At 39.7% G+C, this 59034-nt stretch overlaps 11 protein-coding genes, 1 long non-coding RNA gene and 1 other non-coding gene across 16 annotated transcripts; 8 read left to right on the top strand and 5 right to left on the bottom strand.

The window, feature by feature from the left end:
* Nucleotides 1-6666: 6666 nt before the first annotated feature.
* Nucleotides 6667-7571, bottom strand: LOC108603759 (FAD synthase). Its single transcript, XM_017992841.2, has one exon. The coding sequence runs from the start codon at nucleotides 7517-7519 to the stop codon at nucleotides 6755-6757; it is 765 nt and encodes a 254-aa protein (XP_017848330.2). The 5' UTR covers nucleotides 7520-7571; the 3' UTR covers nucleotides 6667-6754.
* Nucleotides 7572-7858: 287 nt separating this feature from the next.
* LOC108608326 (vitelline membrane protein Vm34Ca) lies at nucleotides 7859-8176 on the top strand. The gene has a single exon (XM_017999667.2). It carries the CDS (start codon nucleotides 7865-7867, stop codon nucleotides 8174-8176), a length of 312 nt encoding a protein of 103 aa, XP_017855156.1. The 5' UTR covers nucleotides 7859-7864.
* A 1958-nt stretch (nucleotides 8177-10134) lies between these two features.
* Nucleotides 10135-17510, bottom strand: LOC108597034. Its single transcript, XM_017983331.2, has 7 exons — nucleotides 17380-17510; nucleotides 16639-17132; nucleotides 13105-13236; nucleotides 12603-13000; nucleotides 12419-12491; nucleotides 11081-12358; nucleotides 10135-10536 (listed from the first exon to the last, which is right to left on the bottom strand). Exons 2-7 carry the CDS (start codon nucleotides 17116-17118, stop codon nucleotides 10414-10416), a joined length of 2484 nt encoding a protein of 827 aa, XP_017838820.2. The 5' UTR covers nucleotides 17119-17132; nucleotides 17380-17510; the 3' UTR covers nucleotides 10135-10413.
* Nucleotides 17511-17631: 121 nt separating this feature from the next.
* On the top strand, nucleotides 17632-18462 carry LOC108603604 (membrane-associated progesterone receptor component 1). 2 transcript variants are annotated; one of them, XM_017992554.2, is made up of 2 exons: nucleotides 17632-17719; nucleotides 17783-18462. In XM_017992554.2, exon 2 carries the CDS (start codon nucleotides 17792-17794, stop codon nucleotides 18404-18406), a length of 615 nt encoding a protein of 204 aa, XP_017848043.1. In that variant the 5' UTR covers nucleotides 17632-17719; nucleotides 17783-17791; the 3' UTR covers nucleotides 18407-18462. The 2 variants fall into 2 exon arrangements, with proteins under 2 accessions (XP_017848043.1, XP_033150735.1); XM_033294844.1 differs by lacking the exon at nucleotides 17632-17719 and having other exon boundaries at nucleotides 17794-17882; nucleotides 17941-18462.
* Nucleotides 18463-18775: 313 nt separating this feature from the next.
* On the top strand, nucleotides 18776-19594 carry LOC108594374. The gene is made up of 3 exons (XR_001914990.2): nucleotides 18776-19313; nucleotides 19376-19444; nucleotides 19503-19594. It is a non-coding gene; the product is annotated as an uncharacterized LOC108594374 (long non-coding RNA).
* LOC108594373 (NTF2-related export protein) lies at nucleotides 19467-20171 on the bottom strand. The gene is made up of 2 exons (XM_017979535.2): nucleotides 20013-20171; nucleotides 19467-19956 (listed from the first exon to the last, which is right to left on the bottom strand). Exons 1-2 carry the CDS (start codon nucleotides 20019-20021, stop codon nucleotides 19561-19563), a joined length of 405 nt encoding a protein of 134 aa, XP_017835024.1. The 5' UTR covers nucleotides 20022-20171; the 3' UTR covers nucleotides 19467-19560.
* Nucleotides 20172-20261: 90 nt separating this feature from the next.
* Nucleotides 20262-21085, top strand: LOC108594372 (60S ribosomal protein L24). The gene is made up of 3 exons (XM_017979534.2): nucleotides 20262-20290; nucleotides 20440-20515; nucleotides 20572-21085. Exons 1-3 carry the CDS (start codon nucleotides 20286-20288, stop codon nucleotides 20956-20958), a joined length of 468 nt encoding a protein of 155 aa, XP_017835023.2. The 5' UTR covers nucleotides 20262-20285; the 3' UTR covers nucleotides 20959-21085.
* A 225-nt stretch (nucleotides 21086-21310) lies between these two features.
* Nucleotides 21311-28360, bottom strand: LOC108608402. The gene is made up of 6 exons (XM_033294847.1): nucleotides 28351-28360; nucleotides 27302-27725; nucleotides 26521-27250; nucleotides 24416-26449; nucleotides 22430-23799; nucleotides 21311-22372 (listed from the first exon to the last, which is right to left on the bottom strand). Exons 1-6 carry the CDS (start codon nucleotides 28358-28360, stop codon nucleotides 21409-21411), a joined length of 5532 nt encoding a protein of 1843 aa, XP_033150738.1. The 3' UTR covers nucleotides 21311-21408.
* A 38-nt stretch (nucleotides 28361-28398) lies between these two features.
* LOC108596414 (ran GTPase-activating protein) lies at nucleotides 28399-30656 on the top strand. The gene is made up of 5 exons (XM_017982132.2): nucleotides 28399-28624; nucleotides 28687-29368; nucleotides 29428-29944; nucleotides 30004-30177; nucleotides 30235-30656. The coding sequence occupies exons 1-5, from the start codon at nucleotides 28519-28521 to the stop codon at nucleotides 30562-30564; spliced, it is 1809 nt and encodes a 602-aa protein (XP_017837621.1). The 5' UTR covers nucleotides 28399-28518; the 3' UTR covers nucleotides 30565-30656.
* A 1279-nt stretch (nucleotides 30657-31935) lies between these two features.
* LOC108608374 (DNA topoisomerase 2) lies at nucleotides 31936-37909 on the bottom strand. Its single transcript, XM_017999720.2, has 4 exons — nucleotides 37647-37909; nucleotides 36231-36830; nucleotides 32740-36165; nucleotides 31936-32602 (listed from the first exon to the last, which is right to left on the bottom strand). Exons 2-4 carry the CDS (start codon nucleotides 36786-36788, stop codon nucleotides 32279-32281), a joined length of 4308 nt encoding a protein of 1435 aa, XP_017855209.1. The 5' UTR covers nucleotides 36789-36830; nucleotides 37647-37909; the 3' UTR covers nucleotides 31936-32278.
* Nucleotides 37910-39424: 1515 nt separating this feature from the next.
* Nucleotides 39425-42226, top strand: LOC108599645 (alpha-tocopherol transfer protein-like). 3 transcript variants are annotated; one of them, XM_017986631.2, is made up of 6 exons: nucleotides 39425-39559; nucleotides 41008-41164; nucleotides 41222-41316; nucleotides 41382-41726; nucleotides 41791-41969; nucleotides 42033-42226. In XM_017986631.2, the coding sequence occupies exons 2-6, from the start codon at nucleotides 41029-41031 to the stop codon at nucleotides 42148-42150; spliced, it is 873 nt and encodes a 290-aa protein (XP_017842120.2). In that variant the 5' UTR covers nucleotides 39425-39559; nucleotides 41008-41028; the 3' UTR covers nucleotides 42151-42226. The 3 variants fall into 3 exon arrangements, with proteins under 3 accessions (XP_017842120.2, XP_017842129.2, XP_017842113.2); XM_017986640.2 differs by lacking the exon at nucleotides 39425-39559 and adding an exon at nucleotides 39735-39857; XM_017986624.2 differs by lacking the exon at nucleotides 39425-39559 and adding an exon at nucleotides 40307-40499.
* Nucleotides 42227-47189: 4963 nt separating this feature from the next.
* Nucleotides 47190-47261, top strand: Trnaq-cug. Its single transcript has one exon. It is a non-coding gene; the product is annotated as a tRNA-Gln (tRNA).
* A 3012-nt stretch (nucleotides 47262-50273) lies between these two features.
* LOC108599458 (transcription factor MafB) lies at nucleotides 50274-52497 on the top strand. Its single transcript, XM_017986297.2, has one exon. The coding sequence runs from the start codon at nucleotides 50408-50410 to the stop codon at nucleotides 51914-51916; it is 1509 nt and encodes a 502-aa protein (XP_017841786.1). The 5' UTR covers nucleotides 50274-50407; the 3' UTR covers nucleotides 51917-52497.
* Nucleotides 52498-59034: the final 6537 nt, after the last annotated feature.

Consider the following 59034-nt stretch of genomic DNA (forward strand, 5'->3'; position numbering starts at 1 on the left):
TACTAAGGCCAGATGTTCGTGCAGCTGCGTCTCTGACTCCTGTGGGAAGAGTTGTTTGCTCTCCGTGGCTCGATTTACTCGCAATGCGCGCGCAAGACGTCCTTAAAGAGCGCCGGGAGAGCTGACAGTTGTTGGAGTTGCTGCCTTGTTTACAACAACACGACGAGCAACTTAAACTCTCTCTCTTAAAAAAAAGAAGCAAGAAACTGGAGAAAAAAAAACTAAACAGTTGTTTTTGCCGCTGCTACTGCTGCTGCTGCTGCTGTTGCACTTAACTTGAACTTTTTAAAAGTTGGCAAGGCGTCTTTTGCCTTTTTTTTCAACTGATTTCAAGGAATTTACTTGTCGTTGGCTCAGCTCCAGAGCTTTGAAATGCAGGCGTTGGCCATTCCCGCACATATGGCCGCAGCCTTGCCTCAGCGTATGCGTGTGTTGTGTGTGTGTGGTGTGGTGTGTGTGTGATTGTGTGTGTGTGTTAGTGTGTGTGTGTGTGTGTGAGTGTGCGTGTGTGGGCTGTGGCTCACCCACACGCATTGGCCTTTGGCACTAGCTTTGGCATTGACCAAACATATTAAAGCGCTAAGTTATTGCTGTACTTTAGCATTTCTATTTGCTGTAATGGCTTAAGGGCCCAAGCACAGTGCGCTACATTGTTTTAGTCTTAGACTTAGTGACTTGCGACTGGGCCTTCGCCAGTCCATCAATCAATTCAATTGCCAAATTGACATTCAGTTAATTGAACTAATAAATGCCAACAAGTTCATAAAATAACAGTTTTATTGCACTAATGCACTAATTAATGAATTAATACAATCGAGACAGCACTAGCAGCTAAATTATTAAAATCAAACTGAGATCGATAGAATTGTAGTTTCATTTATCGACAAATCATATCAAAAGCTTGGCAGAGAAGTCTGAAATCATTTCCAATTTTAATGATTGAAACTCTGTATGCTAGTTTTTGTCCAGGTCCATTCACTTCCATGAATGTATTTATTAATTTACAAACTATCTGGATGCATTTGCCTAATTTGCAGTTTTGCTCGGCACTGCTTATGATAAATGATAGGTAGTCGTCCAGGTTGCTCGTTTGGAAAGTAAATTCAATGCTATAATCTGTTTTGCATAGCAGCTCAACACCTCAAACTCTGCGAGCGACCTTCTAAGCAAAACGCTGTCGCTGCTTTTCCTGCACTCCACTAATATATTCGTGGCTGTGCTGTATATTCAACAAAATTATCATCTAGCTTGTGCTCCGTACGTGCCGCCCACTAAGCTACAGCTAGAGCTATAGCTACTGCGCTGTGTCCTTGTGCCTTTGCCTTTGGCTTCGTGGCTCGTCTGCCACGGGCCAACAAGCTGCTTATCTCATAGCAAACACTGGTTGCTTGCAACAAATACGAGCTATGCTATATAAGTATAGAAAAGAAATGAATTTCACACTGCAAGCACAAAGGGAAGCGTTGCCAACGCAAGAATTGGAGCAAGAAATTGTAAGTGAAAAGTCGAAATGTATTTTTCTAAGTATTGCAAAGTAAAAAAAAAAATACTTTAAGATTCTCGACTAGTTTGTGACTTGCCAACAGCTTGCCTTATATATCACTATATATTTAGCTTTGTTGCCAAAAATGCCTCAACAAGTTTTCAATTGTGCCCACACACTCAAGCTCACGCATACTGTGACACAATGCCAATGGCAATGGCAAATCTATGCCAATATACATAAAGCAACTCCCCGCCAAGTGGGAATTCCACAAAGCAACAAAAAGTGTGTAAAAAATGGCTTTAAATGCCAGTTTTATGTGCATTACTGGCCAAGAGCGGGTGTAATTTACGATTTCCAAGCAAGGTTCACGTTTTTTTACGACTGCAAATGTTCACCTTATAGAAACACACACACACACACCTACACAGTTTTTCAAAATGGCCGTTAGTCAAGAAAATGGCCATAGATATAAAAAGTTAAGCAGTTAAAAAAATGATTATATATAAAAATATTTACACAGCTAACTTGAACTCTTTTAATAATTGATAAAAAGAAAGTTTCTATTCTATTAAGTCGATAAATTGAAGTTGAAAGCTTAGCAAAGATGCGTGAGGACACGAACCAAAAACTAACTTAAATATCTAACATGCACGCTAAATTTTTAAACACGCTACACTTTTAACTATGTAAAACAAAACTTTTTTCTAAATGTTGTAATTTTATATAATTTAAGTGGACGGCTGTCGCTAAAATTTCTTTTTATAGGATTTCATTACAGCTTGTAGTCTCATTTAGCACTAAACTTAACATCTTAAATTCTGGCTGCTGCTTAATTTACGCTGCTTCATAATATAATTGCAAATTTTATGAACGAAGCCTGCCTATAGCCTCACACAACTAATAGACACACCTGCACATGAGGCACACACTCACAGAATATATGTTTGTGTGTGTAATCGCTGCTTCTTAGCTTGACTTAGGCAGCAAAGCAGCACGAAAAGTCTGAGGCAGCAAAAAGCGAAAGTAATGGGCAGGCAAAAGTTTTACCTCTCGGTTTTTTCTCTTTTTTGTTTTTTTTGCCTAACTCACTATACAGCAACTCGAGTTGCTGCATTTTCAAGGACTGTGTAGCGTTTTCTTATATTTTATTGTTGTTGTTGTGATTGTTTATACGTTAAAAATTAAACGTCCACCAAAATTGTGTGGTTGCGGTTTTGTGTACATTATTTTACACGCTACTTGAACACGCAGGCAAACGAAAATTCCAGACCAAACTGAGGCGTTTAATTTAATTAAAAATCATTGTTAAGCTGCTTACGCTCAGGTCAGGTACTACCCAAGAAAGTATTGAAGAAATTTAGTAAAACTGTCCAAATATTATAGCCAAGAATGTAATTGAAAATGCTCTAAATATATTTTTCTTATCAGACGCTTGCGCTTATCACGCTTGGCAAGTATATAATATACTAGTATATATTACAAAATTAAGCCTTTTTACAGTTCTGAAATGATACGCAAATTTATTAAAGTCATGCATTTGCGTCTAGCTTGCAGTTAAGCAAAAGCATTTTTATCACAGCCAATTTGTGGCAGTTTGCCATTAAAGCACTCTACGCATAAGTTGGCTGATAAGAGATACATTTTTTTTTTTTGTACGTACTTTTTCTGTTTCGTAGCTACACTGACAACAATAAAAGGCAGTACAACAACTATTTACACTTGACGCGCACGACAGGAAACATTTTGTTAGGACGACACTGGGCAACAATTACACGTTCTCATATATATATGTATGTATGTTAGTAATGTATTTATTTATTTAATTAACTAATTTCAAGTTGAGCATTAAGCAGTTAAGGCTTAAGCACGCGCGATTGTTGCACACAGTAAGCTCTTTAATGATTATATATGTATGCATATTTTGGTTTGAATGCTTTTTGCATAAGCTGTAGATTATCTGCTTTTATATTCATAATTTAAAATTTGTTTTGTTTGAAATATTATTAGTTGGTTTGGAGTTTGGTGATGCGACGCGTCAAGGTGTGTTAACGAAATGAGGAAAGATTGTCTACTGAATTTGCAAAACTTGGCCCGAACTGAAACGAACCAAAAACTGAGCAAAGGCCAACACGCGCGAACAAAACAGAGCTTTGCCTGCCTGCTGGACAACGGTGCGTATGTGTAATGTGTGTTGCGTGTGTCAGTATCGCCCAGTGTTGTAAAATGCGAGCATAAATTGCCAATGCTTGCACACAACAGGCAAATGGCAACGGAGCTCACAACAGCTGAGCGGACCACAGCTGCTCAAAGAGCGAGAGTGAAACGTGTATGAGCGCGGGAGAGCGAGCTGAGCAGCCAAAGAGAGAGAGAGAGAGAGAGAGAGAGAGAGAGAGAGCACGCGCACACTTGCGTGCAAGTTAAAGTGAAAGTATTTCTGTTGATTAACGACCCCAACCACCCTCACAAGCAAGCCGACACATTAGAAAGGTCGCCAATTTCACTGATAATACGTTTTATTCAAGCTGGCAATGCTGCCATCAAACTTTGACGTGCGTGCAAGAGAGAAAGGAAGAGTGCTGTAAAATTCACTACTTATGTATGTTGGCCCCTTGAATTTGAATTGTCAGGCGGAAGTTAATTTTGGCAAGTGGCATTTCCTTCAGCAAGCAGAAGGATTGTTACACAAATCTCCAATAAAATGCAATTTGAAAGGAAAGCATGCTTATTTTCTAAGTTCAAAGTAAAGGAAACATAAGCATTTTCAGACTGAGGGTATAACGTTAAAGGCAACACAAACTTATGTATATTTAGATATTTTATCATTTATTGGTTTTAGATTAAAATTAAATAGTTTAAAATTTCAATTTATTTGTTTCACATATCGATATCACAGATCAAATATTTAAATTTTATTTCTATCTAGTAATTTGAATGGGCTTAAAAATTACTTTATTATACACTTTTACATTATATAAAGGTTAGGTTAGGTTTAAGAATTTGGTTCATTCCGATAAATTGTTAAGAAAAGCGTGCCATTGGTGCCCTACCAAGTGCAGAGCAGGACAAATGTTCTAAACTTACCTCTTCTTCCACACAATTATAACTTTTACAAAAGTCAGTTTATGTCTTCTGGAGATAGCATATTAGCTGTTTGACAAATAATTGTAAGCCATAGATAGGATATGTATACCGACCCTCAAAAGTATATGCATGCAAACTACATATAATATTCTTTATGATATCTCAGAAACTATATAATCAAACATGAAAGTCGCAAATAATGATAACAACACCAACTTTATACCGGAGGCGCTCAAGCGACAACTCATCATTAGTCGCTCATTCATTCAGTTATTCTTGAGGTCTATAAAGCTTATTGAAAACCTAAACAAAAATAGAAACGAAAGATACATACAACTACAGGTTTATTTGTTTATACTCATAGATTACAACTCTCAATAAAATAATATGAAAACTAGTAAATAAAAGCTTATCAAAATTCAAAACGACACTTTAAACGTGACTGGGTCTGCCATGTTAGAGGTAATGCACAGCATGTTATCTGAGTGGTTCCGCTTTAGAATCAAAATCGTTGGTGTCACAGCTAAATTTACATGCCGAATTCGAAACTTAGCTTTAGAAAATCTAATGCGCAGCATAAAGCTATATAACCAAATAGCAATGCAACATCTGTCAACAGTCAACAGGTCAACATGTGCAACAAACAAACTTTCTTCTTTAGCTTTAGCTTCTGCTATTTGTTGGCTTTAACCTGTGCCCTGCCGGCACATGTGCCAAGGTACAAGCAACTGGGGTGCGTGAATTGAATGAAAACATTTCAGAAACTTCCCTATAATAAATACTCTCTTTCAGCTACAAGTTACCGAAGCTCACCAACTCAACGGACTACGACAACAGCCTTATTTCGACCACCGATCGCTTGGGAGTACCGCAGCCAAAGACACAATTGACCACTCCTCTGCCACAGTTTGAGTATGCGCTCCTGGGTCAAGATCCAAAAGATCAACGCTGGTATCGTGTGAGTCTAACACCGACAGCAGGCAAGTCAGGCTTCCGCGCACAGATTGCCACCAGGCAGTCGCCACCCTACGATAACCAGCTGGCCCATAAGCACGACAAAACCATTGCAGAGCTGCTTAAATTCCTAGACAGCTCTGAGGAACAAAATTTACTCAAAGTCTATCGTGAGCTTCTGGCTAGTGAGCAGTACAATGCACAGAATTTGAAATTAAAGCGTAATGCCCAGAACGAAATCGAAGTGATTACCGATTGGGATGGCAATGATTCGAAAACTGATGGAAATCATTCATTGCTGTTGATAGATGAAAGCTCCACGCCAACTCCAACTGCCAATCAAAGTAATTCCGATAACAAGATGGTTAAAAACTTTGTGTATTTTATAAAAGGTTTAAAATAAGCAAACTAATGCAGGTCTCTCAAAATCAATTCTTAAATTCTATTTAAGAAAAAGTGAATGAAAAATTAAGTGCAACATATAACATTTATTATATTATTTATAAATATATTATTAATTGATAAAGTCCTAAAGTGACCCACGAGTCTCCTAAAAATATGCTGTTTCAACATTAGTTGGAAAATTCAACACAATTAATTTGCAAAACAGTCTAAACATATGTGTAGATAAGTGTGCAATAATTATTATTAAAATAGCAATAACAAATTACTTACAATCCAAATATCGATGATGTCATATGATTTGTGTGTACTTGCGATGAATCTTTATCATTAAGATGATAATCAGATATGTAGATTAGCAAATTGTAAGACCCAATATCTGGAAGATTATTATATACATGAGCTTGACAACGTCCAACTTAAGCTGCATGATTATTGTAATTTATTTTATACAGTTTACAAAGGTCAATATTTAAATAATGGCAATTCTAAATTAATATTAATTTCGTGTAATTCTCAAAATAAAATTTGTATATTACTAAATTTGAACCTTAAAGAATTTTATCTAGCCTTGCAACATATTTTAAATTGTTTTAATTTTAAATAACATATTTTTGATAAGAGTTAAATATCCAATGATGATATGAATAAATATGTATGTATCTACATGTAATAAAAAAAAAACTTATATACCTATATAACATTAATACTTAACACTTAAGGCATAAGTTGCAAAACATTTGCAGGCTCAGCATATAAATAAAAGCCAAAAACTAACTCATTGTAATTCTCTGGATTTAAGCTATTTAAATTTTAAACTAGACATCTGACTTAAACCTTGCGAATTAGACAACCATCCTCACGATTGGCACGTTCCAACTTATTGTCCTGTAGTTCATAAGCTGGCAGATACTTAAGTTTGCTGTCCAACTCATCAAAGACTAAAAGACTGGGATTCGGCCGGGTGCTGCTGCGACAGCCCAGCGACGTGTAACCTTCATCGTAGAGACAACAATAGTGTAGCTTTTGACTTCGCAAATAGCTCCAAATATCTTGATAGTTCCAGTCCAGCAAAGGAAAGATTCGCATCAGCCTAGGCCAACCATTATCGCAGGGTGTCATAGCTGAGAGTTGGGCGCAACCAGGATCCGTGCGTCGACAGCCCAGGAACACAGCTCGCACCTCTGGTCGCTCTATGAGGGCCTGCTCAATGGCCAGCTTAAGAGCACCATCGTAGCGCTTTAGATCTAGCTTATAATGCTGTGTGCAAAAGTCAATAAACTGCTCGACCTCAGCAAACGGATCATGGGACTTTACGCACATGGCACGCAGTGGAGTCGACCAGCTTTTCTGCCTGGCGATCACATCCAAGAGCACAGTGCAGTCCTTGCCGCCGTTGAAGCAAAGCATTAGCTCCTCGGGCTGATACAGTTTGAAGGCCCGTTCTGTAATCTCATTGGCGAGTCTTAGCTTTTGGGTTATTGGCGGCACAGCCAAGTGGTTCTGATGCTCAGATTTCTGCAAATGGCAGCTGTACATTTTTTTTGACACTTGTGGCCATGTTTTGGGCAGAAGAAGTTGGAGCAATGATTTCATTAGTGAATTTTCAAAATGTTTTTTAAATTTTAAGTATATTGTATAAACAGCTAGCTTGGTTGTGGCTTCAATATGAAAAATTAACTTAACTCATCGACTCAATAAAAAATACGCAACGGAAATAAATGCAAAAAAATAAAATTTTTACTTCGTAAGCAGTTAATTGTTTGGCAACAATGCAACAACGAAAGTGCTGAGGCGCTGGCAAATTTCTACTTGTAACTTGGTCAATGCTAGGCGTTGCAATTTTTCTGAGCATATCGAGCAACTATATAAAGTCTATGGGTAAATACAGTCAATAGTGCAGTTCGCTTCAAGTCTCAACTCCAAACACAACCAACCAACATGAAATTCATCGTGCTCTTTGCATGCCTGTTGGCCACAACTCTCGCTGCTGAGGATACCATGTTGAGCTCTTCATACGGTGCTAGCGCTGGCTATGGTCAACCTGCTGCTGCCCCCGCTGCTCCAGCTTATAGTGCACCAGCTCCAGTTTCCATTCCGGCCCCACCCTGCCCGAAGAACTATCTGTTCAGCTGCCAGCCCAACTTGCAGCCAGTTCCATGCAGCGCTCCAGCCCCCAGCTATGGCTCCGCCGGCGCATACTCCCAATACGCACCAGTGTACGCTCCGCTCCAACGTCCACTCCGCTGGTAAACAACACCTTGAGAATACAAACCGAATAAAATATAAAATAATGGCATAACATAATATATCAAATTTCTTTGGGGAAATGGGCTCGGCGCCGTCAAAAGAAATCTATACACCCATCATTGCTTAATATACACACTTGTTCTCTTGAAAATCCTGGATGATGTGTTAAATTTATGATACTTAGTTCAGAAAGTGTAAGAACGATTTGAATATAATGCATTCAACACATAGTGTAGTTTAAAGCTCCATAACATAATTGAAAAAAAAGAAACTACTACATATATATGCAAATGCAATCAAGGCACTTTCCAAGGCAGTGGAAACATGCTCAGATTGTTATGATCCCCACAGGCGGCAAATCTCCAACGCAGATTGATTCATACCACCCAATCAGCCTGCTAACAACTTTCTCCAAAGTTTTTGAGCGCATCCTGCTTAATCGACTGATGGAACTTCCACAGGTATCAGACCACATACCACTACACCAATTTGGGTTCAAGAAGTTTCACGGTTGCCCTGAGCAAGTCCATCGTCTGATTAGCCACGCCACCCACGGTTTCGAACACAAGCTGAACACTGTTGGCGTTTTCCTTGATGTCAACAAGCTTTTGACAAGGTGTGACACGAGGGTCTGTTATATAAAATGAAGAATCTGCTCCCTGTAACAAGCTGCAGATGAGAACTAAAGCTCTGCTCATTAAAGCAATATTAACGCCGACTTGGACCTACGTCATCTAAGTTTGGGGTACAGCCTCCAAGCACCAGCTTAATAGACTGCGTGTAGTACAGTCACGTGCTGCTCGGCGTGCGTCAGGCCTTGCTTGGTACGTAACAAACCAGGAAATTGAAAGCGACTTTCGATTTATACTGATCGGAGATCAAATCAACATACACAGCAGCCGATATGCGGACAAACTCATGGCCCATCCCAACTCGTTGGCTAGCAATCTGGTCAACCCGCTACCAATAAAAAGATTAAAAAGAATTCACCCAACAGATCTACCTGACAGAACAATAACATAAATAACTCCCAATAATCCCATTGATTACTAGTGTTCCTATGCCCAAAACGGCATACATATCTTCCTCACATACTGAATGGAGAGATATATTCCAAAGTATGAATTTCCGGCCGCAATAAATAATTTAAACTTTAATTAAAAAAAAAAAAAACAATCAAAAGAATATAACATTTTAAATTATGTCAATTTTAATTCATTAAATAACTCATCTTGAAAAACTTTTACTCTCTTTATCATCAATTGTTATCTAACATATTACAAAGATTGAGCCAATTAAATATACATACATATACAAAAACGATTAGGACACACAAAGTTAAGACACAAACATTATTTTAATAATAATTGTTCTATCTACCCTTTATGTCACTCCAGAAATATTAACATCAAATATTTATACTTGCAATACCCTCTATGTATTCTGATCAAGACAAAAAAATATTAAAGAATGCGAGCCCAACATATATCTTAGATACTACTGAAAATAATATAAATAATATTCTTATTCTTAAGAATAAGCAAATAATATTCTTATTCTTAAGAATAAGCATATTATTTATATTATTATTTTCAGTAGTATCTATGATATATATTGTCTAAATTGAAGAACCATCAGAAAGCTTATAATTATATATATATATATATATCCGAAGGCCGTGGCACTCAGTATTATTCATTATATTCTTGTTATTTTAGTTTTTAAGCCTAAATATTAATACTAAGTAAATAAATATTGTAAAAATGTAATTTTATTGTGACTGTAACATTTATGAATGAATTTTATGAAGTTTTATGAATATTTCTCACAGTCAAAATTGAAATATGTAGTTGACTTATTGCAAAAACCCAAACGAAACGCTCTAATTATTATTATGTATTTCATTTAAATTGGATTCATTTATTTCCAAATTCATGTTTTATGAATTCAATAATCCTCATTATAATATTAAATTTCATGCTTAGTAATAACATTTCATTGTATAAAACATTAACAAAATTTGTTGCCGCATAAGACAGCTGAAGCACTTGGTATTAGCTTATAATAATCAAGTATATTTAATGGCTAGGCTTACAAAAAAAAAATCAAAAATGTTATGTGGACTGTATTAATATGGAGTATGTGAGAAATTTAAATTCCTGACAAAAATATGAAAATAAAATAACTTAACGCAACCTATCTTTTCACTAAATGAAAAAATGATTGTTAGCTATCACTTGCTAATCATCAGCTTCGATGTCATCAAAGAAACGAGCAGCCTGCAGCTGCTTGCGTATGGCACCCACTTGGGTTAGTATTTTGGGAGAGGACGAAGAGACGGTAAACTTTTGCACAGCGGGCACCTGAAAATGTAAAAGGAATAATTTTATTTTTTTATCAATTTGTAAGCAATATATGAAAGTGCATACAGGAATTACATAGTAAGTTTAGTTTAGTACAAGCAAGTAAAATTTCAAAGTTTTCTTTACACAATAAATAGTACAGACATTCTTAAATTAAATTTTTTTGCAAACCGACTTAATATTATTATCGTTAGATATGATATGCAAGTACAAGTACAAGTATAAAAGATTTAAATATGTTAATAATTTAATTTGAGCTATGCTTAGCTTGTAATCATAACGATTTTTGATGATGGAATAAATTCGTTTGTAATTTGAAATATACTAGGTTTTCAAATCAATCTATATTCAATCCAAAATCAACTTTAAGCTAGCATTCTACGATTTTGATTGAGAGATTTCAAACTAAAATCTTTATTGCTAATTGCATCCATATACAAATACATAGTTGTTGCCGCTTGATTTTTACTTGCAAAAAATGATATAGTGTAATTATTTTCAAATTTGTTCGTAGTATTCATAAAAAAAGAAACCCCGAACCTACCTCCCAACGTTTTTTGAGATTATCTATATGCTTCTTGCCTTCAGAAGGCGTTGGTGTCGTATCCTTACGCGTCATTTTGGGCATTTCACGTAGCAGTGGCATTGACAGATTCTGAGTGGCAGCTTCATGTAGCACCACATCACGTCTGCCCAATGTTTGCGGCGTTGTTTGCGTTCCCCGATGTCGCGATTCGCTTTTGCTGCGCTGTAGCTGCAGCTGCTGTAGTTGCTGCTGGTGCTGCTTGACAGCTAGATCACCATAATTCTCAAGATAACGGGAGAGACGTTTATCCGTTTGGCGACGCACACGCTCCATGGACTGCTCATCAGCGCTGTCTATCTCAAAGCTATTGTTGCCGCTGCCAGAGACGGTGGGCAGTGGTTCCTCCATGGGCAGTGGCTTGACCGGCGTTGGCTTATAGTCGTCCGCATTAAACACTGAGTTAGGTCCAATGTTAAAGGCGTACGGCGGAGAGGCACCGGAGGTATTATTTTCGGGTGCTGGGGAATCAGCCGTATAGTTTAACTCGAGTACGCGAAAAGCATCGTCTGTCTGCGACTGCGACTTCTGCTGCTGCTGCTGATCTTCTATATCGTTGACATGCGTGCGCTCGGTGTCCTTGCCACAGGCTATTTCTTCCAAGCAAAAAGAGCACAAATTACGTCGACAGCTCATGCAGACATTACGCTCACGTTGGCAAGCTCGACAGACGTCACTCTTGGTCAAGCATTGAGTACATAAAGCATAGAGACGTTCGCATTTGACGCAAACCAATGCATAGCTGCTTTGGCAAGTATCAGACTCTTCTGTCTGATGTGGCTGGTGCTGATTCTGCGGCTCAGGCGTGTCTGTCTCTTCGGTGCTGGGCAATTGGCGCTGATGCTTCATCTTGAGCGCCAACTTGCGCTGGCAACGAAGACAACAGCTTTCGTAGCTCTTGAGCGGATCATTGCAGAACGGACATATTTTCTCACATAGATGGAAGCACTCGCGTTCTATTTTGGCCATTTGCGGCAGCTCAAATTCCAAATCCACAGCAGGCGGAAGTGGTTGACCGCGTCTGTATTCATGATGCGCCGAATTGCTGAAGTACTTATAGACTTTGTTGTTGTTGCTAAGCATGTTGTGGCTATCAGGGACATCTTTGTTGTTGTTGATAAGCTTGCTGTGATCCACTTTAGTTTGCTTGCTTCTTGCTGCAGCCGCCTGTGCATCTTGTTCCAGCTTCATCAGCAATTGTTCACGCATTATTCGATTTTGTTCAGCATCGATGCGCGCCTAAAAATATTTTCGCAACAATTTAATAATATTAATAACATATAAAAGGCTTTAATGAACCTTTTCTGCGCGCTGTCGCTGCTTTTCCAATTGTTCTTCTAGCTGCATAGTTTTAAGCTGCGCCTCCAAACGTCTGCAAGCATTAACATTTATATTAGCCAAATTTGCGATAAAGTTGCATTCAGAATTTCTATTTTGATCTGTGTATTTTGACACGCTAATAACACTCACTACAGACACTCACCTAGTTAGCGCCTCTTCCTGCCTCAGCTCCTTTTCGCGCAGCGCTTCTATGGAGCGTCGCTTCTCTTCAATTTGCTGCATCAAGTCGCGTTGGTAGTCTTTCTTCCTTGCCGTTTCTAACTCGGCGCTGCGCATATTGCGCTGATTAATTCCATCGCCGATCACAATATTGGACAGCTCCACATGACCCAGATCCTGCAGCATTTGTTGACGCGTGCTGCTTGCTTTTATTTTAGGCGCCACATAGTTGGGATTGCTATTTACAATTAACTCTAGGTCAGTCTTATCTGTGCGGCTATTCGAGGTGCTCGTGCTGCTGTGACTCGAACGCGCTGTTTGTGTCTCCTCCGGCGCCAGCTTCACCTGACGCCGCTGCTTTGTCGCCGGTGGATGCAGCATCTATAAATTATTCATTTACTATAATGCAGAACTGAAACTCATAAATTTCACACTTGCTTGGGCGTAACAAGAGTTCGCGCGTCGGTTTTATTAGGCGCACTTACCTGGTGCTTGAGAAAGTTCTGCTGATTCTCGCGCTGTCGCTCACGCAAATAATTCTGTCGTTTCTGATTTTCATTGTTAAAGCCGGGAAAATACGAATAAAATGTGTCCGTAACCCATTGCTCCATATCATCCTGTTTGAGTGAGCGAAAGAGCAATGCGAAAGTAACAGAGCAAGAGCATTAGTAAGGCTACAGTAAAGTAGTTAATATTTATTATACGTTAACTTTGGCGACACTAACCACCAGCAAGAAGCTTGTATACATATTTATATGGTGGGCCAGCAAATTATTGCCTTAACTCAGTTTTTCCTTATATTTGTTTTTGGGTCACTCGTGCTCAAAGCTGTTGGCAGGAGCTGCTTCAGCGCGGGCTCCACATTGCCTACTGCCAAGAGACTTTTGCACATAATTTTGATGCCGGGCGCAAATCGCGTGCGGCGTTGGCATCAATACGTATATAGAAAATGGCTGAAGTATTGTATAACCCAAGCAGCTTGACAGGTGAGATATCCTGTAAGGTTAACCTTAGAAGAATCGACTACGAGTGCTCTTATGCCTTTCTTTGAGATTCTTATTATGTAGGGTATGCCTCCATATAAAAGCGCATTATGTACATCGTGACGACTGCGTCATAGACGTCTTTTACCTTTGCTGCTTATTTATCAACAAGGCTCAGCTGTTGGGAGCCCTCAGACTAATAAAAGCATAAGGCACTTCAATTTATTAGCTGCATGCATTTCGTTTGGCTAATTAAACCTCATTTTAACGTATTTATCACTTAACTGTCCTCAAGTCGTATACTCCTTGGTTTAATTAAAGACAATTTGCTGTTGAGAGCAATTAGCAATGCAAGTGGAACTTATAACCGTTCAACATTCTGTAAATAATTCGCATTTATTTGCACCTTGTTGATTGAGGTCAAGGAAATTTACGTGTGAACGTAACAGAAACTAATTGGGTAAAACAAAATATTAAGGCTTATCGTTGAGCCGAGGAAGTTGCGTAGCTTTACTACTAGGTTAGGTTCATTAGCATAGAGCCACACAGGAAACTAATCTTCTAAATATTCCTATTTTTAATAACAAATTATATGTTCCATCTTGAGTTTAAGTATGTTATTCCCTTTCCGATCAAAATAAATCAAAAGTTAAGCAAACACATTTTTTTAATTGGGACTTTCAAACTTAAATTAATTTAATCAAGCTAAATTTCTTTGTAATACTTTTTATAGATTTCAGCGCATTTATGTAAAGACAACAATTGTCTGAAGCCTTACTACTACTACGGCCATTCATTAGCGTTTTATTGCGTGCCCTGTGCAAATTAGGTTAACTAAGTGGGTAACTGCGTTGGTGTGCGCCAAAAGTGCGAAAGCTAATGAAAATGCGTGTAAATGCACAGCGGATGGAAATGGGTTTAATGGACTGGAGGGCATCAGGTCATAACGGGTTACTAATGCTTATGCCAACGATCGTAAGTTCAAGGCCATTAATGGAATTTAAACTGTGTGTTCATCCCCCAACAGCTGTAGAAAGCTTTTAGCGCCACGCTTTTCAAATTATTTGTAGCGCTTCATTAGCTAACGACATCAAATCGGAACAGAGCCTAATATGTACAATAAAATGCCGTAAAGCAGCTCTTTTGTTGGTAAAATTAATTAGAGCTTTACTGCACGTGACCTTGTTTGGGTCGGGCTCTCCTTGGTCTTTGATTACATAAGTGGTGTGCGCTGAGCCGACGATGAGCCTGACCAGCACATCAGTCAACCGAACCACATGGTTAAAGCCACATTGTCATTAGCTATTAAGAAAGCCAACTACGGAAATGGCTAGTCCCCAAGCAACTGACACGCCCAGCCGAGCTCGGTAATGAACAAGAAAGTCCACAAGCTCAAAAGGTCAGTAATCGAAATTATGGTGCAATGCACTTGGTCAACTGAAAATTGCATGACGAATGCACGTTGTAAATACAATGAAAATTATTTTTAATGCTTAAACTGTGATGTGAGGTTGATAGAATAATAAAAACACCTTTTTTTTAAGGATCTATGATATTAAGATAAATATACCCACTTCATATTAATAATCAATTTGTTTTAAGATTTCCTACTAAATTAACAAAAAGGCATAGATATACTAACTAAACCAATAAAACAAATAACAAAATTAAAACCAAAGTGAAAAACCTTTTTTAAACCTACTTAGGGAATAATAAAATTAATATAAAAATGCAAGCTATCGAAATTGTTATGGCCGAATTGCTTATTGCTTCACAAAATACTTCTTAATATTAATACGCGCTAGGGTTCAAGTAATTTTCAAATAATGGTGAACAAAGCTGTAAGTTAAGGGACTCTTTCTTTTTTTATATATATGTAAGAGTGAAACATACGAAACAGAGAACAAACAACAATAGAAAACAAGGGTCAAAAGTTTTAAGCCACTTGAGTAGTGTTCGTAATTAGAATCAAACTTTATGTAACTAGATTTTGACATCTCAACTATAGTTGAGCTTAAAACTCAGTTTAGTATTTAATAATATCGTGAACTACAACTACAATTACAAAGTCGCAATAATTTCGCTTTGCATGTGTTTACTTTTGCATTTTCCACCGGCATTTTGCATATTTTACGAGCATGGCAACTAAAAATTAAATCACTTCACGTCATCTAGTTTAATTGTAACTCTCATTTATTTTAATAAACGCTATTTTTGTTATTGTGAAGTTTTGTAAGGCGTCATTTGTTAAATTTTTGTTTAGATTGCTATTAATTATGCTGACAAACGTAGAAGCCACGCCCGCTCACCTATATATTGTTCTGTTGGTATTACAAATTTTCAAGTTCAGGCCAACAATAAAAAAGCACACAGAGAGAACACAAACGCAACAATCAGGCTTCAAATTACAACTGACGCCAGCGCCAATGGGTAACATTAAGCGAATGGCCGGTAATGGTAAGCCAGAATGCTAACTGGAGCACGAAAAGCAACCACAGCAACAAAAAGTGCAAAACAACAATAGCGACAAAAGCAACAAAAAGGGCATAAAACATTCATCTGGCCAAATGAATGAGGCCGACTGGTTGAAAACTTTAAAAACTGCAGTAAAGAGTTGTTTAATAATTAAAAGTAAACAGACCAATACCAACAATTGAAATGTGTCTAGTGGATGGAGGTTCCCCTTTAAGTGCAGTACACACGAGTAGTAATTATCAATAACATGGAATATTAAAGCTTTAGCGAGACAATTAAAAAGCAAAAGCTTGATCGGAGTAATAAATATGAATTTGTTAATTAGATAATAACCACTCACACTCACCAAGGGTAAAATTGCAACGCAGCAACTGAAAACTCTATGAAGTGCTATTGACAACTAACGTTCAAATTCTATTTTTTTGATAGTTTAACCCAGCAAAAATTGTTGGAGCAAACTCAATGAGCCGTAAAGAAATTTATGGAAAAATCTTAAGCGCCAATTGAAGCATGACAATCTAACTGGCAAAATATGTGGGCGTGTTTAGCTAAAACTCTTACCGCATTGTTGCCTCCACGTCTACGACCGCTTCCCCGGCCTTGTCCTCGGTCAATTGGCAAACGATTCTCACTTTGCGGACGTTCGTGCTCCAAATGGCGATACGACGCATTTGGCGATTTGTACTGTCGCGCGCTGCCGACCAACAATTCACGTTGATTCACAAATTCCTTAGCCGATTTAGGCAATGCCGGCTGTTCCTGTTCCTGCTTGTGCCCGCTTAGATCTACTTGTAGTTCATAGTTTTGATTGGGCTCGGCGGTTGCTAACGTTGAGTATGTTACATTGGTGGGTTCGTTGCACTCGCCACTGGTGTTGGCCATGCGCTGACATTGTCCGGCCACAAAGCCATCCGTTTGCATTAACAAGGCTGCCGGGCAGTCATTGTTATTGCAATTCTGGCCACTTCTAGCGGAGCCTAGTCGTTGACGATCCAGTTCAAGTTGCTTGCGCTCCAATGATAAAAATTCCTGTAAATCCATAATTCGTACATTCACTGAAAGTAAAATAAACCAATTTAATTCAACATAATCAAACTTAATATGCCAAAAATAAAATTCAAAATTATTTTTTCATTATTTATTTGCATTATGAAATAATAAAATTCGAAATTCACTGAGACTTTGTTTATATTGCAAATTGCATAGCCAGCACTAACACAACTGTTGCTAGCTAACAATGTCAACACTGAGTGCAGCGTTGGAATTGGCAAATTTAAGAATGTATATTCACCCGACACTTACAATTACGGAATTAATTCCAGCAATTTAAATATATTTCCTATTTGAACAACTCCTACTCCGAATAATCATCATTTAATGTAATATGTAGCTTCGAATTTACTAAATATTCTGCGCGCGTCGTTGTTGTTGCTGCGTTTTATTCACCCGACAAATTTCGATAGGCTACAAAGATGCGATAACACACATGACTATGTATCGACTAGCCGCCGCTTTTACGATTACTACTTCTAGTTTCAGTCAACACTAAATTATTTAAATCTTAAATTAAAGTAGCCAACGAAATAAAAGTATAAGTATATCAAAATTTCACAAAGTCGATTGCCGTGCTACTGTATCTCAGGTCTGTGTAATAAAAAATATTTAATATTTTTAGAAAATCTATTTGCGTACACACATTTTTTAGAAATTTAAAATGTCCAAATGTCGTCAAAACAAAGTGGACGAGGAAAAGTTACCGTGGTATTATAATTTATACAGCACTCTTAAGAATACACCCATCAATTGTACGTTGCTTATTGTTTCGGCCTTTGTATTTTATAAAGTTGTAAAAATAACTCATAGACGTCGTAATAAGAACCTTGCTCAGAATCCACAGTCAAACGGGAAATTAAATATAAATGCTAAACTGCCAGCACTTAAGTGCGACATGAACGTTAAAGAGCTGCGCGAGTATGACGGAGTTCGACCAGATGGACGCATATTGGTGGCAGTCAACTTTAATATATATGATGTATCTTGTGCCAAACACTTTTATGGCAAGGATGGAACATATCCTCACTATGCTGGTTGCGACATTTCTCGTAATTTAATAAACTTTTCCGCTGAAAAAAACGAGCGCGAGGACTTCGATGACTTGAGTGATCTTACGACAAAACAAAAGAGCACATTATTGGAGTGGGATCATCAGTATAGTGATAGATATCCACTTGTGGGTCGCTTATTGCCAGAACAGGAGCCTAGCATTGACTTTGATATTGAAAAAAGTGAAAGTGAAGATATTGCGGCACTTGAGGAGCAATTCATGTAATTGCTGTAAAATATGAAAATTAATTGTTTATGATAAAGCCACATGGAATAAGACAACTTGGTTTTTTATTAAAAAAGTTGAATAAATAATATATATATATATATAATATATATATGTATGGAAATATATAACGGGAGGCGAACAGAGAATCACCGTGTGCAAGCGAGAGTGCGTTTGCTTGAAGTGTATTTCGCAATCAAGCTCTTCCTTGGTGTATTTGCTACTGACATTAGGCAAGGACTCTACTTCCCAAAACCGACGAACAATTTAATCAAAGGCTGTGATCAGGATTGAAGGCGATGCTGAGTCAGCGTGTAACCAATAATAACACACTCAGGCTTGCGAAAGTGCTCCTAACTTCACTATCCAGCCGAGTTGAGTCTTTTGAAGGATGGGCAAACCAGGCGCCATCTTTATTTGCCCAACGCATAACAATTCGAAGAATAGACCTGCACCAATAAGTAGGTTTATTTGTTGCGGTTTATTAAATTCAGGATCAGCTAAGCGAAGATTCGAGAGTATATATATATATATACTGGGCAGCGAGGTCTCAAAGGCACTTTGACCAAGATATAACCCAAAGCGAACATCCGCCCTCCCACACTTTAGCAAGGACAACGCAAGGATGCTGATGGGAGTCTTACGGGGCACTGCTATCGCATGACACAACGCATTGGTGATCCCCAACAACTTCTGTCGAAGCTGTGGGAGCATTGATGAAGAAGACAATATCCAATATCTCCTTTGCGAGTGCTCAGCCTTTCACAGAGGGCATCACCGATTTCTCGGAAAATAGGAGGGCTGAGTAGCCTTGAAGAGGCAAGTTTGAAAAACCTGGTTTGTAGAGTCCGCCGGATGGTTCCACGGGCGCACTGACCCACAGGAAACAACCACGGGACCCATAAACGTAACATAGACAACCTATCCTCAATATATCCCATCAACTACCGTCCCCATTTAATCCTACAGCTACCCAGGCTGTTCAACCTAAAACTGGTCGGTTTTTTTTAATAAGGATTGCTGGAAGCCCAATCATACGTATGTATTAGCATCCACGTGCATTTCTCTAAATAGGTGTATATTTAAGTCTTTACAGAAATATTTGTCATGTCAAGCCATTAATTTTTGGCACGCAAGGAATAAATAAATATAAATCACATGGGCTCCTGTAGGCGATAACAATCCGAGGCTATCTTCCACTTCTCATTCTCGGCTGTAATAACGAAATTTTGTTGAAAATTCCGTACTGGTTGGTCAGAGAATTTAACAGTGCCTCCAGCCATAATGAGATATGTTGTCTGCGTGCCTACAGCGCCGTCTAAAATAGGCTGTGCATCCAATGAAGTCAACTGATGCTGCGATTGCGGTAACTCAAGGATGAATCGTTCTATAACTTCGCGTCCTTTTGAACCATTTCCATTCCAGCTAAGTGTAGCGCTGTCTATGTATAAGCGACCCAATTGATGACGACGATTGTCTAGGGAGGCGTAGTACAGGCGCGTAAAGTCCTCAGCCGTGCGGCAAGCGGATTCTACCGTACTCTTCAGCTCCTTCAATTGCGTTTGTTAAATTTAATAATTTCTAATTTTTAGAAAATAAATCTTACGGAGTTCATCAGAGTTGTACCAAATCGTCCAGCACTACGACAACAAACACCTTTTATTGTAGAGTTTCTCTCAGCACAACATGCGCAATCGCACAAAATAATAATAATAAAGCTTCGTTTTAGTTAAAATTGACAGTCAGCGTTTTACAGCACTATTTTACAGGGCTACAGCAATGTTTGTACAGCACACCCTGTACAACAGCTGTTTGAATTTGACAGCGGCTGCCAAACAACGCGTCCACTTCCGTTTCTTTTTCACTTTTGACCAGCAAGATGAAGTACGTAAAAATATTTAATTTAATAATTTTGTTGACATCAAAGCGAAAATGTTGAAGCTAACTGTGCTTATTTGTTATTGACATTGTCAATTAAGGTTTTGCAATGTTATTTTCTGTGTTTTAACTCAATCAATACGCTTTCGTTGCAGAATCGGTTTGTGTGCATTCAGCGGGTACAAAATCTACCCCGGCCATGGCAAGACCATGGTCAAAGTTGATGGCAAGGTAATGTAAACAAATTTATAATTTTGAACATATTGATTGATTGAATGCGTTTGCAGTCCTTCACCTTCCTGGACAAGAAGTGCGAGCGCTCCTTCCTGATGAAGCGCAATCCACGCAAGGTTACTTGGACCGTGCTGTACCGTCGCAAGCACCGCAAGGGTATTGAGGAGGAGGCCTCCAAGAAGCGCACTCGCCGCACACAAAAGTTCCAGCGCGCCATTGTCGGTGCTTCGCTGGCCGAGATCATGGCTAAGCGCAACATGAAGCCCGAAGTGCGTAAGGCACAGCGCGACCAGGCCATTAAGGTGGCTAAGGAAACAAAGCGCGCCGCCAAGGCTGCCAAGAAGGCAGCTGCACCAGCGCCCGCCAAGAAATCTGCACCCAAGCAGAAGGCCAGCAAGGTCACGCAAAAGTCTGCTCCTCGCGTCGGTGGCAAGCGGTAAACAACAACAACAAAGTGACTGTGCTACAGTTTTTTAAAAGAAAACGATTTAAGGAAATTATAGTGGAAAACCAACAATTAAAATCCATAGCTGCGAATGAAAATTCGTGGTGAAAAAAAAAACAAAACTTGTGTTTTTAACCAAAAATTAGTGTGAAAAAAATTGTGAAAAACAAACTCCACATCAACTAACCAATAGCAAAGAGTTTGAAAATTAATATTATAATCTTGTCAAAGAGCAAAAGTATGAATTTGTGTTTTACGCTCCAAAGAAGAAGCTTTTGCTTAACTTCCTCTTGCAATTATTTTTGCTCTGGCAATGAAAAAATCAATTAATTTTAATTCTTTTTGGTTTATTCTGCCTGCATTAATGAAGTCGAAGAAATTTGGAATCTCTTACTTCGGCATATCTGAATATGTTTCGAGCGTGTTTGCTTAGTTTAAACTAAAATTAGATAAACTCTGAATTGTATTTCTTCAGACCTACAAATCCAGTCAGGCTTCCAATGGCGTCACTATGCACCTTCACATACGTATAAGCCGGGTCATATAGCTCCGTAACCTGTTGCTCCTTTAGCTCATACTCGAAGGAGGTCTCCACATGCAGCGTAGGCGGCTCTAGCTCCATCAAATGTATGCAACCCAAATCATAAAGCAACTCGAGCAAAAACATAACATCCACTGGCGTCAAATGAGGAAAGCGCAAGCATAAGCTGTGCACAGTACACCCATTGTGAGAAATGCACTCGCTGAGCAGAGTTCCCATCCAGCGATCCAGCACACGGCGATTTAGCGAGGCATTTACACGTATCCAAGGCTGTGGACGCATTACGATTACATCGCGTGTATCCTCTGATGTGGAGCTATTAGCTTCTGTCTTATTCTCTTTGGCAGTCTTACAACGCTTAGAGCGTCGCGTGTTGCGGGTGAGCAGCTCATCGCTTTCGGTATCCTCGCTGCTATTTATTTCCACTGCCAGTTTGGCCTGTTTGCTAGTACTGGGCTGCTCGGGCACCTCTTTCAACTCTGCCAGCTTACGCTTCTGTCCCGCTACAGCTTGCGGTGTGGCCGGAGCGACAGCCACCTGGGTCTGCACGCGCTCCCTCTCCAAACGCTTGATGTGAAATGTGTGCACGACCCAGTTGCGCATGTGCGTCTTGTGCACATACATTTGATTAGCCACGCCTACACGCTTGATGAGATCATGTTCAGCCAGCTCATGTAGTGCCAGCAGCAGAAATTTGCCCAGGGGAAAACTACGTCGCAGTTCTGTGCCCGGTACCCCCAATGGTCGCTGCTCTATGTGTTCCAAAATCTCACGCATATGTCGTATGGCATTCTGGTCATAACTTTTGTCTTCCAATGTGAGCAGCAGCGTCTCGAAGGTGTTGTCCGTATAGCGCCAATACGTGGCTCTACATAGTGGAGAACATAGAATTAAACGGTTTAAGCACTTAAAATATTCCACTTACTTGGCCACCTTATCAAGCACAGTTCTGCGAGTCTCTTCCTGTTGCTTCACACGCTCTTGTTGTTGCTCTGCCTGCTCCAGTTGTATAGTGGGCAGATGCACAACAAACACATCTTGGACGCGGGCACGCTCCTCTTTATTCAACGCTGGCTCATACTCCTGTGTGCGTTCCGTCTCCTGTTTGCCCGCCTCATAGTCCAGGAGATCACTGCACAACGTGCGCCAATTGGTTAACTTATAGAGCGTGCGTTCGGCCAGTACTTTGCCTACATCCTTGCACTCCTGCGCTTGCTGCTGCTGGCGCCAATAGGCTTCCAGCTGCTGCACCAGAGTCATCAGGTTACCCGTTGAAACGGTCACTGTAGTGCTAGCCGCTGTAGAGCTGCCCAGCTGCAGGTCTAACGGCACAATGGCAAAGGCATCCGCTGCCAGCTGCTTGAAGACAGCGCGATGCTCATAGACGATGCGTTCCACAGCATTGAGGTAATTGCCGCTGCGCATGATGCAGCAAAAGGGACACTCGCCCTGCTCCAAGCGTGCGCTGCTTATGTTCACAGACTGTCCAAGCGAGTCCACGGCACAGAAGAAGTGCATAGCGCGCAGCGGTAGCTTGGAGAGCTGGTTATAGGGACTGCTCTGAATGCGATAGCTTATATTGGCGGGATGGAAGCGCACCCGAGCTGTCTGTCGACTGCTGCACTCGGTCTCCAAGCGCTTGGCGTACTCCGTCTGCGGTGCGTTGTCAAATATGCTGCTATAATGATCCAATATGCGATCTGTGGCCGTGCCCCGTTGATGCGACATGCTGCTGGTGTCCACGGTGAGTATATTGGCTGGAAGCTGCAGCACCAGCTTGAGCCGTCGGTTGGCCAGCCATTCGCCCAGCAACAGGAACTGCGCAAAATTAGGCGAACTCAGCTGCAGTTGCTCCTTGAGCAAGTGTTGCTCACACACATAGTATGCATCATAGATCACATGGTTGAGACGCTGATACACCAATCGATACTTGTACTTGGAGCTAAGCAGGTGCGCCGGACCCGACATCTGGCGAGTAATGGTCTGTATATTGCGACGCTTGACTGCCACCAGCAAGGAGTCCGTGCGCGCCTTGGTGAATGCCGCATTGAGCACGTCCTCTGAGAAGTGCTTGTATATCTCAAAGGCTTGCAGATTGAAGAGCGTCTTGTCCTTGGCGCAGCAGAGAATGCTGTGCAACACGCCTATAGCTACGGTTACTTGTAGCTCTGTTTCAGTTGTGGGATCTGCATAGAAGAGCTGCTCGACTTCGGCATTTAATGGTATGCACTCCCTGAAGCGGCGTTGGTAATCTTCCAGATTATCGGGCAGAAGAAACTGACGACGTACCATGTTCTTTAAATAAATATTTAAATATATGAGAAAACTAAAAAAAGGACTAAGCACCAGTAGAGATTGACTTTGCACAAAAGAGTTTAAACGAGCTTAAGAAAATTTTCTCAGATATAAAACGACGTAAATTCAGTAGTGAATGCATCGATTTATTCTTAAATTTAAGGATTTTTGAATGCAATCATTTTTTTCAAACAGAGATTGAATTACACTCAGAATGCATTCCTAACGAATTACTTTGATGGTGAGTTAATTGCTTCCATTGAATTTGAATTTTTATTTTGAAAACATTCTTTGAATTCTAATTCAAATTGATGGAGTTTTGGACTTTTATTCAAGTTTACTCAATTTAATCGAGTTCTATTTTTTGACGTGCTTCACATTCAAAAGCACTAATCGAATCTAAGCAAATGGGAAAGTTGTTTTTAGTACCTGAAGGACCTGTGGGAACACTCAAAATAGCAGAGGAGGCTCGTTGTGTTACAAATGAATAAGTTGTTTGGCGATTTCAATTTCAGTCATATAATGACAAACTAGACCAAATTAAACTTCCTTTAAATTATAAATCTTAGCTAGTCTCTTTAAACTTATTCATGACTAGTGATTCATTAAAACTTACCACAGCGTTAACCAAGCGATGCAGCTTGTTGAGAATCAGCACGAAATGAATGAGCAGCGCATCGTTGAACTCAGTGCGTGTGGGATACTCCCGCTTGAGATCCGCCAGAAAATGTTCGTTGTAGAGGGAAGTAAACTCGGCGTGCGTTTGCATAATGTAGACCCAATTGGGCACATCGGGCAGATCGCGCTTCATGCGTATAAGGAACTGCATGCGACGCACACAAGCCTGCGTGGTCTTGTTGCAAATGCCCAAATACTGACGGATGACATCACGGCAAATGGTGCCCACATGGAAGAGCGCGACAGCTAACAAAGGCGCATCAATAAACAAATAGACGGCGCGGCCGAGCTTGAGCAGCTTGTCCTCTGCGTTGGACCAGGTGACCCGCAAAGTGCGCATGTTACGCAGAGCATCGCGATCAATGTCATCGCGCGGACCCGCCTTGCGTTTTCGTGCCTCATCTGTCGACTTGGCATTGCGTGATTTCTTTGATTGCGTCTTGGGCATAAGCTTTAGGCGCATGAGACTAATGCGCTTGCGTGCGGGCAATGGTCCAGCGCTGGTAGCTCGAGAGCTGCTAGCCTTGCCAGGGCTAAGCTCCTTGCTGCTCCTCTTGACCCAAGACCAATGACGGAGCTGATGCGCAAAGAGCCCAGAGTCTAGACCGCCAGCGCCTAACCGATCGCCTGGCACGCTGCCCACATCCAGCTGTGGCGCCTGCTCAAACTCAACGCTGCTGACAAAGCTCAAGGGCTGATGACGCTTGGGCTCACGCTTCTGCTTGTGCTTGCGAAAGCCCAACTTCGTATAGACGCACACATGCTGCAGCTTGGCCCAGTACTCGGCTAGATCCGAGCGTTGCGTAAACTCAAACTTCAACTGCTCGTATTTGCATTCGCTGCTAATACGATTGTAGTTGTGTCCCGCGCTCGTAGTAGTCTCCAGCAACGTGCTGCGTGCATTCAGATAAACCCAACAATGCAGCGTGTCGCGTCCCACCTGCTGCGTGCTCACTTGTAGCAGTCCCATATGATTGAGGAGCCTGAGTGTGCTGGCCAGCAGCTGGTACAGTCGCAGTCTTGGTATAAGAGTCCGCTGGCTTAGCTGGCGCAGCAAGTAATGCTGACGTACTGGATGCTGCAGCAGTGGACGTAGCTGCTCGCTGACCTCACGATCCAAACGAAAAATACGCATGACAAGCGACAGCGGCAAGCGATCTACGGCATCCATAAAAAATAGCCAGCCAGCAGGCTTTTGTTCATAGCTAGGTAAGGGCGGTATAAATGTGCGCCAGTTTATTTCCTGCGTGTAGGGTGAGACGTGCGGCTGCTCTGTTTGCCACTCCTCTAGATATTCACGCACTGGCAACGCAGGCTCCGTGCGCTGCCAATGCTGCAATAGTTCCGTAGTAAGATTTAGAGGCTGCTGCTGCGCTGGCTGCTCACGCACCAAATAGTGAAGAAATTCGTGCATAGTACGTGCGAGCAGCAACTTGGGCACCGAACTCTGGCGAACTGCTGCCGACGCCGACGCTGGTTGTTGCAATTTGCGCTGTGTTTGTGCTTTGCTTGGCTGATTCTCGGAGCGGCTCAAGCGTTCATCATTCGTCAGCCGAAAGTTGTGCTTAAACCGCAGCAACTCTCTTTGCAGATGCTCATGTTGCATGTGAATCTTTGGATGCGTTACCAGGCGATACAAGCGCAGGCGTTGCTCATGTTGCAACGTCAACTCATACACATTCAACAGCTCCGCTTGTTGCATGCGAAACAGCAAGCGGAGCAGCGATTTGCGGCATATCATTTCCTTGCAGCCGGCATTACGCTCCGATTCTGTTATGAACTTGATTAATTCGTGTGTTTGCAATATGCACTTTTTGTCAATTTGCTGCACGATCAACTGTTTGCGTTGCAATTGACGCTTAGACTCAGAACCGCCGCCACGTTTGACCAACATATCTTCGAATAACTGACGCAGATTGGCGCTTATCTCTGGCAAATCGCTGAATACTATGTCCACATTGTCAGAAATATGCTGCAAGCAAGCAAAGTCAATTAGTCCACCGACAGAAGTTTTGATTACAAATATATATAATGAATACGCACCGGTTCCTCTTTGCATTGTATCTGCTGGGCCGTCTGCTCAAGCTGCTCCTGCTCCAGTTGCAAAGCTGCTGCTGCCTGTGTTCCAGCCACATAGCGCACTATGCGTGTCTTGCCCTTTGACTCAAAATAGTCCTTAATGCGTTGCTCATTTTGCAAGTACTTAATAACAGCGCGTGCTATCTGCATGTTAATGCCCACATATTGGGCCATCTCGATGGTGCTCAGACCACGTGCTCCAAAGTGCAGGATGGCGCGCAGGCATTCGTGCTCTAGGGGCATATCCACATAGGCATGCTGTCGGCTAAGAAAATCCACCGACTGCTTTTCCTCCTTCGCCTCAGCGCACTGCGTTAGATTGAGTTCCTCGAACTTAAGCTGAGGATTGCGCAGCTGTAGCACGGTCACCTTGCGTGGTTTTCCTGTCTCCTTACTGGATGGCTTTAGAACCTGTGTAGTCTCATAAAACCGTCGAAAATGATGAGCAGTCATTAGCTTTTTTAGCTGAGCATTGGTTAAGTCGTCCAAATGCTCAACTATTTCAGTGACGGCAATTTGCCCGTTGGGACGCTGCTTAAGTTGTACATATAGCTTTTCCAGCAGGCGCTGCATATGACTCTTGTAAATGCTATAAAATCTGGGCAGCATTATCAGTATGGAGTTAATAGTGCGTCCATTATGTCGTTCCGGATAACTTTGCACCGCCAGTAGCTGCATTTGCAAGAACTTTGATCTGTGTACAGTAATAATAGAATTAACGCTTCTTAAACTCTTGTACACTTACTTCAAATGAAAGATAAAGCTGCTGTCTTTGAAATACTGCGTCAGTGACCAAGGTCCAGCTGTAGTCTCGCCATTGTAACGAGCTCGTCCAACGCATTCCCAGAATACATACTGTGGTGGCGTGAGATCCGTGGGTGGCAATCCATTAATAGGCTTAAGCGCCATAAAACGCTCCTCCTGACTGGCCACCACTACCAATTTTTGATCCCAAACTTCGGTAGCTTTCACTGCTGTTAAATCTTGCAATTGCTGCAATTTGACCGCTTTCCGTGTTTTGTATTCCGCACAGTTGCCCATTATATGGCCGTCCTGTACAGGTGCATAGGGTAAGCGCACAATTGGACACTCCTTGGGCACGACTGGCAGACCCACTTCCGAGTCCAGATCGTAGCTGCGCTGATAAAGGGGCAGCATTGGACGCGCAGCTGATAGAACTTGTACATTTCTCCGTCTAGCTTCATATCAGTGTGCAAACTGTTGTCATAACTTCATCTGATCAAAACGGTTTGTTCTTTTGCATCTTTGTACACTTATGCGAGTATCCCAAAGCTCCCTTATTTATATTAGAACCGTCTTAGTTACAACGCTAAAAAAATCAGAATTCACTCCTACAGAGGAGCGAGCGCTATCATCCCTAGGATGTCATTCATCGAATTGCGCTTATCCAAGAGCCCAGAGCTATTTGCATGCATATTAATTATTTTTATTTAATCTCATTTTCACATATAACAACGCTTCCAATTTCATTAATTTGAATTATGATGTGCTATAATATAGATGCATATGTATAATGATAGAACGATATATTCTCATCTGTGAGTTGTGAATTTTAAACTGTAGCATCTGATCGGTAATTTTTTTCTTAGTTCTTTATTTAGTTTTACTTACAGTTTTACTGGCTAAAAATTATGTTCCGAAATAATATAATGTTGTCATTTAACCCCTGCATTTGGTGACGTTAGTTTATATATTGTAAACTAGAGTTTTGCAACTCAACTCGCAGCACACTGTCATTCCTCATAAAAATTCCAGCTGCATTCGGTAACACACTATCAGCCATTATGAGTAAACGAAGCATCTGCTGTAATTAAATGCCGCCACTGAAAATTGAGCGCCCTTTTTTGCAAGGTTACAGCAATTTGTGAAAAGTACAGTGCTATCTGTTTTGAATCATTGAATTGAGTTAAAAGTTAATTGACATCAATACAATTTGCTACGATGGCAATGGCGAATTTTAGTTTTGTCAGCATGGCAGCACAAGCACCTAAAGAATCTGGAATTAGCTTTCAAAACAAAGCCGCCACTTGGGACAATGCAGAACAAGGTAAGGAAATAAAAGAATATTCGGAAGCGAGCAGTGTAAGCATAAGTAAATTTGATTTGCAGCCAAGGATGTGGTGGATGCGCTCAATCGCGAGTCCACTGTGCACTATCTGAATCTAGACGGCAACACGTTGGGTGTGGATGCGGCAAAGGCTATAGGCGAGGCACTTAAGCGGCATCCAGAATTTCGCAAGGCATTGTGGAAAAATCTCTTTACGCGCCGTCTAAAGTCTGAAATACCGTTGGCACTAAAGCATCTTGGCGCGGGCTTAATTGCAGCCAAAGCCAAACTGACGGTGCTGGATTTGAGTGATAATGCGCTGGGTCCCAATGGCATGACCGGATTAGAAGATTTCCTGCGCTCTCCTGTTTGCTATTCGCTACAGGAGCTTTATCTTAACAACTGCGGCCTGGGTCCTGAGGGTGGCTGCATGCTGTCCAAGGCCATGCTGGATCTGCATGCCAATGCCAAAGCCGCGGGCACACCACTGCAACTGCGTATTTTTGTTGCCGGACGTAATCGCCTAGAGAATGTAGGTGCCACGGCTATATCAAAAATATTCAAGACACTGCAAACGCTGGAGGAAATTTGCATGCCACAGAACTCAATATATCACAAAGGTGTTGCGGCACTGGCCGAGGGCCTCAAACTTAACCCGCATCTGCGTGTGCTAAACCTAAATGACAACACACTCACCTGCAAGGGTGCTAGCGAGATTGCCGCAGTCTTTGAGCATACGCCACAGTTAGTATACATAATGCTTTAAGTTATACACTTTTCTTAATATTTTATTTAATTTGCAGTTTGCGTGAGATTAACTTTGGGGATTGCATCATCAAGACAGACGGCGCATATCTGTTTGCTGAGGCCTTGGAGCAGCATCACAAACAGCTTGAAGTTCTCGACTTGGGCTTTAATGAAATAAACCATGATGGTGGGCTTATGTTGGTAACGGCCGTAGTAAACAAACCCAATCTACGGCTGCTTAACTTGGATGGCAACTGCTTTGGTCAGAAAGGCTGTGAGCTGATCATTGCCGAAATGGAAAAGACTGCAAATCCAGCTGCGCTGCAACCCTTTGAAGAGGATGATTCGGAGGATGAGGCTGAGAAGGCCAGCGACGATGAAGAAAACAGCGAAGAGGACGATGCTGAAACTGTAGAATATGGAGAAGATGACTATGAGCAGGATGGCGGTGATTCAAAAGACTATGATCCGAACGATACTACAGAGGAGGTTGACGAAGAGGACGACGAATACGCTGATGAAAATGCTGCAGAGGACACTGCTTATGTTACCACGCGTGCTTTCAATACCATGGTGCGTGCGCAGATTATATCATATTTTGTTTTTTAAAAATTAATTGTTAATTGTCATAGAACATAAACGAGACCACAAGTGCCAAATCTGACGACACCATTGCCAATGCTCAAAATGACAACTTGAACATATCGGCTGAAGATTTTGTCTTAGGTAAAGAACCCTGTACCCTGCAACAATTTGGTACGCTTAATGGCGACAACAAGCTGCATAAACTAATGAGTGTCATTGATGTAAGTTGCACATTCGAATTTCTTTAAAATCCTAATAATTTATGCATACTTTTATAGCAATTTGATAACGACAATCACTTGCTGTTGCTTGTTTTCACCACATTGAAGTGCGCTCATCATTCCAAGTCATCCAAGGCTGCTTTGGACCTGGCTGTCTCCTTGTACAAAACCACATTTGAATATGCAATTAAAACCAAACAGGAGCAACGTGTGCTTGACTATGTGCTCAAACAACTTTGTATTTTACGCAGTGAAGAGCCTTTCAAATCGCCATATGATATGACAAATTGTCGCTACGCGCTGCGTGAGGTAATATCCCTCTCTGATTTTGCCAATGATAATATAAAGAATACATTGAAAGTATGTCTTGATCAACTTGATGCTTAGCGTGACTTTGACAAGTTTTCGGGATGGCTATAATAATAGTGGGGCAACCAAGATTACTCCGTAAAATTAAATAAACAAGAAGAGAATAACAACAATATATGTACGTCTATTACTTCACTTCAGCAGGACATTTATTTATGTTACACATAATAATAAATAAAATATATGTATACATGTATCGTCTAGAGCAAAGGTGGGGGCAAAATGATTTACAAAAAAAAAATTGAGAGCACTCGGATGAAATTAATATTTCAGATTTCCTTATTTTTAGTTTGTGACTAGCATTGATTAATCGAAATATATATGAACATGAATGAGCACAGTTGGGCAGCCTTTATCACCATATAACTTCAGTTCAAATATTTTACCACTAGATATTTAATCCAGCTTTATAAGAACAGTGAGTCATGTGGCCAATGAGGATATTACGACGCCTTTAACCAGGCAAGAGATCCGCTCTCGTTAAAAGTTCCAAGAGGCAAACTGGCATATAATAATATCGGATAACTAGAAAACTGAATACAACATACACTGGTTGGTAGATTTAATTTGACGAAAATTTTTGGAGCGATCCTTTGATTATTTTTTTTTCTACAAGTAAAATATCCAAATTATTTATGGTAATTAGCTCTATCTGTAAGCTTTCAATAGTATATTCATAAAGTCAGATATGTATGATACTAAGAAAATTCATAATGTAGATTAGTACGGTGGCACAAGAATTTTGACCAATTTCAAAATTGTACAACTGTAAAAATATTCCACTTTGTAGAAATTACTATTTACGTTGAATAAATTAAAACATCTTGTCAAAATACTCGTCCCATTATACTAATCTACATTATAAATTTTCTTGGGATTAGTATCATACATCAGCTTGCAGATAGAGCTAATTTCCATAAAAAATTTGGAAATTTTATTTTTGCAATAAAAATATGGTGTAGTGTTCTTTTGGTGTGTATCAATATTTAAAATCCTCAAATATTCATAGTATTCCCAACTCCCTTAATCGTTTTGCAAATACTTCATAAATTTGTTGTGTATATGTTTGCGTCAGGGTGAAGGAAACATAGGTATATTTTACTACAGCAAGATATGTAGCTGACTCAAATGGATCATATAACATAACAATTCCGGTTATAAAATTAAATTCCAATATTTACAATTTGAAAACTTTGATTTGAATTAAAAAACATTTATTTACAAATGAAGTATTTTTTTTTCTTTTTTACCAATTACTAATTATAAATAGTATATATCAGCTTTGTCTATCTGGCTTTGCAACTAAACGCAATGCCAAATAAGTAAAAAACTGTTATACTATAAATTTGTATTACTGTAGGTGGACAAATCGCTTAGTGAGATTTGAAGTTATACAATCTGAGCATAAAATAAACGTGATTATGTTAAAACTATAAAAATTAAAATAGCTAAGCTTTTGCAGTGCTTAAATTACTACCTGACATTGGTTATTACAAATAGTACATATACTCATATGGTAGTAAATTTAGTGTTTTGCATATGTAGATGAGCCTAAGTCTATGCCATTTTGCGTTGGTATAATGAAAATACTAATTACTTATTCCAATAAAGTATATAAGGTTGAATACACTTTGTTTTCGTTCCATATTTCAATAATATCGAACTCCGGAATATATGATTGAATACGGAGCGCATAATGCCGCTATCAATAAATTCGTGGACTAAAACTAGCTTATTCCATATAGTCGGAATCATCTTCATTATCCACAAACTCAACTTCAGCGTCACTATCGCTTTCGATGGCTCGACGCTTCTTTGGCGCCGCCTTCTTTTTGGCGCCACCACTGCTGTCCTCATCGCGCTGACGTTTCACTGGTGGACGTTTAACGGGCGATTCATCCTTTTCATCAAAAGTTTTGTCGGCATCATTTGCATCCTCATTTTCGGACTCTAGCAAAGAATAATCAATCTTTTTGCTGGCTGCACGACGACCAGGACGCTCAACAGTACGTTGCACGTCCATTTCAAAGCTTTCATCTTCATCCACACTCTTATCCTGCAATGAAAATTAAATGTTTTTTAAATATATTATTATGCAGAGTAAAATTATTGGAAATTTCGGTTTTAGAGAGTAGAAAATTTATAAGCACTCTTCATGTGGAGTAAGCCATCAAAAGTTACAATTCTACCTACCTTGGCTTTAAAGTTTAACTTGGACTGCTTTAGACCATCATCTTTTTCCTTCTTTACTCGCGGCTTCTTCTCAACTGTTGCTTTGGGCTCTTTCTTAACAACGGGCGATTTTTTAGATTTTGGCGAAGTCTTCTCGGCGCCACCTGCGACAAGCGCATCGAAATCATCAACTTCTTCTGCGACAGATTCCTTCTTCTCGATCTTAACCATCCTATCCAGGTTTCTGGTCCTTGCAACGTTGGCAGCATTGAACCTCTTAATGAGATCTTCAGTGACCTTGAACTTGACATGCTCGCCATCGGGATCTGGGAATATGTCTCCATTGCCTGCCCCCATACTCATCTTGGCCTTTCGGCCTTTGGATGCGGCTGCCTTTTGACCCTTAACAGCTTTGGATTGCTTCAAATTGATGCCTTGCTCCTCTAGGCGCTCCTTCTCCTCCACCTCATTGAGTTTCTCTTCAAGATTATCAAGATCATCCATCCAAAGATGTTGTGGAGTCTTCTTCTTAAGATTATCCAATTCAGTTAACTTGGCATCGCGTTGCTTTAGCAGCTCATTCTTTCGCTCCTCTGTCAACATCCACATAGACATGCCCAACAGATAATCAAACTTCTTGACTTCCGTTAGCTTTTTGAAGGCCTTCTCAGGGTCCACTTCCTTCTTTACCTTCTTGCTGCCGCTACCGGCCGAACTCTGTTCCTCTTCCTCCTCCTCATCATCGTCATCATCATCTCTCTGCGCATCTTCAATCTTAATGCGACGCTGCCATTCTTTTACTGGATCAGGACGATAACCACGCTTGATAAGCTCATCTATCATATTCTTGCGCTGCTTATTCTCAATAACCAACGTCTTTTCACACTTTTCCAAAATAAAACGCGCTTGATCGCTTAGCCTATCCGCCTGTGCTGTAAGCTGACCCACCAGATAATCCTTGCGGCGACAATAGAAGTCCAATCGCAGTTTGTAAAACTCTTTTAGTATATCACCAGGCGAGGGATACCGACGTAAACAGGAATTTTCATCAAATGCGTGCATTTGGTTGATTTGGAACGATGAGGATAACTTGAACTCACGATAGAAACCACCATCTTCACAACGTAGACGGTCAAATTCACCAGGAGCCAATGTAACGACAAAACGTACTGTGGTATCAGTGTGATACTCACGATACTCGGATATAACAGCTTTAATTTTGTCAGTGCCATTGGACAAGGGTTCCAGCACATTTTCTTTATAGTTCTGCGTCCAAACGCCCACAGGCAATTCGGTAATTTCTAAAACGTTATTGGGTAATATTTGTAGATTGCCCGAATGAGCATAACGTCCATCTGACACATATTCCATGGTGCCTTGAAAGTTCTTATACCAAGGATGCAGCTCTTGCGGCTCTTCGCCATTGATCATGCGACGTAAGTTGACAATAAGATCACGAGGGTTATAATTGGTGATTTTTGTGGACCAGCCAGTACCGATACCTTCGGCGCCGTTCACTAGTACCATGGGTATTATGGGTATATACCAAGTGGGTTCAATGCGCTGGCCATCATCTACTTGATACGACAGCAATGGATCATCCAATGGATGATAAATAAGACGCGTCAATGGTGACATCATAGTGAATATATAACGAGCGCTAGCGCTATCCTTGCCACCTGTTAGACGTGTACCGAACTGACCACGGGGCTCTAGTAAATTAATATTGTTCGAGCCCACAAAGTTCTGTGCCAAATTGACAATAGTCATCTGCAATGACACCTCGCCGTGATGATAGGCAGACTGCTCTGCCACAGAGCCAGAGAGTTGTGCCACTTTAACCTCACGTTTGTCGTTACGCTTGAAGCAAGTAAACATAACCTTGCGCTGTCCAGGCTTAAGGCCATCCACCATACTGGGTATGGAACGTTCGTTGTCTGCATTCGAGAACAGCACCAGCTCTAGATTTATAAAATCTGAGTACGACACCGACTTGGTGCCTTTGGTGTAGAGATAACGCTCCGGCAAGCCCAGTTGTTTGCGTCGCTTTACCTCGTCCATGTGATTGGTCAGCCAGGTTTTTCTAGATTCCACATGTTTCTTGGCGAAAGCCATAACAATGTTATCATCATCGACCTGGCCATCATATTTGAAAAGTATACGATGACGATCCATGTCCTGGAAGTACTCCTTAGCCTCTTTTGAGGTTGAAGTACCCAAACCCTTATAGTATTTGATATTGTATGTATGATGATTGGCCGTATCCATCTTCCATTCTTCAAACTCGGGCAGCGAATAGAACGAAATCTCTTCGCCCTTTTTAGTGGCCTTTACAATAGGTGTTATAAACTCCTCCAGGAAGGGCAGACGCAATAATTCTGGCCAATTGGTGTGTATAAAGTTGATTAGCAAACCCTTAATATGCGAGCCGTCCTGATCCTGATCTGTCATAATCATGACCTTGCCATAGCGCAGCGTTTTCAAATCATCCTCAGTAAGATATTTTTTCTTGTATTGCAAGCCAATAATCTTGCAAAGATTGTTAATTTCAGCATTCTCAGTCAACTGCTTAAAAGTAGCCTCTCGCACATTGAGTAGTTTACCGCGCAGCGGAAATACACCGTAATAATTACGACCTATAACACCCAAGCCAGAGACAGCCAAAGACTTGGCTGAGTCTCCCTCAGTGAGTATAAGTGTGCATTTTATCGAGTTCTTAGTGCCTGCCTCGTTGGCATCCTCCAGCTTGGGTATGCCCTTAACTTTATGCGATTTCTTTCCACCTGTTTTGGCAATATCATTCTGCGCCTTGAACTTGGCCCAGGACAGCACAGACTCTACAATGCCCGACTTGGAAACGTTTGTTATAAACTTTTCTGACATAACGCATTTTGAGCCAAAGCCTTTTGCTTGAAGCGTCATGTTCTCTTTGGTCTGTGAGTCAAAGGTGGGATTCTCAATCAAACAATTGACAAACACCCATATATGATTGCGCACTTGGAATGGCTTGATATTAATTCCGTTTTTGTTCTTCTTTTTGAGTACCTCTATGAGCTGTTTGATTATATTGTCCACCACATGGTCGACATGACGCCCACCCTTAGTGGTAGCTATGGAATTGACAAATGAAACCTGTTGAAAGCCGCGATCCGAAGGACAACAGGCCACCTCCCAGCGTTCGCCACAAGCCTCGTAGGTTACCTTAATAGGCTGGCCGGCATCATCATCGGTATTTTTGACAAACAAATCAATGTAGTCTCTGAAGTTCTTCACCGCTAGCTTGGTGCCGTTTAAGAAGACAGAAACGCCCTTTGTGCTAGCAGCCACATCATAGGCGCGACGTGACATTAATGCCACAATATCCTCATCTAGCCTGTCCATCTTAAACTTCTCCAAATCCGGACTAAATGTTATCCTGGTAAAGTCAGTGCCGCTAAAATCCTTTATCTGCAAATTCATATATCGTAATTGAAGCGCAATATTTAAGCCAAATTAAAAAAAAAAAAACTTACTGATGGCTCAGAAGCTTTGCCCATATTGTTCCCCCAGGTCTGCTTAAAGCTCTTCTTATACTGCTTGGTTGCCGTCTCCACTGTAAAGCTGTTTGAGAAAATATTGCACAGCTTTGCGCCATAGCCATTGCGGCCGCCTGTTACCTTTTTCTCATCATCATTGTAGTTGGACGAGGTCAACAAATGACCAAAGATCATCGTCGGCACATACATTTTTTGCTCTTTGTGCATGGTCACAGGTATACCCTGCCCATTGTTCCACACAGAGATAATATTCTTCTCTGGATCTATATCAACTTTAATGGTATTCATATGTCGATCGCGCTGCTTGTTATCAGCTGCATTGACTAATATCTCATCGAAAATCTTGTACAGACCAGGCACAAAGGAAATTTCTCGCTGTTTCATGCGATTGATTTCCGGATCATGTACCCACATCAGCTCCTTGGTGAACTCAACAGAACCTATGTACGAATCAGGACGCAAAAGAATATGCTCTAGTTGCGATTTTTTCTGGTACATCTTTTCGATGGACATCGCGTTCTTGCCGTTCTCCATGTTGAGTTTGTTTATGTAGCTGCTACTCCTGCGTTGCAAATACTGAAAGTAAAACAGAAAATTACTAATAGTTTTAGGTTTTCTTTGATTTGTATTCGATTTCTAATATTAATCATTCAATAATAAATCCTGACATTTTTTTTTATAAATATTTGTTTATAAAGAAAACATAACTGTACCTCAAAGTGGGCTGCATTTATTTGGGAATAACCAAACCTACTCGGAGTTTTGAAAAATGCTTTTTATGTGAGCAGCGTATTAGCCTTGCACGCATTCAAAAATGAAAAGAGCGCGCATTACGCGCGAGTTTGTATACCTTGCCTTGTCTTAAATAGCCCAACGAAGGCGGCAAACAAAATCTAAAGCAACAATAGTCACTCAGTCGAACATTTATACACATTTCACGTTGTAATTATGTAATTTACATTGATCAATATTTCATTTACTTATTTTATGGATACTTCATGTACTTCTATCTAATTTTGTGCGTATGTTTTTTTTTTTGCAGGCTATTTTTATGTGTTTGTGTATCTATGTGAAGCGGCTTTGCCGGCATGCTGCTTAGTTTTGCATGCATCGGTTGGCTTGAAATTAACAATTTGTCTATCTTTTTAAGATTGCAAACTATCAAAGCACATAAATATGATTGATACTTGATTTGCATAGACTTTTTTTTGTATCTTTTGCACACAGCTATACGCATAAAATTATATCTACATCTCAGCGCCATTTTTAATTTGCAAGTGAGACGACGCCGCTGGCAAACTACTTTGCCATAGTTACATTTTTCAACATTAATATTGAGTTTTCACATGCTTTGAAATTTAATAATTAGGTGTTTGAACAATGTCAGCTTACCTTTTTACTTTGTTGCAAAATATTAATGGTTCTTAAACAAAACAGACGCCGCCACCGCACTTTGTTTTATGTTGGGGTGATGTGCGTTAGTCGCTTTAGGTATCGCCTTTTGCTTTTGAAAATTAATGTACAGTACAGCTTAATAATACAAAACACATACCACACAAGCACAACAACACAAAAGACAGCACCAACCCGCGTCTGTCTTTTATTAACTATTTTAGTTAAATGACAACACTACAACAAAGTTTAATTTTCCGTGCTGTACTAGAGCAACAACACTTTCGATAATACCGATATATTCATATTTGCGAATTGTTTTTTTTTAACAATCGATTGTATTTTGTTGGCGATTCATGAAATAAAATCTATATACAGAATTATCGAGTTAATAACAGCAAGAAAACAACATCGGAGGTTTGGCAACCTCTCGAAAAATCTCAATTAAACAAAATCACAATTTAACAATCATAAGCAATAAATTTGTTAAATTTGTATTTTTCATTTAATATTTCTAGAGTATGTAGTTCAATTGTTTTTAAACATCGACGTTGAAATCGTCGATGATTTTGCAGCTCTACTGAGAACCAGTGTAAAAACAATTAGGCGCGCACACTTAATCAGTGCTGGGAGAAATTCATGGGTTAAAATAGCTAAAAAAAAAACGCAACAAATGTGTGTAGCTTCTGCAAAGATACTCCTATTTTATATATATAAACATACCTTAAATGATAAACCCTTCGGAGGAAGCAATTGGCACATATCATCTAAAAAAAAAGTGTGTGAGCAGTGCGAAATATTTCGAGCGAAAGAATTAACAAACGTATTCGATATATCGAGACAGCATGAGTTACAATAGTCGTTGCTTTAGCGCGAAATTTAAAGTGTTTACTGCAGCAAAACTTTGAAACTATTAGTCATATGACACTACTCATTATGACATGATTGTAAAAATCTATTTGCTTTTGCAAATTACATGCTTAGTTAAAATAAATTAAACAAAAATGTTTGCTGTGAAAGGCCATGCTTGCGAAACAAGTTATCTTCCGACCCGGCCCCATGACCTTGACCAACGAGTAATGTATGTACATAGATACATACATATGTAAGTGTGTAGAATTGGAGACACTGTGGCTGCAACAAAACTAGTTTCATATGTAAACAAAGAAAATTCTGGATGTGAGAACAAACAGTTAATGCACAGCATACTATGTCGAATAAATTAGGATAGGTTAGTTCCTGAGTATAGTTAAAAAGCAAGAAGCTCAGCAGCAGCAATTCATAAAGTTATGTAATTAAAGCTCAATGAACTTGCGAGTAAAACGCATACTTTCATGTACATACATACATACATACATATATATATGTACATATGCATGGATGTGGCTGTAATGCAAAAACAAACTCTGTCAAAGTAAAATGATCATTATCAAGATGTGGCCTCTATTATCAAGCCTTCCGCTAGATCTTCACTCTCCCAATTATAAAAAATACTCTACATTCGGGCTTGTGTATTTTGTACATATATTAACAAAAGCATATCATTACAAATATAACAACCACAGGATTCGACAGTTTTAGTCAAAAATTTTATATGAAAAGTGTATGCGAACTTCGTATATACTTATATACAAAAATATGTACTAGTTGTTGTAGAACTTGCTGCTCTTAATTTATCTCGTTGAATACGGGTTTCTGTGAGTGTTATTCTGAGTATGGTTTTGACTGTGGGCATATAATGCTTTGTTCTAAACGTTTTTTGAGTCAGTCTTAATGCAAACTTCTGTCGTCTAAGCCGCAGTTAAAATTGTCTGAGCTCGTATATCATTGTTTTGTTTTTATTTTCTAAGCTGTTATATCTTTTAGGCGACAGTGCGTGATAAGCTTCAATATAGATTAAAAACAGTGTTCAGGTACAATTCTTTGTTTTCTGAAAAAAGAAAAAGTGTTAATGTGCTTAAAATTAAATGATAACACGAGTACTTCAGGGGAAAAAGATATTTAATTCAATAATAATTTCATTTGCATGGACAACTGGTTCTTAGCAAATTTAAAAAAAATGTTAAAAAACATATTTTATGTTGATAAAGATACAAGAGTAATTAATTTACGGAATGTTGCCAAGAGTCATGCTTGTATTAAGGAACAGTCCATGCGAAATTGACCAAAGTGCATTAAAATATAACAGTTCATTAACATTTGAACTTCTCGGTAATTAACGCTAGTTTCGTAAAATTAAAAAAAAATTCACGCCTTTTACTTTCACAGCTTAGTCAAATAGTATTAAAATTGGATATGCAATTAACAGTGCTTACAATCTATAGATTTTGAATTTTGCACTCCGGAATAGACGTGGCAAAGTTCAAAAAATGATTTAAGAACCAAAAACAAAAAAAAAAAATACACTGAAATATCTGAAGCTGCATGTGTAAACAGTAAGGCATGTAAATTCTATTAAATGCACCCAAAGTGCATTTTTTTGACTTGACTCATCATGTCAAAGTCTGTTCATTGTATTTAGTGTCAAATTCTAAAGACAAGCATTTAATAATATGTGAATAGACGATGTACGTGCCAGAATCCGATCAGTGCAAACAGCTAGTCCAGCGTAACAGATTAGAGTTGAGTCGTACTATAACCTTATCAGCTTGTTGAGCAGTTCAGTTGGGGTTCAGGGCATGATTTCGTATATATGTACAATATACAATCAAATACGCGGTGCTATCGCAATTGCCTCTGCTTATAGGCGAGTTGTATGGGATTTAAAACATTTGGCCTGATTTCGATGACAGTCTCAAAGCAAAAGCCAAACAAACAACTTCTGGTGCAAAGAACAAACCAAATACAACTATGGTAAAACATTTGCAAAGCAACATTGTTTATCTAAACCTACAAAATATTAATAGCATTAACAAATGTTTGTAGAGTGTTGTGCGTGCGCGTCAATGTCAAGTGGAACCCACGACAAATATTGTTTACTATTGAGACTCGTGAGGTTAACATTCGCGCTTTACAACTTGTTGTGTTTATTGCCAGTGACCCAATGGAATTGTGAAAATAACGCATCACAGCAAGTTGCAATTGTCAACAAAATTGCTTAGATTAGGTTAACACTTATAAATAATACAACATTCGGTAGGCTATCTATAGAGAGCTTTAATTATGTGTCGGCATTAGTTGAACTTTGATTGACAACCAGATTTATGGTTTACAAATGCTTTAAAGGTATTTAGGTATATGGTTTGACCGACTATGATTCACTGTTCTATTATTTTCTACAATCAACCACAAATCCTTCAAAATTATATATACATCGAAATATATACAATTGTTTTGATTATTCTACTTCAATGTTTTGAAGGCCTCCCTTGAAGTAAGCAGCATGCCTACCATAGAGCACAAATTGAATATTTCGGAGGAAGAAATTCCCGCGAAGATAAGAGTGATAGCCGAAAGCCAAGGGGAGTGTCCAAAGAGCAAACATGAAATTATTGCGCAATTTCGTAACTATATTTCGGGTAGGTATATGAAATCTTAAGTGATTTTCTAACTATTTCCAATTATTTCTTTTGTAGAGCAAAATGAATGCCAGCCACATCGCAATGATGACAAATATCTGCAAAAGTTTCTGCGTGCGCGCTACTGGAAAGTCGAAAATAGTTATCATTTGGTAAGTGCATATAAAATGTAAGTTTATATTTAGATTACTTACTGAACTGTTCATTTTCAATGCAGCTTTGTAATTACTATAAATTTCGTGAGCAGAATAAGCACTACTATGAGAAAGTGCGTCCCATTGATCTCAGGCATGTAGGTGATGAGAACATATTGACTGTAACTCCGTACAGAGATCAACATGGTCATCGTATAATTATCTATCGCTTTGGCATCTGGCGTCCTAGTCAAGTTACAGTTGATGACATATTTAAGGCAACTATTATACTTCAAGAGCTTGGCTCATTGGAACCCATCTCACAGATTGTGGGCGGTGTTGCCATTTTTGACATGAAAAGTCTGGCCTTGGATCACATCCTACATTTGAGCCCTGGAGTAGCACAGAAAATGATTGCACTGCTAGTGGTAGGTATATCATGGAACTGACCTATTGAAACAAATCTATTTATGCTATAATTCGCCATTTTAGACTACCATGCCCATACGTACTGCTGCCTTGCATATTGTCAATCAGAATTGGCTATTTAATGCGGCCTTTAAGTTCTTTAAGCCATTTTTAAATGCGGCCATGCGCGAAAAACTATTTATACATGGCAGTGATATGAACTCCCTGCACAAGCACATTAACCGGGAGAACCTACCTAAGAGGTAAAGTTAAATATACTGAAATTTTTGTATGCACATTATCGATTTATCGGTTTTTGCCTTTAGATATGGTGGCATGCAAGATGATTATTCTTATACGCTGTGGCTAGATATGCTTGATACGCAAGCCTCCAATAGTGAAGTTCATAAGGATATGGAGCAACTGGGCTTTATTTTTGACTAAGATACTCGCAAAACTTGAAACTATTTTATTTTGGTCGTCACTCTATTGTGAATATATGGGTTATACATGCTTTAAATTTTTATACTTTATATATATACAGCTGATATGCACAAAGAGTTTGATTTTATTTACATCAGTCATACACGCAATTCCCAATTTGAGGTTAGGACATGCCCATTTTGAGGTTAGGCTCGAAATAAAATTTTATGCGCCGCACATTTGTTGGCCACACAAGCATCAAACTTAATGTCAAAATTGACAACTGCCTTGAGGCAATAATAATACACAACAACAACAAAATGGACCCCACACAGCAGCGAATCCAATGAGGAAACGAGCCCATATGGAAATTAGTTTCGGCCAGTCTAGGACATTTTTCCACATGTTCATTTTATGCGTTTTATATGTAAAATTACTAAAGGTGCTAGAGCGAGATGGCAGCTGACTGTGATTTGCCGTTATGGTAATTGAGTGTTGGACAACGCATTAAATGCAGTCCAGTCCAGTCCCAACACCCCATCAACCATCTAGCGAAGAGCATAAATATTTTTGCACTCGCCCTCTGACCGTTAGAAATATGTTTGATATTTTTTATTGAATTCATTCCACAATGGGACAGGAAGCAGCGAACAAACAAACAGTAAAAAAGTTCACCCACCCCTCCGCCTCCGCCTGGTCAACGATAGTGAAATTGATTTTGGTGCCAAGGGGTCTCCATTCGGTCACGCAAAAGGCCCCAGCACATAATCTGTATCAGTTGTATAAAAGGCAGCGTCATTTGTGCGATTAAAGCGACAAGATTAAAAAATTTATTGCGCAAATATTTATGGGGGACGGAAAATAGTAAAGAACAGAAGACAAGACAGAAACGGCTGCTGGCATATACAAAATATATGTTGCCTACATCTGGACACTGTCCCGTTATTAGTTCAGTTACAGTAACACGTGTGCTCCGTTCTTTGCCGCCCCTCATTCCCCCATTCCTTCGAGCTTGGCCTTGTGTGAAGGAAATAATATATGACACGCAAACTGAATTTATTTGAGTTTCATTGATATTGGCAGGGCGTGTATGTTTTCTAAATAACTTAAATAACTTAAGTTTTTAAAAAACATAAGCTTTGTACTTACGTGATATTATTGGAATATTTTAAAAATATTTACGTTCGCATGGAATAGGTTATTAAATTTATGTCATCAATGAATGAATTTATCAGCTATTCATCTCCATTTTGTTGAGGTCAAATCGGATTTTTAATATATACCTCAGTATAAACAAATTTACTTAAAGAAGCTTAGTTTCTTGTAAAATGAAACTAACATACGAAATTCTCAGAATAAACTTTAACTGCTTCGGGTATATACATCGCAAGATAAAGTAGGTTCTGAAATAATCTTTAATATCTTGTGGGTCACACAATCAGACGGCCAGCCACAGTCTGAGTATGAGCTACTTCCACTTCCAAACTACTATTCTTAAAGCATTAACGCTGCTTTCGCACTCTGAAATTAACCATATTATACAAGTGCCGCATTTGTGGGCGTTGCCCAGATGTCAACTGTCAGTCAACTCTGACATTTGACATAACGTACCTGACCTTTTTACAAGCACACTTTCACACAGCGAGAAATACTGGCACTCAGGCAGATAGACCGAAGGGTGACATTTGAGCGCAACCCTAAACTGTAAGCGTGCCAGCATTGTAATTGTTTCCTAATGAGCTCTATAACCACTCAGCATCTACTCTAGGCTCACCCTCTCACTTTCACTCACACACAATCGGGCGATTGTCGCTCAACATTCATCAGCCAATGTCGCTGGTTATCAATGAGAGCAGTTTATCATTCATTCATTGGCAGCGAAAGCAACAAAATAAATTATGGCCACCGATTTGTAAACAACACAAAAGTAAACTTTACGGGAGAGAGGTCACCCTTGGAACTAACCATAAATAAAGTGCTGGCAAACATAATTGAAATATTTGCTGTCAATGTGTTGACTTCCGTTCGCATCTTCTGGCCGGAGGCGAAGGTGTAAACTGTATAAATGGCGGCTCGTTATGGCCCTGCTTACCACAAACACCGACCAGACGCAGCTTGGGTGACCACCACGCTTGATATATGGCTACAAAATTTATTTTACTTGCTCTCCTTGGACAGCGCAAATTGTGCGTGCCGGAGAAGTCATAATGGTTTAACTCGAGATTAAGCTATAAGCATTGCTTGATGGTGGGTATTCGATATGGTGTGCGATAATTTTATGAAGATGACGACAAGCTGATCTCTTAAATACTTAAACATTTTGTCTTTTGACGAAATACATAAGATGTAAATTAGTTATTGTAAAAACCTTAATCGTTAGCATTGTTAAATTTTAGCTAGGATTTATTTACTTATGATTCATATCTCTCTTCTTATTCAAACTTTGAGAACTACACTAAATTCTAGTTCTAAATTCTGAACTCTAGTTCAGATAATCATTATTATATTATAAATAGTAATTTATAAATACATTTTAGCATACAAATTGGTTTCATTGGGAAATATTGAGATGTTGAGGTGTTTTCTTTATTTATCTAAATTTCGTATACTTATATACAAGATTATTCAATAGTTATAATGGAAAGAGTACAGAAGATGTTTTTTCCAAACACTTTCAGCATCAGAAAAATGAATTGCCTAACAATATATTGATTGAAGGCAAAAGTGTTTTCTTGACAAATCAAAATTCTCTATATGCATATTTTAAATTTCATGGCTATAGATTAATTAAGTGAAGAAAACACCACAGGTAAACATTAATATATAGAAACTTGAAAAACTCTTTAAAATACTCAAATTGTCTACCTACCACACAAAACGCCTTCCCTACCTCCTCTCACTTAGGCTTACGCCTCAATAAACCCGCCCGTGGAGTGCAAAATTTCATTGCCTAGCAGACAGGCGTCGTTCTGGCTGCACTCGTTGCGAGTTTGGAGTGGGGAAATCATAGTACAATGTAAATTTGGAGAGCATGTCAACGCTGCCATCGATTTTCTGTTGATTTACGAGAAATTATTTGTGATAAAACACGATATACTTCATGCTTAAAGTGCACTCCAGGAGACGAAGCCTGAAGAGTCGAAGGATAAACTGAGAATGCTGGTTGACTGGCGCAATCAATCGCATCAGACTAAAGTTTGTGGCGACATATGACATGCAGTGCGCTTTTAATGCTGCTTAATCCGGCGTAATAAACATGGTTGTACGCAAATTTCGCGCGTAATATGCGGGAAATGATTGTGTTATGCGACTGTGAATCAATTGAAATGCAATTGAATAGAATCGCTGGCAAATATTTGACAGGATTTAGAATGGGGCAATCATATAGAGAGAGCTTGTCTGTCGTTCTGTTGCATAAAGTATCACAAAATCCACAACAAGTCAACAAACAAATAAAACTTGAGCCGCATGCTTAGTTGTAAATGAGAAAAGAATCCACAGCGTACTTTGGGGATACTTATAAGGGCTTAGTGTAAATACAGTACAGCATCCCTTTAAAGCCGCAGACTCGAAAATAACAGTAGCACGTGCTATTCCAGAATATAAAATATATAGTTAATTCTTTAATTATCAAATTATAATATTTTTAAGAAACAAAAACAAAAAAATTATTTTTAAAAGCATAAAAATTAAAAATTCGTTTTACTCTTGTTTTCCAATTTTAATTTAACATATCTTTTTTATACACTTTGACATTTTTGTAAAAAATGGAAAAAGGGTATTATGAAGTGATTTTAATCCTAAAATTATATCGAACAGCTGCATATCTTTTTCCTTCAACAATTTGCATCATTTATGCCGAGCTAAATTGGATGAGTTTCTTTTAGTATTACTGCAGAACCAAATTTGGTATGTAGGTCCTCCCCCCTCCCCCGCAAATCGAAAAAAAAACATAACACCTAAATAATTCTTTTAAAATCTAAAAAAAATCACAAAATTACCTAGTTATGTTTTCGAGCTACATGGTGAAAGCAAAGTATATATCCGACTAGATACGACTGTTTGAGCGTCAAGAACGAGACTATAAGAACTAGAGCTAACAAATTTAAACCAGAACCCCAAAACGCGTTGCAAGATTGGGGAAAACCCAAAAACCCAATCAGGCCTGGTATTTGTTTAAATATAATAGTTAAAAAGATAAATAGATCTTTTAGTAATACAATCAGAGGCCTCTGTGTTGCTAACAGAGTAAAGTTTGTTGTAATCAGCACAGAGTACTCGAAAGGGTCTATGCAGTAAATAATTAGTTGTACAAACGTTAAGTGATACAACAAAAATCGAGTATACCTAGCAGGAACTGTGAAATTAAGTTGACTCAACAAGTATGAGGAGTCAATTTCCCTTTTAACTAATTTAAACATAAACACGACGCCTAACATAATACGGCGGTTAGCTAATGATAGGAGATTAATTAAAAGTAGACGATTAGTATAAGATGGCAAATCAACTCCTAGAACCCAGTTAAAGCCTCGCAAAGCAAATAATAAAAATTTTTTTTTGACAGATTCAATACTATTCTGGTGTTTTGGATATATCTTTTGATAAAGCCGAGAACTTGAATTGCCTTATTGACAGTTAGGGAAACATGCTTGTCAAACATTAGCTTACTATCAAAGAGACTACCTAAGTCATTTACTTCTGCTAATCTATTGAGAGGTAACTGATCAATGTGGTAGTTGACTATGTGAGGCGAGTGTCTATGGAAGGACATTATTATACATTTATTTACACCAATTGACAAAGCGGTCAAGATCTGTCTGCAAGAAACTACTACCTGACATAGGCATAGTTTCCCATAATCAGAATACATTAGAACGTTTGAATTCACAATGACCGAGGGCAGATCATTGATAAATAGATTAAAAAGCAACGGTCCAATGGGACTACCCTGAGGAACTCTAGAACACTGGCTTGGAAACCGCTGACTTGAAAACTACCTTTCAAATCAAATAAAATTATTCATTGAAGATACTGCATTATTACTCGGAGTTAGCTATTGTGGTTCTATGGTGTAATGGTTAGCACTTTGGACTCTGAATCCAGCGATCCGAGTTCAAGTCTCGGTAGAACCTAAAAGTGGTAGAATTAGTTTTTTTTTATTTAATTTAAATTGTTGTAAAATCATTAAACACAGTAGTCTTATAGATTGATATCGCCTAAGAGTTGAGCACCATTTTATTTAATCTGGTACAAAAAGCTATTGCATACTTTGAAGGGAAAATAAACCATAAAAAATTCAACGCTTAAATTTACATACACTTTTTATTTAAGCCCGCACCTCCACCCTAAACCACCAACTGAGTAAAGGCCAAACACCAACACGTGTTCTTCCATTTGCCCCAGCACCTGCCCGCCTGGAACTCTTACCCACTGCTCGTTATTAAAATATTTTAATTGGCCACTCGCAAATATTTGCACACCTTTAACCCTTTTTAATATGCCTAAGTGCAGCAGTTATCTCTGGAATTGCGACTATGTTGACTTTCAGCCGCAGTCGAAGTTAAATCTCAGCTCGAAATGAAAACAAAAAAGATTACAACAACAAAAAAAAGCAAGAAAAAACCAAATGGAGCATGCACAGGAGAATAATTCGATTGTGTTCAATTTAATTTTGACAAGCTTCAGTGGCACAGCAAACCAATCCAAGCCGAAGACCGAAGACTTTTGCCTCCCCTCGAAGGGTTGGAGTTATTTGGGTGAGGCGGCAGTTGATTTGATTTTGTTTTATGTTTCCTGCAGGCAGGACTCTCCCCTGACTGGTGACACAACTGCCAGCTTACTAGTTGGACCACGGGGAGGTTATAAGCATGTCTCAGAGTAAGAGTTGGTCTGAAATGCAGAGATTTTGTGGTCAGTTTTTTGTGGCTTAGCTAAGATGAGTACAAATAGATAGTTTGTAAGCCTAAAGATTGGCAAACCACTTGGGCATAGATTTACAGCAATTGATAAACTTTACCAAATGCTTTTCTTTCAGGCAAAATAATTTAGACATATTTGTTATAGGTATATAAAGCCGGAAGTCATAAACTTTTTACTTATATCCATATACATATGAACATACATATTTAAATATGAAGACGAGTAGGTTTCTGCTTATATTGATATTATTGTTTAAATGTTGGAAAAGCGGCATTAGCTATAATCTGCATTAAGAATCATATTGGATGTATCGATTTTCAATTGTTAGCCCACATTTTGTGACTCCCATTGGATTACACCCTGGGCCGGAATAAAAAACTTGTTGCACACAAGTTGCGGCAATAAACCACAGCGTCCAGATCACATACATATCTCACAACAATATTACATAACCGAATCGCAAAATCTGTTTGGTTTCGGCAGCCAAAACATTTGCACAAGACTCACACACACAAGAAAAGCAAAAAAAACAGCAACAAATTAAAATAAAACAAGAATACATTCAACGCCCATGTCCAATGTCCAAAAACGGACTCAACGTATACCGAGGGTACAAGGGTACGAAAGAATTTTTGCTGAGCCAGCAACATGCACCTGTGCATTGCAAAATCCTTTACACAAGCCAAACCAAAGCAAACACCGTCACACACACACACACACACACACACACATACATACATGCATGTCTGTGTATGCTTGGATGTATAAGCAAAACAAATCGAGCGACTTATCAGCACTAAAGCATCTCTCCTATTGACTTATGCAGTGGAAACTGGAACAATGGATGCTCCAACAGAATATCGAGCGTGAGCTGCGCTTCCAATGCGAGCGCCAACCAAACTTTGGCTAGCAAATGGAAAGCTTATATCAAAATAGACAGCTTCAGTAGCGTGGGGGGCTATGTAGGAATTTTCTGTGGTAGTTTCTCATAAATATTCACACACACACACTTACACATACATATGTACATGCTAGCTGTATGCCAGGGCCAGCAGCAAGTGGGCGGAGCCGTGACAACATAAGGTGTGCTTGTCTGTGTGAATTGCCGACAATTCAAGTGTATGTGTGCCATTTGTTTTTTATGCACTCCATGGCAATTCAAAAACGCCTACTTTAAGAATAGCAACAACAACAACCACAACCACCACCGAAAGCAGCAAGCAAGCAAACATACATAAATGAGAGAGAACGCGCGAGAGAGTGACAGGGAGAGTAGAGCTTTCAGTGTTTGCTCTTATGCTCCTGCACAGTGTGTTGAAAAACAAATAGGATGCGTAACGCCCACACATACGCGAGTATAACATAAGCTCCTGTTTAATATCTTATGAGCTCAGGGCCGAAAGCTTACAGATCTGCTAACTTGCTTTGGTTTGGTTTTTTTTAATTTTTCTCGCGTCTATGAAACAGATCTTGCCAGCGACACATACATATGTTTGCAATAATTTTGGTCAGGAAATACAAACATTAATAACTAAGAAATGTGGTGTTTTTTAATTTTCAACCGACAATTACAAGTTGCCTTTGAAACTTTCAACTTGAAGCCCAATTCTATGGGTGTTACGCATCTTGTTGTTTCTATAGTCTCTTATAAAATATTTGCTAGTAATGGCAGCGCAAAAATTTTCAAATACAAAAATGTCGACAGACTCGATTGCGTGAATGTTCATCGCTTTGCAGTCCACTGTGCAATGAGCACCATTCTCATTTGTTTGCCGAAACGAAGAGCGCCAACTGAGAGCGCTAAAAGGGTGTTCAAATGCCCATGGCGGGTGCTGTGCTCTTAGCAGCAATATGTGCGCTTGTTGTTGCTGCTCTCGTCTTGTTGTTGGCCAAGAGCCGAGAGCCGAGAGCCGAGAGCTTTCCAATGCCAGCAGGAGACTCAACAGCGAATAGCGTGCAAGCTTGCTTTTGTGTTGGGAGCTGTTGTCAACGTTGGTCTCATAAATATACATACGTGTTTGTATGTGTGTGTGATGATGCGCGCGTTTCGGCCATTCTGCAGTCAGGGCCACCCTTCAGGCATCCACTTGGCTAAACTCAGACTCAGTCGTTACCGTTAACTCTTTGAAAGTGGACGCAACGAGCGGCAATAACGACGCGAACGCGCCAAAGAAAAATTGAATTTAAAAAAAATTATTAAAAAAATAGCCAGCTAATAAGTTAAATCACAATTTTATAATAAATAGAGTAAAGTGCAGTGTCCAAGTGAAAGTGCGCGTAAACGCAAACAAGAAAGCCAATCCAATCCCCTCCTGCGCTGTAACGTTAAAAACAGAGTTGCATGTGAAACGGCGCTCCAATGAAAATGGAAGATCCCACCATCGCCGACACATATGTGCAAGAGTTTAATTTGGATCATCTGGGTGTAGGCGTTGCCGGCAATTCTGTAACAGCTCTGACGCCCGTAGTAGCTGTGGGTCATGTGAAGCGCGAAGATCACAGTCCGCCGCAGCCAGTCAAATGGACAACAGTGCATGGCGCCGATCCGCCAGCAGATGATGAATCTGAGCCCATGCCCCAACCGCTGCCCATATCCGTAGTCGATGGCCCTGGCCCTGGCCCTGGCGGTGATGTCTCCCAGCTGGCATCCGTATCGCACATTAAGCTGCGTTCCTTTTCGGGCCACCAATGGCACATGGACGAGCGCCGCTTGCAGCCGCTAAGTCCGCCGCCTGAAGGCTACGTGGGCGGTCCCATGGGCGGTCAAGCTGTGCTGGTGAATACAACCTCCTCCTCAACTTCCTCTGCTGCGGCCGTGGCTGTTGCTGCTGCTGCAGTTGCCGCCACCTCCTCGGTGCCGGTGGGCGTGCCCTCCACACCGCCAGAGACGCCGCCAGTTGTGGGCTCGCCCACAGGCAGCAGCAGCTGCCCCAGCCAGGCCTATGCGCATCATTATCACGCCGGACGCACTGCTGCCAGCGCCAATGTAGCAGCAGTGGGTCTTAGCCAGGAGATGATGTGGCTGCCCAACTCCATGCGCACGGATCAACAGCCGCTGGACCTACGCCCGCTGGCCTGTCCCGGCTCACAAGAGGAGGCAGAGGAGTGGGAGCGCCAGCGGGAGTATGCTATGCATTTGGCTGCCTCACATCATCATGGACATCCGCTCATGCAAAGCCATCATCCGGCGCGTCATATGCAGGCGCAGCTGCCCACACACCATGCACACCATCATTTTCACAGCCTCGAACACCCGCTGCCCATCAACATGCACTCCAACTCAAACAACTCCTATGCCGGCAGTCCAGCACCTGGCGCCGGCACCGGCACCCTTACTGGCCAACTGACATTCTCCAATTGCGGTCCGCAGCTGGCCTCAACGGGCAGCAGCAGTGGCGCCAGCAGCGGCTCCAATTCGCGCGGCTGTGTTCGGTCCCTGATGCAGCCCTGTCGCCCGCTCTCGGCCAGCTCGACACGCTCCTCCATAAACTCGCCGCGCACCTGTGGCGGCTACAGCAATGCCACCACCGAGGATCCGCTGGACGATGATCAGCTGACGAGCTTGACGGTGCGTGAGCTGAACAAGCGTCTGCATGGCTGCCCACGCGAGGAGGTAGTGCGTCTCAAGCAGAAGCGGCGCACGCTGAAGAACCGCGGCTACGCACAGAACTGTCGCTCCAAGCGCCTGCACCAACGGCACGAACTGGAGAAGGCCAATCGTGTGCTCAATCAGGATCTGCATCGACTCAAGCTCGAGTATTCACGCGTCTGTCAGGAGCGGGATGCGCTCGTCCAGCGTCTGCAGCAGCAGCAGCGAACGAGCGCCGCTGCCGCTGACAGCCAAAGCTCACCGGAGTTTTATCTATGACGCCAACTGGCGGCGGCCTCAACAGCTTCCACCAACAACAACAACAATAGCTCCTCGCATCAGCTGCAGCAGCCGCACCAGCTGCAGTTGCCACAACAAGAACAACAACAACAACAACATCGTGCCTCGCAATTACACACGCATACACACACACAGTGGCCGCCACAGCAGGTTGTCAACTAGGTGGATACCATGAGAAGAGTTCGATAAATTGAGCAAGAACGTAGAGCAAATAGAGCACAAGAGTTTTACAACAATTTTAAAACATTTCTCTAAAATTAATTTTGTCTGATTTTTGTTAAGGTCAGTTTCCATATCATCTTATGTATATCGAAAAAGATCTATCATGGCATCTCCTTAGAACTTGAAGCTATCTCACTCTGCATTTATTCCATACAGTTTTCCATTGGAGCATTTTTTCGCTGACAATAACGTTATACTTACTATTTCACAACTAATTTAAGTTCTTGTTAGGTTTGTGGATCGTTGCGATTTGTTGCGGTTTGCACTTTGGCTGATAATCATTTTTTGTAGCGTGAAGTCGCACAATCCGAGCAAACAAAAATAAAATTATTATGTATACGTGCATACACATATAGTATATATATGTAGTTATATTTAAATATACTTTGTATATTTTACTTTCAGCTGCTGATTAATGATCAATCGACCGATCACAACATTGTATTACAAATTACGAGTTAGTAACAGACGCTTATTTGTTGATTAGTTATAGCTTTAGTTTTTTCTAGTGTTAAGAGCATAATATCATTAAATGCGACCCCCTTGCTGGGGTGTAGACAAATAAACAAGCATGGGCTCTGAATTCGTTTTTGTACCACAGTTCTACTTCTAACTACAAGTATACTCAAAACAAAAGCAATAACAAACTAAAGGTTGTACTTATTATTTTATTATATGCTAAACTCAAGCACTCAATGCAATAAAAATTATTCTGCATTTGCAACTGCAACTACAACTACAACAAGTCCTATACATGTAATAAACTCGATGAGGCATAATAAACATTTCAATAAATAAATCATTGTAAATAGATATAAAAATGTGTATAAATTTAAGCTTAACATTCGCTGTCTGTCTTTACAATTAATTATTGAAGAATACGATACTGAATACAACAAATTGTGAGTAGCTCTTAAGTGTGCATAATAAAACAATTAGTAATAAATGCAAAACACTCTAAAATAAAAATCCACATAATCGCTATGTTTTATTTTAAACACCTCGTTTCTATATTCTTGTCAACAGTGTGTTCGGGAATTGAAGCTGCATTATCTTATTTACATCTGGAAAACTAAATGTATCAAAATTTGGGTATGAATCCGCTAATAAAGTGAGAAGGAAGCTAGAAAAATTAACTTAGCTAGAAAATATTAAATTGCCTAATTACTAAAGTATAAATTTCAAAAATTTATTGAAGTCAGAAAAAGAAAAGTAGACGAGATCATATTGTATATTTATTATTTTATGTTATCTTTTTTTTTTATTTTTTTTTTTAAATTCTTAGTATTACATATTTGAGGGAACTGGCAGAGAAACGAAATATTTTATATAATGTGATATAATGTGTGCCCCAATTGAGGGTGCTGGAACGATTATTTCTCGAGTCATAAATAATATGGTTTCATACAAAATTTCTCTGTCTCTAAATTTTAATATTAAATTTATCTTTTGATAAATGCGAACGAAAAATGAATGTCAACGAAATAATAACTGAAATCTCTTTCAAAAGTTAGTTAGTTTCCAATATTTGTCTTCCAACGAATTTTAGCCAGCGTTGAATAAGATCTATTCAAACCCAAAAGTAAAATACCGACTATTATTATTGAAATATTATTATTTCGAACTGATTTTGAACAGTACAGTACTATAGTTTCTTTTCTAAAATATAATAAATAATTGTGAGTCAATAGATCAGCTGACTTAGGAAAGTCAGTCCGCAAAGAAATTCATGCAGAGTACTTTTGGGTTTGTTTTGCTTAGGGAGTCCGGATTCCAGTGAAGCATAATTTGTTGTGTGGTCTGGCGGCATTGATAAAGCTACTGGCCACAAGCAACAGTTGCAAAACTTGATATGCTAATGTAAACAAATTGAGAAAATTATTGCTCCCCGACTACAATCAAGTCCAAGTGCAGAGGTCCAAAAAAAAATAAAAAAAAAACTGAAAAAATGTGTCAACAAACAAACCATTGCCACTTGCGCTTAATGAAGGCACAAATGCCGCTGGAGCGATCTGGCATTGAATTACAGCCCTGTATGGCAGAAGATCAACAAATGGCGCTCAATAGGGAGCTCAACAGGCTAAAGCGTAATTCGGTGAAGTGGATGGGTTCACTCTCTGCAGTCTGCCGTCTGGGTTTAGTTTTTCTTTTCTTAGTAAGATTTTCAGTTTTATTCATCGGGTGACGCCAAAATTTCAAATTGTTTATTTGTACACATTTTGTTACTGTTTCCAATTCAAATTCGAATTGTGGCTGTTGTTTTATTATTGGTTTACTCTTATATGGATTTCCTGCCTTCCAGCGAACTAAATACCACAAAATGTCGGGCTGGTCTTTATATAAAATAGGCTCCGTCAACAGCACCCTGATGTTGCGCAAGAATTTTTGTTGATTTTGATTTATATGTATGTGCTTCAATATGTTTGCTTGTCCGTCAAGTGGTCATTTTTTTTTGATTTCTTTTTTTATACACTTTGACAATAAGAGGGAAGGGAAAGGGCATCATGAAGTTGTTCGAGTGCATGTAACAGTCAGATGGGGGCGTGTCATAACTGCGTCGATGTAACTATGTCCGTCTGTCTGTATGAGCAACAAGAAATCAGAGACTATAAGAGCTAGTGAAGCCAAATTTGGTTTGTGGCTTCCTCTCCTTCAAAAGCTTATATTTATATATATATTTTCCCCCCTCCCCCTATTCAAAGAAAAAGTTTGCAACGCCGAACTTTTATTTTAATTTCACCTATGCGATGTTCCCGTCAAAGTGTATCGAAAAGCTAGGTGCGCCAACTTTAATGTGTTCTTGCTTTCGCTGTTCTTGTTTTTATTGTTATTATTTATTTGCTTGTTGGCCCTAGCAGGAAGTGTCAAATTACAAGTTTGCCATGAAAGCGGCGCATGCAATACTTCTTCAGTCGCTGGAGTTCCAGAAAATAAGGAAACTAGAAACAACAAACATTCAGTTTGCTGGCTTGCTTGTTATCAGCTGGGGACTATTCGAATAAACTTCTTATTGCAAAGCTAGGATATTGATATTTAGATATTTATGTTAGTTATTACTTTCAAAGCTTAAGCTATAACGCAAAACATAATCTACTTTAAAATAATTTTTATAACAAAATTCTAAGTCGGCCCAATGTAGCTTAAAATAAATATTTTGGAGGCTGCTAATGCAAATTTATAGTAAGCTTTACTCCTCATTAGCTGAAATATTATTGTGATGTTTCCTATAGTTATAAAGATATTACGAAATGTTGACAAAAGTGGCGCTATATAAGAACCGCATTTTGAATAAATACTAATTTCAGCATACATAGATATTATGATTTTTATATTTTTTAGTTAAATTAAACGTGAACATCTCCAGTTTCCAGACATATCCTAAGTCTTTGTAAATCTTAGCAATATTGTGATGTTTATTCAGCTTAGCTCAAAGTAATCGCAGCTTAAGCACTGCGACATTTTGCGTAGATTCAAGTGCATATTAAACAATAATTATTGAATTCTAATGCAAATCGCTTGTGGGCTCGAACTTCTTAGCTGCAGAGCGCAAGGAGTGCTCTCAAGTGGCTGCTTGCCGAGGAGGGTGGGGAGTGGTGAGTTGCTTGCGGGCAGCACGCAAGCTCGTCAAATAAAATTTATAGACACGGGCACAAGTGGCAATGACAATCGGCATCAGCTCAGGGTCTCCAGGTCCAGTGCGTGCGGGCATAATCAAAGCCAGCGGGCGTAGACATCGCTTAGAGGCGGCGACCGGGCAAGTTGTCAACGCCATCATCCACACACATGCAACATACGCACGCACACATAGAACAGAGTTTGATTATGCTGCGTACTGTTTTATGCCTGCACTGCGACGTGTTGACATCGTCGCTGCCGATGATGAGCTGGGGCATTGCTTGGTTGGGTGGCTGGCTGGCTGCCTTTTTTTATTGCTCAAGTGGACGGTGACGAGCGACGCGCTTAAGTGGCTCACCACCTCACCCCCACCCCCATCACCACCGTACTCTACCCTCCATCACGGCGTTTTGTCTTAATTCAATCGATAGTTCACACATGTAATCGGCTGATTGGGGGCTTCCTGCTTTCTTACTTTTACTCTGTTACTGTTACTGTTACAGTTACCATTCTGTCTACTTTTTGTGTTTGCATGCCGCACACGTAGCGGCGACATTGTTAAAGGGCGAACGCTCAGGGGGATGGCGAGGAGGTTGCACTGGTATTCCAATTCTCCCAGCTGACTTTAACCTTAAATCGTGTTAGCACAATTCATTTGCCTTGTCATTCACCAGCTTCAATTCTAGTTTTACTCATTAGGCTAATGAAGCGCCGCATCCAGTTACACTCGGCCCTTAAAGTGGCGTTTCAAAAGCTCATTAGTTCGTTAGTTGGCTCTTTGTGTGCGATGCGGGAAAAGTTTTCTGCAAAATATGCTCGTAAATCTCATTTTGGCAGCATGAAAAAGCGAAATTTATCGCGATAGAGGACAAGTGCCACGAACTTTCCTCATCTCTTATCAATCATTGACGTATGTGTTGCTACAAGGGAACCTTCTAAGTTGAAAAAAACTCACATGATTTAACAGTTTTTCAAACTCGTATGCCTTAATTTAAGTGACTTTGGAGTAGAACTACAATCTGTTCATAAGTATACACAAATGCATTTGATAACTAAATATTTAATCTTATGTAGTAGTAGTGTAGTGTATTATATAATGTCGACAATAAATGAAATTTATTAGAAACGCATTTAAATTAAATGTTCTTTAAAAAAAATGTATATAAATTCATATATTGAGAGTGTATAACATACGGAACATTTGTTCAACATATTTTATAAGCCCTAAAGCCCCAAACAGATTATTAATTATTAATAATAATAATTAATAAATACACCGCTTAAGATTCAATCCCGAGACCTCTGTTTTATGCCTTATTTATTATATTTTATAAAATAAATATTTGGATGAATTTAATTAGATAAAATATTCAAATTCAATATTATTTTATCTTTATTTTTTCATTTTTTTTGACATAAATCTTTAAACTTATGTAATGTTTGTTAAAATAGCCGCGTTACAGTTAATTTATGAAAAAATATCTGCTCAATTTTGCCAAGTCACGTATAACAGTTGAATAACACCTGTAAAACAGTTACCCAGATTAAGAAAAAATGCTAGTCAGCTAGACATCTTTGTCACAACATCTTCAATATCAGTCACGAACATTATTATCTTGGCGCTTCATCCCATACACCCCTCTCCCCTCAGCGCATATCGCCCACTGGCATCTAGTACGAGCCACCATAAAACCATTGAATATAAACCCACTTGTGCCCATTTAGCTCATGCCTCTATGTTCGTATATGCTTCGTTTTTTAGCTTGTTTCCTTGCCCATTGTCTTGCATTTTTATTGATGGGTTGCTCTGCTGTTTTTTACGACTCTAGGCCGGCTCGCCCCTTGGATATGTTCGACAAGCGGTCAGTTTTTTTTCTGTGCGCTTCATTTTGAAATCGCACATGCTTAGCCCATGCAATTGTCGTCCCCGAAGGCTATTTTCATACAGCTCGACTTCCGTTTGCAATGTATCTTTATCGCTTTATGCCGCTTCCTTTGCTACGTCTGGGAAGCAACGCATAATTTCCGTAATGACCAATGATATAAATGGAACTCATTTGCCAGGCTGGCTGTATTGATGCGCTGCCGTAAATCGGTAGTCGGACTTCGACTTTGACTCCTTTTAACGTTTGTAATAATAAATTAAATCACATTTGGACTTGTCTATTTTTTGTAGTCTACTTTCTGGGGCGGACTTAGCAGTGCGTCTGTGTGTGTGTGTGTGGGTGTGGGTGTGTGCGCTCATGTGCATGCGTGCGTGTGCGTGTGGTTCATTGGCTGTGGGTTGGCAAGTTAGCATTGCAAATTGCTTGAATTAGATTTTGCCCTAAAAGGTTTCGCGAAAAGCATTTGACCATTATATGTGGCTTACTTTGAGCGAAGCTTCTGGGTCAACCTTCAATGCAGAAGGTTGTGCAGCCCCATATACAAAATCCAAACCAGAAGCAGTGCAGTCAACACAGGTACAAGCACATACATACATGCACACGAACACATACATATGCTGGCTTTTTTAAATTCACTTTTTCAGTTTTTTGTTTTTTGGCATAAGTATAAATATCAAGTTGATTCTTTTATTGTTTTGGGTGTCTGCTTTCCGCTGAATGCGCAGATTTATGTCGCAGCAGTGTGGTTTGGCTTATGTAAAAAGCAAAAGCGTAAAAATCATATGAGTAATGAGCACAATGGTATATAGCCGAGCTTATATACCATTATATAGTCATGCTAGAGAGCTAGGTAAAACTTTTGCATTGCAATATTCCTAGAAAATAAAACAGGAATGCAAATAGCAAGCATTCAAGAGATAAGTTCGGGTTTTCACAGAAATACGTACGTAGTGTAGCTTAAGATTATAGTTGCAGCTTAACGATTTTCATTTTTTAATGAACTAACAAGCAATAATTTATTTATTTTGACTTTGTGTCAAGTTCTACTTTTCACAGGCTACTCCACTGTCCACAATATAAATAAATACATAAATGCATTTGTATATAGGTATGTAACTATAGCAGTAATTGCAGCGTGGGAACATAAACAAACGCTACACGGCTTATAAACATTTACAATTCAACTGAAACCTGCACGAGTGTAAGCATAACTTGTTGTACACAGACAGGCAGACAGATAGATAGAGCACATTTTTTAGTGGCTTTGCATCTGGTTGGACTAGCGTCTCGATTTGCTAGTACACTCTGACATAAGAACCGTCGATTTGTGCTGATTAGATGAAAGACTTGTTGCAATTGCGAAGCGCTCGTGTC

The sequence above is a fragment of the Drosophila busckii genome, unplaced genomic scaffold (genome assembly GCF_011750605.1).
Source record: "Drosophila busckii strain San Diego stock center, stock number 13000-0081.31 unplaced genomic scaffold, ASM1175060v1 hic_scaffold_51, whole genome shotgun sequence".
Taxonomy (NCBI): Eukaryota; Metazoa; Arthropoda; class Insecta; order Diptera; family Drosophilidae; genus Drosophila; species Drosophila busckii.

Coding starts and splice junctions, on each gene's coding strand:
- LOC108603759 (XM_017992841.2), bottom strand. CDS start 7,519: ATGAAATCATTGCTCCAACTTCTTCTGCCCAAAACATGGCCACAAGTG.
- LOC108608326 (XM_017999667.2), top strand. CDS start 7,865: ATGAAATTCATCGTGCTCTTTGCATGCCTGTTGGCCACAACTCTCGCT.
- LOC108597034 (XM_017983331.2), bottom strand. CDS start 17,118: ATGGATTTACAGGAATTTTTATCATTGGAGCGCAAGCAACTTGAACTG. Junction 12,359..12,418: donor AGCGACAGCGCGCAGAAAAG/GTTCATTAAAGC, acceptor AAATATTTTTAG/GCGCGCATCGATGCTGAACA. Junction 10,537..11,080: donor ATCTCAAAAAACGTTGGGAG/GTAGGTTCGGGG, acceptor TTACATTTTCAG/GTGCCCGCTGTGCAAAAGTT.
- LOC108603604 (XM_017992554.2), top strand. CDS start 17,792: ATGTCCAAATGTCGTCAAAACAAAGTGGACGAGGAAAAGTTACCGTGG.
- LOC108594372 (XM_017979534.2), top strand. Junction 20,516..20,571: donor TGGTCAAAGTTGATGGCAAG/GTAATGTAAACA, acceptor ATGCGTTTGCAG/TCCTTCACCTTCCTGGACAA.
- LOC108608402 (XM_033294847.1), bottom strand. Junction 26,450..26,520: donor TACAATGCAAAGAGGAACCG/GTGCGTATTCAT, acceptor GCTTGCTTGCAG/CATATTTCTGACAATGTGGA. Junction 23,800..24,415: donor ATCGCTTGGTTAACGCTGTG/GTAAGTTTTAAT, acceptor ATTTATTTAAAG/AACATGGTACGTCGTCAGTT.
- LOC108596414 (XM_017982132.2), top strand. CDS start 28,519: ATGGCAATGGCGAATTTTAGTTTTGTCAGCATGGCAGCACAAGCACCT. Junction 29,369..29,427: donor GTCTTTGAGCATACGCCACA/GTTAGTATACAT, acceptor TTTAATTTGCAG/TTTGCGTGAGATTAACTTTG. Junction 30,178..30,234: donor AACTAATGAGTGTCATTGAT/GTAAGTTGCACA, acceptor ATACTTTTATAG/CAATTTGATAACGACAATCA.
- LOC108608374 (XM_017999720.2), bottom strand. CDS start 36,788: ATGGAGAACGGCAAGAACGCGATGTCCATCGAAAAGATGTACCAGAAA. Junction 36,166..36,230: donor GCAAAGCTTCTGAGCCATCA/GTAAGTTTTTTT, acceptor ATGAATTTGCAG/ATAAAGGATTTTAGCGGCAC. Junction 32,603..32,739: donor AGTTAAACTTTAAAGCCAAG/GTAGGTAGAATT, acceptor TTTTCATTGCAG/GATAAGAGTGTGGATGAAGA.
- LOC108599645 (XM_017986624.2), top strand. Junction 41,165..41,221: donor ATTTCGTAACTATATTTCGG/GTAGGTATATGA, acceptor TTTCTTTTGTAG/AGCAAAATGAATGCCAGCCA. Junction 41,727..41,790: donor AAATGATTGCACTGCTAGTG/GTAGGTATATCA, acceptor TCGCCATTTTAG/ACTACCATGCCCATACGTAC.
- LOC108599458 (XM_017986297.2), top strand. CDS start 50,408: ATGAAAATGGAAGATCCCACCATCGCCGACACATATGTGCAAGAGTTT.